The following is a 57,054-nucleotide window of genomic DNA, read 5'->3' on the forward strand; positions in this document are numbered from 1 at the left end:
CATCTTTAATCTTTTGGCCATGGACTTGGCTCTTCTTGGCCCAAAGACTTGACTTGACTTGGATTTGAAAACTTAGAAACATCGCGCCAGCAGCTGAAGATGCCAAATACCAGCACTGACAGAAAAAAATTACACCAAAAAAAAAATCTAAATAAATTTAGTTTTAAGTGTGTCCTGAAAATAAACTACAGAAAGTGTTAGAATATAAGTATTAATTTATTAGTAAATAATATAAATTTGCCTTATTTTTAAATCACATAAGTTTTATTTTGATACTTTTGTGGAACCAATTTAATACTCATCTACTGGCAAATTTTTGTTATGTACAGTAGTATAAAATTCATGTAATAATAGTTAAGTTTGTATCACAGTTTTTTTTTTATTATTTTTAGAACGAATTTAAATATCTAAAAATTTTTTTTTAATTAAAACCATATTAAGCTGTAATATATATTGCATTTAAAACGAATAGGACCCATTTGAAATCTAATATTTTTCATAATTATTCAAATACTTTATTATTAAGTTATGTAATTTAATATTGTATTTAATATTATGATTTTATATTTAATTTAAGCACTTTTATATTTTTTGTAGTCTATATTTTTGTAAGTGAGGGAAAAGAATAAATAAAGAACAAAGGCAGTGGCAGTGGCATAAAAATAGTGGTGGAAAAGGGGTTGCTCCGGGGGGTAAATGGGGGCATTCTGAGATGAAGGCAAATGGCAGGCAACGTCTGCTGCTAATTACAGGCTGCCAGTAAAAACAACAACAGCAACAACGACAACGGAGACAAGAACAACAACGACCACAGAAACAACGACAGCAACAAGCCAAAGAAATGATATATTTAAGTTGCTGCTTTATTTGCATTTGTCCCAAGTGCAAAAATTCAAAGAGAATGGTACACAAATAAGTCTTACACCATTCTTATATTGTTTTATATTCATTCAAAAATAAAAGGGAAAAAACGAACGTATTTGCCCTGGGAAATTGATTAAAGAATTTATTCTTATAAAGAACTAGGAAAATCAATCATCAATGTTTGCTTAATGCAATAAAAACTAATTCAACATTTGTTATAATTAATTATTTCAATCAAAATATTTTCTAATAACGTAACTGTAAAAACCAATATAAGTTCACTATATTTAATTTAAGAATTAAATATAAATTGAATTATAAATAATAAACATATTCAAAACAAAATAGGCTAATAAAGCTTACCAAATTTTGTAGAAAATATGACAATAGCTCAAAGAAAAAATTAAGTCTAGATGCTTAATATTTATTTTGACTTGTTTGACGAAATTTATAAATTTAAAATTAAATTAAATTGAAATGAATGCTCAAGTTTTCCACTAGTTCCACTGAATCAAATGCTAAAAGACGTCAACCCCTTCCGAAAACCTTGCTCATTTCACCAACCCTCATCAAATGGGCAAATTTGTTCATTTCCCACACAATTTCGGACTTGAAAAAAAAAGTGAAAAATATTATATTGATTGAGTTTTGGGCACCTTCATCTAAGGGGGAAAACATTTCATCCTTTCGCGCATTTTAATCACGCTTAATGATTTCTGGACCCTGAGAGCCTTTTTCTCGGCCCTTCGTCATCATCATCATCATCATTATCAGTATCAGTATCATCATCGTCGTCGTCAGCATTGTGGCCTGTTCGTCGATCAATTTCGATATTTTGTTATATACACTGATACAAAAATGGAATACGTATAATAAATATCTGACTGTTGAATTCTAAATTTTATATTTAAAATTTAAATTAAATAATAATATTAAATACAATGATTAAATTGCATGATTAAGTAGGATTTAGTATTAAAATATATTAACTAATGGTTCAAATTTAAATTACATTTTAAGATATTGAAGTCAATTCCGAAAATAATCAAATCAAAATCTAAAAAAAAATTATACAAAAATTGAATATTTTCATCTTTAAAATAAGTAAACATAATCCTTGTTATAAATAAATAATATTTTAGGATTTACTACTCTTTTTTTACCAGTGTGTGTATTTGGATGTTTGGGTATTTCGGTACGTAGGTGGCTAAAACACACACACACACGTTTCGTTACAGTTTCCAATCCTCACTCATGATGATCTCCTTTTGGCTTTGTAGTTTGCCGCATTTTTGAATTGCTTTTTTTCGGCTCTCAAAATAGTGGTTTTTTCTCTTCCTTCCTTTTTTTTCTTTTCATTTATTTTCTTTTTTTGTATTTTTTATTTCGGCCTGGCCTTTTGTGTTCTGACTGACTTTTCGAGCCCAGCTTCAACTTGAAGTTCGACACTTTAACGGCTTGTGCGGCTCTTTGTTTGGTTAATTATGCGCCGGCCCAAAGTGGCGCCAACATCGATGGCCAAACTGGGAATCTGTGGCTCGAGAAATGTTTTTTTTATTAATTTCCTTCGGGCTTCATTAATCGATTTCCACTCACTGAAAAGCGAAGGCCGCTGCCCAAAATCAATTATAATTAAATCTAAACCATATTTTCCCTACGCATTTTCACACGACTTGAAAAATGCGGGGAAAATTAATTTTATTCAGCCAAACAAAACTTTTTTGGTTGTAAGAATAAAGATTTCCCAAAGGGGAAAATTGAACTTAAGCTTATAAAAGTTATAGCTTAATTTGTTTTATTAATTATTTATTTTCTTATTCAATTATGCATTAACTTTAAGGGCTTAAGTTCTTAATTACGTTGTTCCTCGGTTGGTCTTAATATTAATTTAACTTTAAAAGCCTAACCACTTATTCTATAACTTAGTTTAAACGGTTTAAAAGTTTTTTATTAAAATTAGTTATGAACGCTGATGAATACGCTTGAAACAACAAAAAATTGTCACAGAAACTAAAATAATGTTACATAAATTTTAAACTGTTGGGTATGAAAAATTTCTCAATAAGATATGTATGTATTCAAGAAATATCAACATAAAACTTATGTGGCTTAAAAACAATGCCTTAGACTTTGGTTTTAGACTGTTTGGCACAGAAATGAAACTAAACTAAAGGGTTTATAATATTTAGTATTGAATTAATGCTTCTACTTTAATCCTGTCTGTAGTATATTTTCCAGTCACACCTATTAAAGCATTACTTTCAGTTTTTTGTGTGGTTGTGGCTAGCTTTTACCAAAAAATGGTATACTTTCTCACTACTTTGTTGGGTTAAATTTGCGAATATGCAGTAGCCTGCCTAATTGCCATGACCCAAACTTGAGGGCATGACTTATGGATGTCCCAACCGAAACTCCAGCCCTCGAAATGTATAACTTTTCTCACGAACCAACCGAAGACTTGTATTAGAAGAATTGCACCTGTGGGCAAGCCCAAAAAGATCATTTGTTGGATTGCTCCGCTTTAATTTTTTTCGGGGCTCCTTCCTGACATGGCCCGAAAAAATATCCTTGAGTTGGCCGTTCATCCAAGTCCAGTGATATATGTGTATCTGGAAATTCCGAGTATTTTTTGGAGCAAAGTGCAGCCCCTCTTTATTTAATACTTGCCCCTTTGTTTTTAGTTTTTTTTTTTTAGTTTTTTGTTGGTATTGCTTTTCATATATAAGACGCATAATTATGGGTTTAGCAGGGGCAGTACGAGAAACAGAACGAACAGGACCACAAAACGAAGAAATCATTTATATGAAAGATGAGCAGCAAAGTGAAGAACTTGCAAAAGGATGAGGAGTCGTCCAAGTCGAAGTCCAAGACGAAGTTAATGTTGCTGGAGGATGAAACCTGGATGTTGCCCTGATGATGAATGATTTGTAGACAGACAGCCACTCAAGAGTCCTGGTCCTTGCAGGCCAAAAAACGACCGCAGGACAAACAGGTGTCAAAAGGTGGCCCTTCATTCCCCCTTTGAAGCCCTTTTTTTTGTGCCCCTCGTTACAAAACATTTATTAGATTTTCCTGCTGGGTTTTCACTGCCTTCACTGGGCGTTCACCCAAATTGGAGCAAGCAAGCCGTGTCGTAGTTCAATTAATTTCATTACAAAATTGTTTCTAGCTGCAGCAGCAGCAAATTGCAGGCAGCCCTTGGTCAATTTGTCATAGCAATTGCTACCAGCTCTGCCACACTGCAAAGAAAAAAGTTATTCAATTCTAATATGTTTTACTAAATTTACAAAATTTTAGATTTTAATCTATTGCAGGTTTTACTTTTTTAGCATTTCATGCAATTTTTCAGTAAATAAGTTACTTTTTTTTGGTTGGTTGTTTGGAAGTACTTGAACACTGTTAAAAAAACCTTGTATGCTTAAAACTTTCTACTTAATTGAAACATAAGTCGCTTGGATTTTCATATATTCCTGTTTTTAGTTTTAGAATTGATTTTAAGATCTGAAAATTGAATTTAAGTTAAAGCTATATTATGCTTTTAAATCAAATATGAAATATATTTAATCTCATATTAGCCACATTAATTAAAATAATATTATAATTAATCATGCAATTAAACATGCATTGCATTTAAGCTCAAGATTATATATTTTATTTAAATATTTATTATGTCACTTTGAATCCAATATCCAAAATCTTTATTTGTAGTATGCCATTTTTTTGTCAGTGCATGTAAGCTGCTCAGTGGTAAACGCAGCAGGAGCGGAATCGATGTGATAAATGGATTTTTGGTCCCATGAATGAACTGACCTGCCGACTGCCGCGCCACTTGACTGTGTAATTAGTGCAGTGGCAGTGGCAATGGCAATGGCAATGGCAATGGCAATTGCAATTGCAATCGCTGAATGAATTTCGAATCCTCCTCATTTCTTTCGTTTTGCCATTCCTGGAAACTGCAACCGAATTTCCAGTTGTCCAGCCTAATGAGTTGCACATTTCGGGCACCTTCAAAGTCACCAGTCAGTCACCTGCAGCTCTCTTTAATGATCCATTTTCGATTTGGACTTGGATTTCGATTTCGAGCCCAGTTCCGAGTGCGAATCCGGGCAGCTGGGTGTCCATCGGATGCCCCTAATGATGTCAAATGGCATAGGGGCACCCTAATTATGCACTGCAAGTCGAGCAGCCATTAAGAACCAGATCAAAGAGTCCTCGGCTTTGTTCACACCGAAACCATTTGAGATGTCAGTCGTAATTTGTGTAATTTCTCAAATGGTTTACTTTTCGCAATGCAAAATAAGAGTAAAGATATACCTTCAAGCACTCTAAAACAATCAATTAAAAATATAATATAATATAATATAATATTGTAACTGCAAGATATAGGTCTTTTTGATTTTTATTGTTTTACTTTCAATAAAGAAAATTAATTTTTTTCTTAAAATCAGCACATATGCAAATAGCTATTTATTGGATTGCAGCTCATTAATTCGTTACACTATCCGTGAAATATTTAAGCAAATACCTTGATCGACTTTCCGCACGCTTTCAGGCCAAATAGTTTTGTGTGGCTTTTTTGCCAGAAAGAGAAATTACAACTATGGCCCGCTCTTACCGCCTTTCAGCTTTAACTGAACAATTTAATTAGTTTTGCGCTATTATTATGCATTAAAAATGTTTATCGCGTGGTTAAACAAACGCTTTTTCTCAACAAGACTTTGCTGGTTTTTGTTTTGTGTGGGCAGCAGTTTAAGCGGAGGTGATTTTGTTGAGAGCCGCCATGATCTTTTTAACCCTTAATCAGGAATCGGGGTCACAAAAACCCATGATAACAGGAAGTACTTAGAATTTTCATCTTAGTTCAATGAGTGAATTGTTAGCAAGCTGAAAATATAATATTAATATTAAATTTGTTAGCATATTTTAAATGCAAATTGTTAACACAAAAAAATTTACACTAAACGCATATTTTCTTACAAACTTAGGTATAGAGGTAACCCCCTTGAAAAATTGACTTTAATCGGTTAAAACTATGAAAGCTTTACATCTTTAACAAATTGGACAAGAAGAAAAACCGAAAAAATGTGATTATTATAAAAAAAATAACATAAATAACATAAAAATCTAAAAGTAAAAAAATGTTTTAGTTGTTTGTAAAGTATAACTTTGAAATTACATTTTATTATTTTAAATGTCATTACAGCTCATTAGTTTTGCAAATTTGCTTGACCTTATAAGGGTTAAACTTTGGCAAGTGCAAATCTCGATTGTTTTATTTTTTTATGTTTTTTTTTTGTTGAGGAGGAGGTGGTGACTCCATGACAACGTTGGCGTTGAAGGCGCAGACTTGAGCAGAACCAAACCGAAAGCAAAACTAAAACCAAAACCAAAACCCAAAACCTCGAAAACCAGACACAAAATAATTCACAAATTATGCGAATAAAATTTTTAATAATTCTCATGGCAACGTTAAATAAATGAGCGCAGAAAGCGGTCGAATGGGATGGCGATGGTTTGGAGTTGAAGTTTGGAGTTTGAGATGGAGATGGAGAATGCCTCCTTGAGGTCTGGTCTGCCCCATGTCTGCCAAAGACTTGCGACTACACAAAAAAACAAGAAAAAACGCATTGACTTTTCGATACCCCATACATAACTTAAAAATGTCATAATAATTATGATCACAGAAAAAAATTGGGCTTAAGGTAGCGACATCTTTACAAGCTAAGATCTTTTGCGCTCATACAAATGAAATCCTATTATAACTTAAATGCCCATAACTTCTAAGATCTTTGATTTTGCCAATTTTTGATGTGTAAATAGGTATTGACTGAATCGAAGGGGACATAACGAAGTTGTCGACTTCCAAATCTCTAGCTATAATTTATACGAACAAAGTCGTCTTGTTTATTTACTTTGTATTTACTTTGTTGTATGCATAATTTTCAACGAATGTAGTATACCCTTTAACTGCACCAGTAAAAGGTATACAAAAAAGTGGGTTGGCACAAAATCTTCAACGCGTCGGTATCTTGGAGCCCGTGGGCCATGCCATCTCATCCATAGAGCTCTGGAGTACTGGAAACTCTGGCGCTGGTGCTGCTGCTGCTGCTGCTGCCATAACAAAAGTCAAAGTCGTCAAGTCGTCGAGGTTAAAGATGCCGAGATGCCTGGAATCGAGGATTGCGGATTGCGGACTGCGGATTGAGGCAGGTGAGACCTCCACCTCCTTTTACCCCTTTTAGCCAGCTTTTTCCCCACTTTATTCAGTCGGACATTGGATAATGCCGTCGTCTTTTGGGTTTTTTCGAGAGCGTTGCGAAAATGTTTCGGCTCTTACATTCATTTTTTTTGTTCCCCCGTTTGCCGTGGCTTCTTTTCTTAAGCACATTTTCCCCTCGGTTTTTTTTTTTTTAGTCGGCATTTTTCGTTTTGAAGTTTTTCTGCTGCCTTGTGTTTTTTTTTTGGCTTTTATTTGACTTTCGCAGCATCACGAAAATTTAGCATGGCCAATGGGGTGGAGGCCAGGCCGCTTTTGACATGGAAATTTCACTCGGCCAAGTTTTGAATTTCACAAAAAAAAATTTTGGAGAGTTAAAAAAAAGTGGAAAAGAGCAACAAAACAGCGCCGGTATCATTAACCAAAAAAACAGTTGAAAAAATAACATTCATCCATTCGTTAATGGCTATGGTTTTATTGCTCGACTGGATTTTTCTCGCTTTTCGAACGCTTTTTTTGCGCTTAACGGGGCTAATGACACGCCCCCTTTTTCGATATATTATGCTATCTATAATTGTTGGGCTAATGAGTAAGCGGTGAACTTTACCAAATTGGAAGCTGGCTTAAAATGAACAACTCATAGATGGTCAACAAATAGACCAGACGCATTCATAGATATAATGTACAGCATCTAAAACAAGTGGCAAATTGTTAACTAACACACACAGAAAAATAATTTAAATTAATTTAATTAAATTTTTTTGTTATTGATCATAAGATTTCTATTTTTACTACAACTCCTTTTTGTATTGATTATTAAATTTACTAATTTTATTGTTCTTCTTATGTTTTTATTGTGTATAAGCTAGTGGCTAATAAACCTTCTAATAAAAATGTTTATAACAAGATTATTACAATTTCCTAAAGATAATTTATACATTTTCTTAGGTTTTCTGTTATTGATCATCAGAGATAAACTTTTCTTGCCGTGCTCTTTATGTGGCATTAGCCCCATCGACATGCAAATTAATCAGAGAGGCTGGCGCGGCTCGTTCGTTTGGGCCAATTAATTAGTCGGACGCTAATGAAAATCAATTTGCGCAACACTCGAAACAGGTGATTAGCCGGTGGGTTGGTTGAAATGGGTGGATCTGGCATGCGATCGGCACTGTCAATCATCGCGCTTTGAGATATTAGATTTTGGATTTTTGCATACGTTTTTTTTTGAGGCTGCTTGTCAAACCTGTCACAACACAGGGCATCTTTCTCATTCCGTTTAATTAGCTGCTGTGACATTTTTATGAGCTGACAAAACGAGGTAGATCCGTTTCTCTCTTCCTATTTTTTTTGTTTTTTTTTATTTTAAGCTTGCTTTGCTGACAGCGCAATAAAAACTAATTGAGTGGCAGTCAAAGGCAGCGCCAAGCCCCACCAAACACACCAAACACACCAAACACACCGTACAACCACCCACGCACCAACCCAACCCCTTTGTTGTTGCTCTTGCCTTGTTTGTTTATTGCTCATCGGCGGTTGTGTTGCTTTTCCCTGGGTGCATACCACCCACCCACCCTACAAAACACCCAACCACCCAGCCACCCAGTTGTTGTTGTCACAACGGCAAAGGCCACGCCTTTTTTGCGTTAATTTCAATCGAGGCGGCTGGTGGGAAAACTCTTACAGGGGACTAACTGCACCCCACTTTTCCATTTTCCCTATACACTCAAAAAAAATACAGTCTTGAAAATAAACTAGAAAGAAGCAGCTTTAAAATATAAGTATCAATTCAATATAAAATAATGTAAGAGTCTTAAACTGTAGTCCTTATTTTTAAAACACATAAGTTTAATTTTGATATTTTAGTGGCATTAAATCAAATAAAAACTTTAAAACTAAAAATCATGTAAAAATAGTTCCAATATTCTTTCACAATTTTTTTTTTCGCGTGTACCCATTTACCATTTCCCATTTTTATTTTGTCATTGTCATCAGCAAACGCTGCTCGTTGTTTGTTGGTTGATTTCTTTATTTGATTTTTTATTTCCACTTGCTGTTTTCCCCCTTTTTTCCCATTTGTTTTCATCTTCTTGTTTTCTCTCGTTTTTATTGAAACTTCATTAAATGTTTCCCTTTGTTGTTGCCATAAAAAGAAAAATAGGGAAGAAAAAAAAGGGCACGACCACGCCCCATTGCGATTTTACCAGGATAAACAAAGCTCACAGCTCAAAAGCTCAACATGGCGTATGCGTAATCTTTGTAATGAATTTCCGCTGATAAAAAAAAAACAGTTGAATTTAGGCAACTTCTTTAAGTGCCACGAAAATAAAACGCAACCTCAGGCCTTTAGTTTTAAAACGTTAAACGACCAAGCACATAAAGACTTTCGCGGAAAACGTTAACAAGTTTTTTTCTAATGGGTGATTAAAATGAACTTAAACTTTTTTATGTGCGAATTAGAAATGTACAAAAAAAACCAACGAAAAAAGCAAAAAGCAAATGAATTACGTAAAAATTTCTCTTTTATTGCAGTAAAGCTAAAACCCATTTGCTAATTTTTGCTTGCCATTAATTTTTTGTATTTTTTTTTGTTTTGGCATTTTAGCATTTTAATGCCGCTTGCCAGATCGTATGACAAGATAATGCCCAAGATATATGCGCCTTGTCAGACCCACAAACCATATACACAACAACACAACCCAAAAAGGAAACATACAAGGAAAAAAAAAAAGGAAAATGGAAGGAAGCAGAGGCAAAAATGAAAAATAAAATTTATTAATTCACAATAATAAATTGTTTTGTGTCTCTCGCTTTTCGATTTGTATCGAACGATAATTACAGGTTGCGCTGTAAGAAGAAAAATGTTTCTCTTTTCGTATCCCCAACTTTATTATACTACCTCCTGCATCTCCAAGTGTGTGTATACATATATATGTTTTTTATGGTCTGGCTGCGGACTTTTGCCGACTTTTTTGTGTAATTAATTGTGTGGACGAGCCAAAAAAAAGTACAAAAATAAAAAAAACAGGCGATGGGAAACAGAAATAAAAAAACACAGAAACAGAAATTACTGGAGCCAAACTAAAAGAGGGACAAACGAGTTTGACCAGCGCAATTTCCATTAGTTTTCCCTGACACTTGCAGCTACTGTTGTGTGCTATATACAGCTGCGCTTAAAATAATAGCAGTTTTTTTTGGCTTTTGGGAAAGGCAAATGAAAACACTAAAACTCTATAAGCTTAATGAGAAAAATAAAAAAAAGTACGCAGTTCAAATAAGTCTCAAATGTACAACAAAATAAAAAATTATTTACAACTTTTTTTGATTGAAAGATTATTTTGTATATATTTATTTGTTTGCCAATCCATTAGCCATTTAAATGAGGGTATTTAATGATTTCAATTAACTCTTCAAAAATGCTTTAATAGTGTATATTAAGAAGTACATTTTTAGGAATTAGAAATTAGGAATTAATAATAATAATAATTGTTTATTAGAAAGTAGGTAAGCAATAAGATAATTTAACAGAAAAAATTGTCTTATACCTTAAAACTTTTTTTGTTCCACTACCTTTACCTTGACCGCAACTGTTTAAATTTAAATTTCGAGTCTGAAATGGAAAATGGCACTCAAATTAATTTCGCTTAATTTGAGTTGCATTCAACTGAAATCGATTTCGATTTGCCCGACCAGAAGGGGAAATATGTAATTATGTACCTGCAATTACGCAATTAAACACGACAAATGCTAAATCTGTACGTTCGTCCCTTGTCGGGCGCCATCAATAAAAGAGCAAGTGTCAAAAGATGGGGTAAAAAAAGAGGATGGACAGTAGCGGCAGAACAGCAGCAGTCTGCATTTAGTCTAATTATGATAATTTCAGAAAACGCCCCGAGCCTGCAATCGATCAATTATACGACGAACAGCAGCAGCGCCTTCATCCAGTTGATTTAAACAATTTGCAAATTCGACATTTCGTCAACATGCTGCTGAACATCTCATCAAAACAATATAAAAATAATAAATAACAATAATTAAGTGCAATGAAGCAGCAGTCGCAGTCGAAGCAGCAACAATCAGGCGTCGTCAGTTGGCACGCAGTTCGCTCTCTTCTTTTTTCTCTGGGTTTTCTTTGGGTTTCTTGGGGCTTTGGTTGAGTATTACTAAGTTTATACGATGGCCGTTTCATGAAATGGGGGAATACGTGTGTGAATAAACACCATTGAATGTATTCGCTTAAGTTGACTTAAGTCAGACTTAAGAATTCAAAAATGCGAGAAATGGTGAGGTGTAACCAAATTAACTTGTTATAAATAAGGTGGCAACGCCGGACGCAAAAGTTAAAAATTAAAATTAAACTATTCTCGCTCTTTTTAAGGTCATTTATTGCTTTTGTCTTCACTTCTTTTTATTGTTGAATAGTTTCCTTTTTGCTTTGACAATGGTAAAAGTACTTATAGTAAACTAAACTAAGACATATTAGTTGGAAATTTTTAAACCTTCGGCATCTCTGATAGTATTATTTAATGCATTCGTCTAGGCTATTTTGATTTCATGTACTCAAAAATTCATAAAGTTCATAAAGTTCATAGCATAAACAAAGTTTTTGGCTTTTGCTGAGTTTCTGTGGGTCTACTGGTCGCCTCGGAAGTTCCTGATTCCTGAGTTCCTTGGGTCGCCGCCGCTCATGTTGGCACCCTCTTCAGTTTAAACACAGGTTTCGGTTTTGGGCATGCAGCATCCGCATCAGCATCCATCCATCGGTGGCATCAACGTTCGAGCTTAAGCAACACCCTCAACACTCGATGGTCGTGTGTAATCAAGGTAGGTAGTCATTATATGGTAAGTTGGGCCTTACCCTGGAATTTATGTATAGTATTGTACAATATGTTGGCGTTGATTGCGCATTTCTCCCTCTCAAAGCCCCCAATCTCCATCGAGGACCTCCAGCTTTTGAAGATTTCACCTTGATAGCTCTATTAAAGCGCCCGCAAATTAAATCTCATCTAAGACAAAACGTTTATCGAGGTGGGGAGGACTATTAAGTTTGGAGTTATGATGGATGTACAATTTGTTTGGTGATTATACAGAACCGTATGGCTACTTTTTAAAAAAGTTTACAACACAAAGAAGCTAAATATGTTCATGACAATATCATCACATTTAAGTAAATTGATTGAGGCAGGAATGAAAACAATTAAAAAATAAATCATCACTAAGTATGTTCTCACTTTTAAGATTTTAAAAAATTCAAGGAATGGGAATTTATAAATCTAACAAATTCTTCTTTATCTTGTTGCCAATATAAAATCCCTGAATATGGTTATCTTGTTCAGGATTATATGGCACATGTTGCCAAGTACTTTTCGCATATCTCACTTATCGTTACACTTAAATTGGCAGACCTTCAGTGGAGTGTCTGAAAGTGGCCCCAGGGCAGTTGTCTTTGGCTAAGACAACTCATCAAGATCGATTGATCATCATATGGTTTCAAAAAAAAAAAAAAAAAAAAAAAAAAACAAAACAGAAGAGTGCCCTGCACTTTCAGGATGCGTGCGGCTTAATTTGCTGCAATAATTATTGTTATTAACTGAACTGGGGCGAAGACGAAACTTTCAGGGTGATGAGTGATATCAATAAATTTGCTGATTGATTTGCGCCTTGGCAACCCCGATCGATTTTTGGACAAGCAGGCATTATCTTCGCTTCCTTCCGCTTGTTTTTGTTTTATTTTTTTTTATTTTTCGACTTGGACACTTAACGGCTACCGTGTGTCAGGATAAGCAGCTTTGGCAGCGCCTAGCGTGCTTTTTCCTGTCGCCGCGGGGCATCGCAAAAAAAAAACGTATGGGAGGGGACTTAGAGGGTTAGAGGGTACACCAGTTGTAGGATGGTGTAGTGCTCAAGTGAGAGGGGTTCAGGTTCGGAGTGTCTGCTGCCGCTGCTGTTGCTTTTTGTTGTCTGGAACGCAGCTCGGACGTCTACGACCCACTTCAAAGTGATTTACGATTCTGGGCCACGCCCTCGCCTAGCAATTTAGAGGAACGAACTTGGACTCCGACTCCGACTCCATACACACAGAAAAAAATACATATGTAAAATCAACACAGAACAAATTTGTATTTTACTATTTGCATAACATTAGAAAAACTATTCAGTTTTTAATGTATTTTGTTATTATATGAATTGTAGATTACCTATTTTTCAAGACAAATCAACATAGAAAAATGATTATTTTACTGTTAACAAAAGTGTCATAGTAGAATAACAATTAAAATAGCAGAAACAAATTTCTAAAATTCTAATAGACAAATTAATATAGAAATTGGTTATTTTACTATTTTCAAAAACGACAAAGTAAAATTTTTGTACATTTTTATGTAATCTAATAATTTGCATTGCATTTTTATTTATGGAAGAGTGTTAACTGTTAAATGGTTGGTTTTACATATGCATTTTTCCGGGTGTATCCTCTTGCTCTTGGCTGCTTTCGTTGTTTTGACGCATAACTTGTACTTTTACTCAAGCACCAGAGAGACAACAAACGGCAACAACCACAATCTCAACCGCGTTGCCAACAACATTTACATTCGCATTCATGAGCCCAGGGGTTTGGTGGACCCCCTTAACCCTCTTTAACCACCCCCCCGCCTGAACCACTGGATTTGTCTGAATTGTATTTTGATATCCGTAAAATAGCCTCGAGTAGTTGTAGTTCCTGGCATTCGGGGGTTACTTTTATTTTATGCCCGCAATACGTTCGCAATGAAAACCATTTTATTTGGCCGAGAAAGTCAACCACCAAATAAATAGTCGCCAAATGGAGCGACTCACTAATGGTGTAATTTCACTAAAAGTTTTACCATTAAAGTGCTGTGACTTTAACTATATGTTGGCATTGAATCAAATAGTACTTTTTTGTTTTATATACACAAATGAAGTAAAAATCATTAAGAGCTTAACCATTAAGCTGCTGTAATTTCAACTATATATTAGTTTTGGAACTGAAAATATTTGTAATACAGTTCACCAAAAGTTGTACCATTAAAATGCTGTGATTTGAATTATATAGTGGTATTTAATCATTTATTATTTTGCGTACATAGACTTTTCCATTAAAATGCAGTGATTTTAACGATATATTGGTACTTAAATTTTACATATTTTATTCACATTTTACTTCACAGTTTTACCATTTAAGTGCTGTGATTTTAACCATATTTTGGTATTAAACATAAATGAAGTAAAAGCATTAAACAAAGTATTAAAAGTATTTTTTAAACATACATAAATAAATCATTCAAAAATCTATAAAAATAATGCCGAATGTAATATATTATGCCATTTTGAATGTATGTTCAAATTAAAATGAATACAAATGGTTTATGAAATTGCTCGTGTCAGGAATTATAAAATGCAATAATAAATCATTTAAAAAAAATAATTGTTCAGTTTTAGTAATTCAAAGCAAGAGAATTTAAATATCTTTTTGGAATTTCTTTAATAGCAATTAAGTGATGAGTAAGACAAAATAAAACCCAATATAAATTAGAATGAATATGCCTTCATAAATCAGGCAATTTTGGACACTTTTTGCAATTCTGAACCAATTTATAGCGATCTCGCAATATGCTAATCAATTTGAGCGATTTTATATTGAGGGGGAAAGTCATCATCAGCTGAGTGAAACTAAAAAACTAAATCCATCGTCGTGATCGTCATCATTTCGAGCGTAGCCTGTCGTCGCCTGTCACTTGTGGGTGTTGCAAACAATTTAATTAAAAAGCGCAATAAAAAAAAACAAAGTCGTCCACGACTGTGTGCAATTAAAAATTAAATTCTTAATTAAATGCATAAAACTTGACGACTTCGAGGGCCATTCAGGCGGCGCGGGGGCGTGGCAGCAGAACTTTGAGCAGCAGAAAATTGCAAAATGGTTTAATTAAGCGAAGCAGAAGCAGAGGCAGAGGCAGAAGTAGTGGCAGAAAGTTTCTCTCGACTGGCTGACAATAAGAGTGTCATTATAATTGTTGACAGGCACAATGAAGGAAAGTGCAAATCATCGCCAGGACCTCGTCGTCGAGGACCTTCCCGCAAATGGGCAAATGGGCGAATGGGCCACGCCCCCAATGAAGTTGGAGTTGCAAAATTGTCGAGCGAGCACGAAAGTAGAAACAGAACGCAGACAGAAGACTTCGTGCAGTGCGTGCACTGAATTAATAAAGTCGTAAATAAAGTCGTGCTCGAAACCGAAGAACTTACAGGAAAAATCCAGAGAGAACTAAAAAGAAAAATGTTAAATAAAAAAAATTATAAAAATAACTAGATATTTAAAAAAAAAGGATTAGAAAAAATAATTAATTAGAGGCAAAATTCATAAAGAACTAAAAGAGTTGTTTTACTACATTATTGGATTAGTTTTTGTATAAGTAAATAAAAAAAAAATAAAATAAAATAAAAATAGATAAAATAAAATAAATTTAAATTATATTAATAATTGTTAGTGAAATACAATGTTCCAATATATAGTTTATTTTTAAGAATTAAGTTCTAGCCCCTTGATTTCCTGCTATTTTGTGGGCTATAGTTTGTGATAAATGAATTACAAGTTGTATGTAACTTAATAAACTAAAGTGCCATATCTCTTAGTCAATCTTCACTGTCGCCACACACATGTATCGACTTGATGTGAGGCAATCAGGGCCACTCAAAAAAGGCAACAATGCGGAGTGGTAGCCACCCACAAGTGAAAAGTGGGGGGAAAATAGCGCGGCGGGAAAATGTGCGTTTGCGTGAGAGAAAGAGACACAAAGAGGCTGTGCGACAGAGACAGAGAGATCGAGTGCAGAAAGCTGATTCGTTCATACAAATCTCAGCGAAAGAGAAGGAAATTCCACAGTTTTCCAGAGGCGGGGTGGGAAAAAGGTGGCAAAAATGGGATCAAAAAGGGGGGAAGGGTTACCCCATGCAATCAGTCAGCTTTATCAGTTTGCCCAGCTAACTGACGAGATGCACCACAACGCCATGGCCACGAGGAGTCAGGAAGTTGCTTGGCCTTGCCTGTGACTTTGGGCCCACCCCCCCGCAACCTCACCCCTCACCCCCACTTAATGTGTTGCATTTGTCCTGCAGCGGGGTCGTGAGTCCCGAGTCACTGCAACAAAAACACCACAATTGGCCGGCCTACACTCCGAAAAAAAAACAAAAACAAATATTCTAGAATTCAAATAATAATTTAAGAAATAGAAATAAGAAATAGATATATACAGATTTTTTATTGAAACATTACATTATTGTATGAAACAATATTATATTATATATATATATATATTATTTTCCCCCCAATTGATTGGCCTACGAATTTTCCCGCTGTGCAGAGGGTTTCCCGCGGCCAGGAGACTTGTGCTGGGCACACTTTTACTTCCACTTCCACTACCACAGACACATACACATCCACTTCCACACCATCCACCTCCATCGACAGTTCGTAGTATTTCGACTTTTCAGCTTTTCAGGGGCTGGCGTTTTTCGGCTGCCTGGGCGTTCTGTTTGCATAAGGCGCCCAGGAGCGGCACGCGGGGGGGCGGATCGGGGGGTGTGGTTCAATTAGCCGGCCTCTCAGCTGCAGCTCACAAATGCAACAGCTCTTGAGCGGGTTAATATCGACTTGGTCCCCAAAATCACGATTAAACGGACCAATATAAGGCCAATTTTAATTCGAAATATATTCTTTCTCGTTTATTTTCCGAAAGTGTGAAAATACATTTATCTACAATAGAAATTTTGCATATTTTAGGTCACAGAAAATTTGATGATTTTTAAGATTGTTTTAAAATTTGCAACAAGATTCTTTTAAAATTTCTGTAAGTGTAAAAATAGTTTTCTTTTATTATATTATACTGAAAAATATGTATAAAATCTAAAAAAAGATTCTATTTCAATTTAAAACTAAAGGATATTAAGATGTAAACCCAAATTGTTATTAAAGCTGTGAATAATTTGCATTAATTATTTATTTCCTAATAAGCAAATATTTGCCAAAGGATAATATTTCATACAATAAAACTACAAAAATATTTAAATGTCATTGTTTTTTGTACCAAAAAGCATAATTTTTGGAGTATATAAGTAACATAAGTTTTAAAATGTTAAAAGTGTGCACAATAATAATGATGAAGGTTGTATTTGTTAATAAATATACTTCACTATATAGTACTATAATACTATTTCAAAAATATGGCTTAAACTTGATTTAAATCGGATAAGTTTTAGATTTGTAATGTTAAACAGCTTGTAACTACCTTTTATTTTATTTAAGAGTGCCTTTTCCTATTAGAAAAAAGTTGCAACTCTAAACGATTTGTTAATAGTTTTCCCAGAAAATGTATAAACGAAAACAAACCATAAGTTAATTCTTTTGGTTTACCCTTAGATGAAATGCTTGTGGGAAATAAATATTTTCGGACTTTCTTTTCATATCCGAAGTCCAGTCTTAATACTTTCCAAATAGCTGACCAAATTTGCTTTCCTTTTATTCGGTTGTTTTCAGGGTAAGAAAACTCGACCACACCCCCTTTGACTCCACTCCCTTTCGCTTCGACTACGATAGCTGCGGCCGATATGCACGAAAAGTCGAAATGGAAAACAATTTGTCATTTTGCGTGAATTTCTATTTGGTTTTTCTTGAATATATTGTGTATGTAGGGGTAGCCCTTTTTATACCCTTGCCGAGGGTATTGTTAATTCAGTTGAAAAGTTTGCAACGCAGTGAGGGAGACATGTCCAACCCTTTAAATTAGATATAGTCTTGATCAGCTTAACTTTTCTTGATCTTATCCTGTCCGTTTGTCTGTCCGCTTGTCCGTTTCTATGAAATCTTGTTTCTTAGTTATAAAGCTTTCTCGATAAAACTTTATCAATAGTCTTCCCTCTATTGTAGGAAGCATATAATTTGGAACGGTCTATATCATATAGGTCCCATGGAAAAAAATTTAAAAAAATAACCTTTACTGCCTTTCAATTTATTTTAATATACTTCCATAAACAGTACTATTTTAATGTTTTAAAATTACGGGTTAAATTTAATTTAAATCGGATATCATATTGCTGCTTTATGAAAGATCAAAACACTCAGCGAAAAATCATACTTTTATTTAAACAAATACTTTGTTTAATAAAATCTCTAATTTTTTTAATAGCTGCAAGGATATGTAAACTACGGCTTGTCAAAACTTGTTTCCTTTCTTGTTTTTATTTTGCAAACCCAATTTCTTATACTCCCTTTTTCCATGTTTTTTTGTTATCCTTTATTTTGGTTAGTCAGTTCTGGGAAAACAAAAGTCGCGAACATTTAATTGAACACGGTTGCCTTGCATTTGGTTTTTTGGTTTTTCACGCAGGCACGCGATGATGAAAGAGAGGGCCGCAGGAGCGTCGAAAGAGATGGCAGCAGGCACGTGTCTGCTGCAGCAGCCGTCCCGCTCGCACAGCGGCCATCGCTCTAATTATAGGTTAGGCCCGGCCGATCAGCGATTGGCTAAGCCGGCCATATAGAGGGGGCCGAGCTATGGAAACTGGTTTCTCGACGTTCGGGGTTTTTATGAATGAAACTGGAGGGCACAAAAACAGTGGTGGTGGTGGTGGTGTTGGGAATTTTTTGGGAACCACCATCTCTATGCATATATGCATATGCGTTGTTGGTGGTGGTTTTGCACTCCTGGTATTGTCTGTACGGCTGTCTCTGTTACACGCCTGGTTAAGTGTGGCAGCTGAACCCCCAAAATGGGGTATCCCCATCCCGCTTGCACCACTGCTGCCGGCAGCGACGTCGACGGAGGCAGCGGTGACGGCGGCAGCAACGGCGGCAGCGGCGACATTTAGCCAAGCTTTTTGTTCGCGTGAAACAGTTGCAAGCCTTTGAACGATCAGCGACGACGGCGTTACTTTTGGCGCGGATCAAGCAGCGACACTTTTTTTTCGTTGGGCAGGCGCCTCCTGTCACCAAACAAACAACAAAAACAAACAAAACAACCAATCAAACAACTAAACAGCTAAACAAACAAATAAACAAACAAACAAGCAGCAAACAGACAAGCTAAAACAAACAAGTGTGCATTTTTGGTTCGAGTTTCCTTTGATTTTCATCGCTTACATTTCTTTTTTTGCCTGTGTTCCTTAAACAAAAAATATAAATATATAATATATATATATACAGAGAAAATATTGTAATAATAAAATATATATATATATAATATAAGCACAAAAGCCAGCAAACATTGAAATCGCAACATCAGCGAACAGTAAACAACAGCAAACAACAGCAAACAAATCAGCCGACGGCCGAGTGGTTAAAGTGCAACGCCGACGGACTCGAAAAAGATATCAGATACAGATACAGTTAGAGATAGAGATACAGATTGAGATACAGTTACAGATACGGATATCTGGGCGCTGGGCTTAATAATCCTTTGGCGATTTGGCTCACCTTCGCTTTTTTTCTGAGTGCGTGTGTGCTTGTGCTGTATATTGTATTGTGCTGTGTGCTTGCCAAAAACCCATAGCCATATATTGTCCATATGTCCTTAATGTCTTTCTCCCTTTACCCAAAAAAAAAAAAAATAAATAAACCAGTGAGCCTGTTCTGCAACAATAGCCATAAAGAATATACAAGATAAACAAAACAAAACAAAACGAAACGAAAAACAAAACTAAACCAAAAATCCCCGAAACAATTGTGAACCCAAGTGGGCAGAGAAAAACAAAACAAAAGGCAGTCGCCACGAAAAAAAGACACCATCATTGTGCGCCTCAAATTGACAGCAGCAGCAACTGCGGCAGCAACGACAACTGCAACTGCAACTGCAGCAGCAGCAACTGCAGCAGCAACATCCGCAGCAGCAGCAGCAGCAGCAACAGCCACATCAACGACTAAAATGCTAACGGACATGACCCCGACCGCCGGTCAGCTCTACGGATCCCAGATTCCGGCCATGGGCATGAACATCACCAACATCGCCACACACTTGCAGAAGCCACAAGTTAATCCGGTAAGCCGATCATGTCCAAATCTCCTTTTGAGATACGTATCTCGCAGATAGGTCACTCCAGTCCAGATGCTCAATCGAAGATGCATCTCACTTGGCAATTATGCGCACTTACCATTACTTTTGACAAAAACCCTGTCTAGATTGTAAAAGTTAGATTTTGTGTCAAACGAGATACAAAAGTATCTAAATGAATAAGATAGAAGATACAATTTGGAACAATTACCCATTAGTTTTATGAATCCATATCTAGATTGCCAAAGTTAGATACTCTGAAGGTTGATTTTATGATGTATAGATACAAAAGCCAATAAATGAGATAGAAGATACAATTGGAACATTTTGTAGCATAGAGATACAAAAGTATCTGAATGAATACAAGAAGATACAATTTGCAATGTTAGATTATAGAAGTTATATACTCTTGTTTGATTTTAAAATAAAGCGATACTTATACCGATAATTATAAATAGATACATATTTTTGTATCTTATTGAACACGTTTTTGTGATATACAAAAGTATCTTAAAAACAAGAATAATATAAAAATAATGAGATCAGTGTAGATAATAAGAGTTAGATACTATCTAGTAAGATTTTCTAATAAAGAGATACAAAAGTATCTATCTATCTATAATTGTCACTTCAGTAAGAATTTCCAATAATCCAATGATTAAATATCTTAGTCAACTCTTGAAAATAGAAGAATAGATACCCCCTAGACAAAAGATGCAATTACTACTATCTACTAACACATTAGAAATAATTTCCATTCATCTAATGAATTAATATCCACCGCAAGAAAATTAAGAATATAAAAGTCAGATTTTGCGCTGATAGGAATACGGCAAAAGATACAATTATTCACACTTACTATCACTTTAGAAAAAATTGCTAGTCATCTAATCAGTGAGAAAATATTCTTTAGAACCATTTTAAGTAGTTCCCTTACTTTAGATGCAGTTATTTTTCTTTTTGAACAAAAAACCATATTTTTAAGTCTACAGATACAAAAGTTTTAGCACTTTTTAGTCACACTAACTAATGAACTCCAGAAAAAGATTTTTAACCTTTGTGTTTCATTAGAAGCAGATACAATAAAACAAAATATTTATGTTATCTCTTAAAAATAAAGAAAAATAATACAAGCCACATCTCTTAATAATTTATAGTGACTTCTAATAAATTATGTTTTCGAAACCAAAACGGTGGCAACTATACCATAGAAACAGGTAAAAAAAAACATACTAAGTGCCTCGAATTACACCCACATACATACAACCGCCACGAGTATCTCACAGATACACATGTGAGCTCATTGCGGACAAGTGGCTGGCAGGCATTTTTCGAGTTAGTCATGATTTGATGAATGCATCCCACAGATACGAGTACTTGTGCATTTAAGCATAAATCATTGGCGGACTTGAATGAGTGTGGAGAAGTCGTTTTATGGAAAGTATCTTCTAGATATTGCGAAGAGTATTTTTATAATACTGTGCAGCTAAAAATTCTCATTTAACTTCTTTGTTTTAAAGAAAGTATCTGCAAGATAATGTGCTGAAAAACACTATTATTTAATTGTTTTTATAGTAAATACATTTTGTTAAGATACTCTGCTGCTTAAAGTTCCACTTAATTTCCTTATCTTTTACGTCAATATCTAAAGGCTATAGAAATAGTAGAAAATATAGGTTGTATGCCGAAGTTCAGTTTTAATACTTACGGTTTTATAGAAAGTACCCTTAAAATATACCCCTCGTTTATTTCTCTAAAAAAGTATCTTACAAATATAACCTACGTTTATTTTTCTGTCTAAGGGATCTTTAAAATAATGTGCTGCTAAAATCTTCCATTTAATTTTTATATTTTATGGTAAATATCTTTTGGATACTCAGCTGCCAAAAATCTGTTTTAATATTCTTTAAGCATCCTAATGATAGTCTTCTCTATTCATTTCTCTAACTTTTTCCTCCAAAACGCTCTTGTTTTTTTAATTTATTATGAGTTAGATACTAAGTTTGCCATACTTTCTCTGTAAGATACTGCTGTTAAAATTTCTATATAATTTGCACAGCATATGGCCTTTGCAATTGTCGTACTTGTACTTATATTTCGGGCAAATCAACCACTTACACGGCATTAGCACTGACAATAAACAGCCATAAACAAACAATGACAACAGACGCCGCGGATGCGGATGTGGATTGGGTTTGGGTTTGGGATGTGGATGTGGAATTGCTATTTGGATTTGGAATCGTATCCAAGGAGCTCACAGTAGCGCACACCTTTTGTCAGCCGCTCAGCTGGAATCCCTTTTTTGTTAGAGGCGATGATTGCGACTCGACGGGATGAGTTTGGCTAGCAAATCGATTGGATGCGGCTTGTTCAGCCCTGTGTGCCAACGGATTTCACGCTATGGGCCACAGATACATAGCTGCAGATACAGATACTGCTGATACAGATACATTTACAGATACGAATACGAAAGGGAAAAACAGACCAGGTAGGCGCCGTTTTTCGGTTTCAAATCAATTATTCAGGCTCACTTGAGGTGTGAAGCTAACGATGGAGTGACTCTGTGCCTATTTTTTGGCACTCCGGAGATCGTATTTCCACGCTGACTTCTCGACTGCTCGACTGCTCGACTTCTCCTATTATTTCGCTTATCGCAGAGCGGAAGCAAACACTTAAAGGCTAAAAACCATCAGCATTTCATAATGATCTTCTGGCCCCGATCCAAAATTCGCTCATCAATCTCGTCCGGCCTTTGATCTCAACCGAAAACTAAGACAGATTTCCGCTAATGATCGTTTTGATGGCTCCTCCGGGCTTTTGCCTTTGCCTTTTGCTCTCGATTTCGATTTCAATTCGGTTTTTCAATTAGCAGATTATGTAAACTTGTGCTCTTGCCATATGACACAATATTGGGTCGAAAGTCAGTAATGCCATAATATTTTGTTCGTTATTTATACACAATCGCTAGGAGAACCTACAAATGGTAATAACAAAACCAAACCAACTTTAATGCTTGTAATATCACATAGGTTTTGTTATAAGCCTAGTTAATAGTTAATATATAAATATATTTAATTTCATAACTAGAGGTTAGGACTGGTGGAATTTGTGAGATTTTCGCCCGTCGGATTTGCATGGCTGGCTGGGAAATTGCATGACACTTTTAATAGAGTCAGCAACGCCAAATGGACGCAATGTGATTGAGGCAATGGCAATCTGGTGCCCCTGGCCACCCGTTTTTTTTTCCCTTTTTTTTCTACCCAAAGTGCAGACGCCACGCAAGTGCGTGTGTGTATTTTCCAACCGCAGAACGAAACGAGCTGGCTCCTACAAAACTGGCCTCCAAGCTCCAAGTTCCAAGTTCCCCTCTCAAATCTCGCATCTCCAGTTCTCCTTTCGGATCTGCATATATATTGATGGGGGAGAGGAACGAGAAACGTTTATTAAAATTAATACCACATCAATCATTTAACAAACGCGCCTGTCGGCCAAGTTCAAAGCGCTGCCTGCGACTAGACCAAAAACTCTTTGGGGCCTGCTTAAGAAAGTTACACATGCGCATTGGTTTTAATTAAAAGCGTTTAGAAGAGCATCACAAACACAACAAAATATAAGAAAAAAAATAACAACAGGCGCAGAAGAAAGATGATAAATTACCAAGACAAACTGAAATTAACATTTGTGCCTGGAAACAAAGAGACAGCCGTGTGGCTAGCAGATCACAGAAAACCAAAAGAAAAAAAGCTCCACGAAGGGATTATATACAATATACATATAGTATATTGAAAGCCGCTGTTAAATTATTGAAAATCATGCAACGATCCGCGCCGTTTTCCCATGAACAGCAGCCTCATTTGTTCAGTGTGCGCTCTGCGTCGGCATAATCAGCATAACAAAAGGAATTAAGCAATAAAATATTAATGAAAATACACTGGGTAAGATCGCCGCGTCATTGACTAATTTGTTTGTGGTTCTCCGGCTTCTTTCTCCGGTCGGTAAGAAGGCGCCAGAGATCTGGAAGGCAGGGAGTGGCCAGCGGTAGCCGTGACAGGCGCCCCATAGATCGTACACCCGGAGAAAATTGCCTATCGAATGGGATGTTGCACTTCAAAAGATATTGGACAACTTTTGAGGGATTCCTGTCTTGAAGAAACTTTGCTTGCGTGTATAAAACAACCTCGGATTAATAACCATTGAAATTTATCTGGTACTTACATTTTAAATAAGTTAACAAAGTTAAACAAACTTTCATTGACCTTTTGTTAAGTACTTCCTTATACAAATGCTAATTATGCACAACATTTTTACAAGCATCTTATGATTACTTAACCCTCAATATTTATAGTTAAACACGTTTTTATTGACCTTTGTGGAGGACGTCTTCAACATATAATATAAGATATAATTTTAAAGGAGAAAACATAGTTAAACACCTTTTTCTCCCAGTGTTCTTACCTCCTTCGGCTGCTCGACATATTTACTTAATATGATTTGGCTTAATGAATGCGCTTGGCTTTTGTGTCTGCCCCTTTTTGCTACCCTGTAGCCATTCTTTTTCCCCTCTTATTCCAGTCTGGGCATTTTTCACCTTTGACAAAGGCTGAGCCCGACGCAATTAACTTGCGTCATTTGGAAAATTAGTTGGCATGATGCTGCAAAAAAACACACAGGGAGTCCAGAAAGGAACAAGGTCGCTGCTGCTTCAAAAGCGCCGCTTGAAAAGCATTTTTCAATTTGGTTTTTCCTTTTTTTTTTGTTGTTTGGTTTTCAATTACAAAGACCACGCACCAAAAATTCATGTGCGTGTTAGATATGACTTTCTGACTTGCAGTTTAGACTTATGGCCATAAAGAAACATAAGCAACTATGGTGAGAACACGCTGCGTATACGCAACGCTTCGAGCCACACAAATTTGCATGCCAAAATGGGAAAAACTGGAACTGGAACAGACCCTGACCAGAATTCGTACAGAAATTGCTTTACAAATAGTATAATAATATCCAATATGATCAATATGCAGCAAGTGTTTGATAATAATTTTGATGGAGCAACAGTACACACTTGCATTTTTAAATGCCTTTTAATATATTTATAAACCTTCTGGGGTAAACTTTACACGCCCCAAAGGGCTTAAGCCTGGATAATTGAGATTGCAACACGTGTTAACTGCCAGTCAAGTGCCGCTCCCCACCGCACATTGTAATAAACAATTTAAATGCCAAATAGAATTTATGCTAATTTATCGCTCTCTCTGGAAATGGGAATGTTTTAAAAATGCTAATACTAATTGAATTTATATATAGGTATATATAAATATACTATATATATAAAATGGTTAAATGCTACGTTTTTACCCCTTGTGATATTCGTTCGTTCGTTCGTTTCTAATGGTGTTATGGCACTACATTGTTGGCCTCATTCATTGACGGATTTAAGCCTCCGTTTTGTCGTCAACTCCAATGAATGAGCAAAATTGTACTTTTTAAATACAAATTTTGCATCTTTTACATCATTGATGTATCGGCCCCGGTGGTATTTTATCGAATGGTATTTTTTTTACCCAATTAGTATTTTTACTATCGGGTTCTGTCAATTTTCTTCAATCAATTTACCTAAAATCGTAAAGTTTAAAAAAAATTAGCAATGAATGAGGCCAGCAATGTAGTGTCATAAGCCCATAATGAATATGAATATGAATTTGAGTAGTCAGTGGGGCCAGCAGCGAACGAGTGATTGACTGGACTGGACTGGACTGAAATGGACTGCAATGGGCTGAAATGGACTGACTGACTGGCTGACAGAATGACTGACTACCGGACCAAGTGCATATTAGATGGCCCGGCAATTACCTGCCGCAGCGCCAGCCAACAACGGCAATCACTCAATGCTGAATGGTCTGAATGCGCTTCTAATGAGTTAAGAGTGTGGACTGTGGAGTGTGGAGGGGGTTGGCTCTTACACCTTACACTTTGAACATTCCCAGGTGAGACTCTTTGACAGCACCCTCTTTTTCAGTTCTATTATTCACTACTAATTTGAACTGACATCGAATACGCTGCAGGTGACAACCGCTGACAATCGGTAGGAACTCTTCGGTAGGGCATTGAAAACCAAGAGGGGGCGGAGCGACACGCCCACTACAACCCTCGGTTATTTCCACATTTATCATGTAATAGTTTAACTCCCCACTATGGTTGGGTTTTTCTAATTAAATGGAGTACGGCCAATTATTTGTTCGAAAATGCTGTATCGAGTTCTATTAAAAAGTTAATGCAGATATACGATAGGTATTTTCATTTTATAAGGCAAAGCTCATAGTTGGCGCCCGACCAGGGATCTTTGCTTCATAGGAAGCTTTTTAGGATTGTAGATCACCTTAGTTCAATGTTAATTAAAGTTTGAACTCATTCCATAAGATAAAGCTTTTTTAGCTTGAAGATTACCTGTTGGTTAAACTTCAGGTCATGGTTGCTTTTAATAATTTTATAGCTCAACGTTTTATTAGCTTTATTCAGTGCCAACTAATTGAATAGTAAGCCCAATTATAATTGAATTTGTTATTTCGATGAACTTAAAAATTTTAAATTACAAAAATATTGAGAGGAAATAACTAGAAATAACCAAAAGTCTATAACTGAATAGAGTTAAATATCTAGTAACTAAGTATAGTAATAATGCACACAAGGTATTGTTTATCCGTTTGGCTGATATCAACCGCAACTTATGGCCACTTTCTTTCTGCGGATGCCATTATAAAGGTTTTGGCTGGCACTACTCATTTTTCGAGGGGCAATTTTCATCTGCTTTTCGCTGGCTAAGTGCAAAAGCGTCGATTGCACAAGCCGCAACGTCGCTCAGCTCAATAACTTGTTATAAATTTTGTTGACACGAAGTCAAAGCGTTTAAGCAGCGTTGATTTGAATGCAAGTTCATGAGTTAATCTATTTTAATGCCCGGTAACAACAACCAACCAACCAACGAACGAACATGTTTTGGGAACCGGGCACGTTGTCTACACATCGATCGCCGCCAGATACTATACTATACTGTACTATAAACTGGTCAAAAAAATATGTGGTCAATCTAAGAAGTAAATTTTATATAGAAAAAAAACATTTTTTTTAATGATTTAACTATTTAAAAATTTTATATAAGTTTAAACCATATAAAACTTAAATGCATTTAAAATCTTTTATTTATACCATTTTATACTTTTGAATATGGATACATTAAATATAGAAATAAAAAAAAATTTTTTTTTTTATATATATATATAAAATTTAGAACTCGAACTTTTTATCAGTGTACCATACCGCATAGCCCCCCTTTCTCGGCGCACCTGGAGCTACCCTCCTTAAGCAATCAATCGATCCAGCCTCGCCTCGAATTGTTTGATCGTGTTGTAAATTTCTGCTCGTACCCAAGTATTTTCCAACTTGGTGACGGCAATGCCGGCGATGGCCGACTCCAAAAGCCCGGCTGAAAAAAAAAAAAAAAAAAAAAAAACCGAGACTGGGGACTCAGAAACTGGCCTCATACGGACCCAGAGCGTCAAGTCGGGGCAAGACATTATTTATTTATATGTATTTTTTATAAAGCCTTGTATAACTTGATAAAAACAAAAACACAAAAAAAATACAAAAACGACGGCTGAGCCAAGTCGCAAGATTGGGTTACGTTTAAAAGTTTTGTGCGCTTGCAGAATGAAATGATTTATGGTCTGAATTACAGATAATTGTGATAATCATACCGAAAAGGTTCGGGCGCAGTTCGCATTCGCAGATATTTCTCGCTCGTCTTTCGCTGCTATTTTGTTGTTGTTGTTGTTTGTGTCCTGGAATCGATACAGAAATCGGGGCAACAAAGGGTTAAGAGAGGTAGGAAAGGCAGCCATATAAGTCGAAGGGATGCGTGTCTAAAATGCATAAAAGATTTCATTTCGCTAAAACCAAGGGGATTGAGGTACTTATGAAAAGTTGATTAAACTTGGGACCCTCGAAATATTTGGGATCTAAAAATATTCCATGGTTACAAAGCAATAGAAATAGGAATTTAAGATTTTGAATTTTACACCGACGTAAAAATGTTATGAGTAGAATGTACAAAGTCTCCCAAAAATGTATACTTAAATTTGTTATGAGTAAAAAGTACAAAGTCTGCCACAATTGTAAGTCTATGTACTTTTTATTAGGGTTAATAAAAATTGTAAGCAAAGTGAGGTAATCGGTCTTGAAATTTTACAAGTTGTACAGCAGCAAAAATATTTATTAAATTTTTTTTTATAATATAGAGGTTTTAAATATGAGGGGACAAAATATAAGAATGTAAAGAATTTATTTAAAAACTATAGAACTTATTTCTCGATAAACTTTAAAAAGTATAGTTCAAAAATATAGAATATATATTGAAAATGTATAATTATAAAATATATTTGAGTGCTAGTGGAATTTGTTTTTAAAGCAAACCAATAATTTGTATATCTTTATTGGCATCTACCCATATCAAACTCCATCTTGTTACTCTATATGTGTGTCCCAGGATATTCTTGACTTGTTCACCTCGCCCATGAGTCCTTTTCAGCTGAGTATCACTTAGTCTAATTCCCCATACGACTATGCATTCTGCATAACAAAGATTTTTGCTAATTTCTCGACAAAAAAAAGAAAATAAAAGAAAAGAAAAGAGCACAATGAAAGGAGACCAAAGCGGAGATAATTCCTACACACACGGAATTATGAAGAATGAAGGGCCACAGAGCGCCCAGATATGTCAGGAGATTTTCGGCTCAGGGCAACTTAACACGGCACACAAAATAGCAACAATGTGTGGCGAAAAAAGATGATGATGACGACGGCGAAATATATAGCATACACCACACACCAAACACATATATATATAACATATATCCCTAAGATGCAGTTTGTTTTCGTTACGGCTATTTAGTGCTTTGGCCTGCTCAAGCGCCTCGGTTTTCAGGTTTTTGGTTTATTTGCTTAGGCGGCTTAGGTCCGGGATGCCAAAAAGGAGGATTTATCCTATACCCATTCCCATTCGCCAAGAAAATAAAATTCCCCTGTGTTTGCTGTGCATTTCACAACTTTTTATGTGGTCATATTTCTTGCAAGTGCTGAAGTGTGCCTGACTGACATCCCAGGTTGCTATGTTTTTGTGATCTTGGGGCTGTGCATTATAGTGTGTTTGTTGGGCAAAATACATAAGTTGGGGGGGAATGACAGGAAACGAGCGCCGAGCCGTAAAACGCTTCAACTCCTCGGCATGTTTAATTGCCGTTAGTTTTAACACTCGCCAGGCGAATATCTCATCGAATGTCAAAGGCAGCCCACAAAACTGTTGCCCGCGAACGTTGCTGGGTCAGCTGATATTCCGCTTTTGCCTGATTTATGTGATGGGGCGATGATTTACGAGGAGGGCCCAGCATCCTCCATTCCAATTGAATTAAATCCGGCCAAGAAACAGCTATCTAAACAAGTGCTAACCTTTCTTGTCCGTTACTGTCCGTTATACGGAATTTGTACCTATTGGTAACTCAATTTAGGATATATCTTCTTAAGACCCTTGCTAAATAATTATTATGGTCTTTGGCTATCACCCAATGTCTTCAAATCCTTCATTAATTTAATTTGCCCTTGCTTGTCCTTTACTGTCCGTTAGACAGAGTTTTTGCTCTTTGTTTACTCGGATTTACAAAATAACTACTTAAAACCCTTTGTAAACAATTCTTATGGCCATAGGCTAACAGAAAAGTATCCTTAAATCCTCAAATTGACTAAAACCAAATTAAATTAAATTATTACTTGTCCGTAGCTGTCCGTTATGTAATTCCTCAGATTTTTTGTATATAAACTTGACAAATCCACACTTTCATTTGGCATTATATATTGCTGTAAATCCTTTTATAATGCACATACACCTTGGCCTCACGCACTTAAATATCTCTATTAAATCCCTGAGGAATGCTGTTAAATTGGGTATATCATCTGAAAGTCAAGAGTGTTTCCTTTGGTGTTTACACTCTGACGACGACTTCTGTCAACACATCCAAAAGGGAAATCTCAGCCGGACGGCCAGCTGTAAATATTGTGTTAAACATTAAATGAAGTCGTTAAAATCGTTTAATGATGCACTCGTTAGTCACTCGCGTTGACAACTGAGGTGGTGGTGGTGGTGGTGGCCTCCAACTGGGGGAGAGTCACCCTTTATCCTCCTTTTTTATTTTCCGTATTTTTTTTGGCTGCTTGGCAATCTGGCGCGTCGGAATCAACGGGCATGACTTCAGTCGGCTGTTGTCAAAAGGAATTGAAAGGATGTTTGATGGCATGCTAAATTGACAAATGCATGCAAAACACTTTTCGGCTGCCGCATTTGCGCATACCGCCTCATTATTCATAGCTAGTAAAACTCGCATGTTGCCGTCGTGCGGGGAATGTTGCTGCTGTTGCTGTTGCTGCTGTTGCTGCTGTTGCGTGTAAGTTGCCATGCAATTGGCAGTGCCTCATCCCGATTTAATCCCACTGTTTCTGGGGGGGCAATTAGCCATGGGTATGGGATGCCATTTCCTATGGCCCTTTTTCCAATATTTACCTTGACTTCAATGGGGCTTTATGTGGGCTGCAACAAGTGCTGATATTGCCATTGGTATTGCCTTTAATAGTACTGCTGCAGCTGCTCAAAGTCAAACGGTTTTGGGGGTCTAGTCATAAGGTCAAACTGCGCGCATTATCAACGCTGCCACAATGGCAAAATCGGCAATGACACTGAAAAAAATTGGGATCACACAATTTGTAATGAATATATTTCCAATAAAATGCTTGTTAAATATCTTCGTTATGATAGAATGTTGTATGAACAAATATGAAATTTGTTAAAAATAAGACATTGTTTTTCTTAAGAAATTAAAATAAGATCTTCAAGAAAAAAATGCTTACAACATATAATATTTGCTTAAATCTTAAATCGATTTTTGTAAAAAAAGTGTATAAATATAAAGAATATACAATCAATAAAAAGTTATCTTTGTAAATTGTGTAGTTAAAAAAAATGAATTAACGGAAAGTAAGGAAATATTCAAAGAATACTTTATAAAGAGACTTAATTTTTCGAGTGTAACAAAGCAGGTATTTGTATATTAACTAAAATATATAAAAAAAATATATATATCAAAAGGAAATGGATGGTAAAAGGATATTCCAACCTTGTGGTAAAAATTGTTTAGTTTATACAAGTCAATCGATATAAATTGTTCAAACTCAATTTAGTTGAGCTCCTCATTTCTTCGAGTGTAACACAGCAACATTATGCTTAAGCGCTGCAAGCGGTTCGTGCTTAAAAGCGCGCGACACACACACAGATATTCCAGGGAAACATTGTTGCTGTTGTTAGGCCCGCCAGCAACATGCAACATGAGTTGCTGTTGTTGCTGTTGCTGTTGTGCTGCCTGCTTAAGATGTATCTGCTGTGATTACCACCAGGCGAGCGTGTACTTAAGCATTTTATATGCTTTTTTATGCCATCTTGTCCTTGTGCAACATTGAGAGAGTTGCGGGTTGCCAGTTGCGGATTGCAAGTTGCTAGTTGCCAGGGGAGAGTCCGAAATTGGGTTTATAACTTTGCGCCGAGACGCGCGCGTTGAAATGGCGTTGATGATGTTCATGTTTCATGTTTGTGGCTTGATGAAGCGCAACGATTATCCCCAGCAACAACAGCAACAACAACTGCAACAACAGCAACAGCAACAATATCATCCAGCAACACGGGCTGTAAAAATATGCCACAAATTGATTGATTTGCCACGGCACGAAGCTGAGCCAAAGACGTTTGGCCACATTGCAAACTCGTTTCAGTTTCAATTTCATTTTTAAAGGCATTTTCCCCCTTTACTCTTTTTTCTTTTTTTTCTTTTTTTTCTTTTTTTTCTTTTTTTTTTATTATTTTTCATTTTTTTATTTTTTTTATTTTTGCCAACCAAAAGTGGGCGTTCTTGTTGCTGGCGTGCCAAAACACTATCTGAACATGGCGACAAAATATGCAAAGCAAAGCAAAGCAAAACCAAATGCAATTGAAACGCAACGAAAATTGTGCAACGCCTACTTGCAACTCGGATGCAGGCTCAAGTATTTATTTTTACATTTTTACATTTTTTTTTGCTTTTTGCTATTCGTTTCGATTTTATTTTTATTGCGGAACTGCCACACAACAATTTCCCAATTGAAATGTGTTGCCGCTTGACAAATAAGTTGCATGCAAATAGCAGCAGAAACAGCAGCAACAGCAACAGCAATTGCCACTGCAAGATCAACGGCAGCAACAGCAGCAACAGCAGCAGCAGCAATTTGTATGCAATGAATTAAATTCCAGTGCACACAATTTTCTCAATGGCAAACTGGCAGCGGGGTTTTCCATTGATGAAAATCACCAGGCTCACCTTTGACCATCTGGGTTGTTTGTCAAGTTGACTTGACAGCAGCAACATCTACGGCAGCAAAAGTAGCAGCGACAGCAACTCGAAGAGCAGCACCAACATTGGTTGCAAGTGGCTGGAAAAATCAAAGAACTAAGCTAATTAAATGGGCACACAAAGACATTTTCAATTTAATTTAACTAAGAAAAACATTATTAAATTGCTAAAAAAAGGTTTTTTGGTGAACCTGTTCTTGAAAACTTTACCTATTGAAAAACTGATTTTTAAGAGCTTAACCTTCATATTTAATAGAACAATTCAAGAATTAAGCGAATTAAATGGGTACAGAAAGAAATTTTCAATTTGATTCGTTATCACTTTAGTTTTAATTTAACAAAGTTATTATATTAAAGATATAATATTATAATTTTACCAATTGAAAACAGATCTAAAATTGGACCATATGGTCTGGGTTGTATTGTGGTTTTTAACCACTGTTGCCTTGTTGACGTGACAAATACGTTTGGAGCCAGCCGCTTGTCCAACAAATGCAATTAGTTAAATGAATTTTGAGCCAAGTCTCGGTTACGCTCGGCCATCAAAAACGTTTACCAACATCAAATTGAAAACTCAAAATCCAGCTGACTGAGCAACTGAGAGTTTTCCCACATTCGTCAGTTGACGAGGCAACTGGGAAAAGTGGTAAAATGTCTGAGGGGAAAGCCGGTCCCAAAAAACTGAGAAAATGGCCCCGAGGGCCAGCAAGTCAAACGCCAGACTCCGACTCTGTCTGTTCGAAAATTGTGGGTAATTTTCGGGGTTACCTTCGCCCGGTTTAACATTAGCGTGTGTGCAGGTTGTAATTTTCTACTTTGCGCCTAGAAAACGAGAAGAAAGCTGGGGGAAAATCGAGGGAAAATGGGGGGAAAACCTTTCAAGAGTCAATCGTTATGGCCATGGATTCCTTGTGACTTGTTAACTGCTCATAAAAGGCCAGCCAAAATCGAGATCGAAAAGCTCTACACTGTTAAAAAAAAAACGTGTAAAATCCAAATATTGATATTAACAATTTAAATATTTTTCGCTTGGTTTTCATCAATTTTTAGTTATTTTAAATATAAATCCCAACAAATATATTATTTAACTAATTTTTGAATGGTTTTTAATTTGTGAAAACTTAATTTATTTAAATTAAATCTAAATCTCATATAACCCTTATTAATTAAAATATTTTAATTAAATCATGAAATTTAATATGCATTGTATTATTTTATTATTATTTTAATTAACAGTATATAGTATATAGTGTATAGTGTTTTTTATATTACATGTACTGCTGTCACTTCCTAATGGTATAATGAGCTCTACGATACGATCTCTAGTGTTTGTTGCGTTTTGTTAATTAGCCATTTAATGCCCAATAAACAATGGCAATGCCATTAGCCAGAATCCGATTCAAAATCAGAGACACAAACACGATTTTTGATTTATTGAGTCATTAAATAATAATCATAATTTTCTTGTTTAGCAGAGGCTATATATATATGTATATATATAGATAAAAAGAATTCTTGTTTATTCGGCATTAAATGGCAAATGTTTGTATATATTATTTAAATAACTCTGGGCGATTTGATTGATTATGTGTGCGATTCTTATATTTTTCTTTCCTATGTCTAGTTTACACCTATGGGTAAATTTAGAGAGGGCTTACAAGTATTTTCTACTACTTTACACCTATGCTTGAATACGAATGCCTCTGGCCAAGTCAATTTATCAAAAAGAATATGCTCGGTTACATCTTCAGCCCTCGCAGATTATGAAATTAAAATTTATAAAGACACTAATCGATAGAGGTGGCTTACTACTACTTTGACTAGCCATCATTAATCAAAGTCAGCCCACGGGGCTCTGATAATCTTCGTCTGCGTCTGAGCTTTTCGGTGGACAGTGCCAGCGAAATAAATACAACAAAAACAAAAAAAAAAATCAAGCAAAGAAATTGACGCCGAATAAAGAAATCAATAAGTCAAATTGCCAGCCAACGGACATGGGCATTTTCATTATTTATTATTAAGCGAATTGGTGCAACCTTAACTGCCAAAGCAATTGGCTACCGGTCTTCTTCCCTTCTTTTTTCAGTCTTTTAGTCTTTCACTCCTTCGATCTCCTTCGAAATGCCGATGCCATTCGAAATGAATATGCAAAAGAGCCCCGGCACAGCGAGAATAAATAAATATAAAATAAAATCGTATGCTGGGGAATTGTGGATTTTAAGGGGGGAGGGGGAGGGGGACTGGACTGGGACCGACAAAAAACCGGCAGCATTTTGGAGCTGATGCCCAGACAGCTGGACAAGCCCTCTTCACAGCGGGATAGCGGATGCGGCCATATAGTATGCATATGTTTATGGGCATGGAGGAGGGTCAGGAGGAGGCTACAAACCCAACCCAACATAACCAAAGCGAACCAAACCAAAGCGAAGCGAACCCAGCCAAACCAGGCCCCATTCGCTCTTATTTAGCTAATTTAAATGAGCTGCAAACAAGCGGCCATAAAGATATTGGTTGCAAAAACGACTTTGAGTTGCTCTAAAACTTATTTTAAAGTCTGAAAATTAGCCAACAAACATCGTATAATCCTAAATATACAAATTTGCATTTAAGCGAAATTAAATTTGGATTTTATAAAAAATTAATTTCCTTAAATCAAAAAAAAAAGTAAAAATCAGCTTAAAGATTTAAAAAATAGATGATGCGAATAATAAATTTGTAAAATATAAAAATTTAAAAATTAGCCAACTATAAATTATAAATGAGGGAAAATGGAAGTTGCACAAAGTTTTTTAGTTCGAAACAAATTTTAATACGCAGAAATTTAAAAATGAATTAATTACTATATTAAAGAACTTGTATAAATCAGATTCGAAAATATGTTAGTAAAATAAATCAGAATTCAAATCAGATTCGAAAATAATATAAAGAATATAAAGGGTATTTATACCATCCCCAATCGAAAAAGGAGAACAAAGCAAAGCGAAGGGCTGAAAACGATTTTATGGGATGCGTCTTGCAATTTATCAAACATTTTGGGTAGGCGGCAGCAGCAACAACAAATTGATTTGCATAACCAATTATAAACACATTCCTTTGCCCCTTTTGCCACCATCACCACATCCTTTCGACTCCTTGTTCTTGTGGATTTTGCCTCTGTTTCTGTCCGAGTCTTTTGTTTAACACAAATTGTCGCACTTTAGCAGAACAACAAAGTCCAAACAATGGATGCATGTATGTGTACATAAAATATGTACCATATATATAGTTAATTTATTTGCCATTGACACGAACCACTTTTTGTCTATTTATTCAGCCATTGTAGCTGCTGTTTTTCGTCAGCTTATTTGCTTGGCTAAACTGACCAGAACAGATATAGATAGAGATATGGAAATAGATATAGTTGTGTGGCCCAGTTTGATATCAACCGATCACCGCCTATTTAGCACAGCAAAACATACACTTTATATGGTGGGATATATGGAGCTGTAAAACAAATCTGATTGCACATTTTACAACCATTAATCGAGTCACGTCAACTGCGAACTGCAGCCAAATGGCTTTTCACATGACAATTGTACATTAGCCAAAAGGTTTTCAGCAGTCTGCTTAACAAACTAGAGATTTAAAATAAGAAATTTAAACAAATTTGTATAAATAAAAAGCTTTACAAGGCTCATGCTTAAGCACTTTTTATTAAATATGTTTATGTAATTTTTGACATTTATGTAGGTAGTTTATTAAGGAGCATATGGAATTAAGTTAAAACATTTTTTTTGTAAAAGTGTTTTTCTGGGTTTTTGAAGAATTGTCCAATAAATAAACACCCTCTTTATTGTAACATCTTTGTTTCTTCGTTGGAATTTAAGATTTAAATAGATGTTTTATTATTTTTATTATTATTCAAATGCGGTTTGTTCCAATCCTTAGGATTTTCTAGCTCAATCTATTCTATCTGTCTATTTGCATAGGCTAAGAAAACAGCAAGAGAGGTGAGGTGTTTTGTGTAGCCCATCACTTATTAAACACTCGTCACTTTTAATTAAAAGTCGCCGCCTGTTCCAGAGACTTGTTGGCCAAGTCCCGACTATTTGTGTGTGTGTAACCCCTCCCCCTATGTTCAACTTTTCCAGGGGCTGCGGGAAAAGGGGGACGGTGAAAGGGGAAAAGGGGGACTGCAGCTGCATGCCACTGCAATTTGCAATTACCACAAACACGCGGCGCAGGAACCAACGGCAGCAACATCGCATGGCAAAAGTTTTGCAATTAGAACACTTTTCGCGTGGTTTTAATGATAACACAGAGCTTGGTTGAGAAGTGTAAAAAGGGGGGAGGGGGCCCACTGCATTGGGCACAGGCGGGTGGGGGCGTGGCAGGAAACTAGCTTTTAAGTGTGTCTGCACACGGCCAAATGCGCGAATATTTCGAGGGAAAAACGTTTGCAGGTTTGGATTTTATTTTATTTTCTATTTCTATTTTTTTTTTTTTTTTGTTATTTTAGGCCTACGTTCTTGGCATAGTTTCGAAATCAAGTGGAAATATTGTTGGTCCTGCATTGTTTTGTGTGGTGGTGGTCAAGTGGCGAAAAAAGGACAATGGACAATGCTTCGTTTTTACAAGAACTCTCTCATTAGAGCGCAGATTTAGAGCAAATGTTCATTGTCCTGTATTGGGAATAGGTATGTTTGGTGTGCAGTGTGCAGTGTGTTGTGTTGTGTTTTCTTTTGCTTTAAATCAGGCGCTGGGCACTAGCATTAAAGGATTTACAGGATCAACGCATGGATTTCGGCGCTCTCTTTCTCACATTTTCTGTCTTTTTCTCTCTGACATCCTGCGGCGATAATCACAGGATCACAGGATCACCCTCTCTCTCGTTCATAGACCGCTAATTTGTTACAAAAATTGCACATTTCGATGTTCGCACCATGGGGTCGAGAATCCGTGTCCCTAGTTTCCCATCCAAGCATCCCCTCTTAGTTTATTTTATTTAATTTTTTTTTGTGGCCCATCCATCAACGCCATTTGGCAGTTGCCTCCTCTTTTTCCCTCCCTCTCTCCCTCTCTCTCTATCTCTCGTACTCGCTCTGTCTCTCTTCATTCATTCTCTGGCGGCCTTGCCCTTTGACCTTCGTCTCCTACCGCGCCATATCGAGCATTTAGCGGTACTTAGTTCATCCATCCACCCAGCCTCCTTTATCCCACCCCTCTGGCAAATCTGTCAGTCTCGCTCTCAGTGTGCGAGTGAGAGGAAGCTAGTAGTGATATAAAGTACAGTCAATGCAATCAGAAATTGTGTAAAGTGTTCCCAACTCTAAGTATTTAGGATGTATATTACCAAAAATAATATCAATTTCAAAATAATTTTATTTTAAGCTAGGGAAATTGAAGTTATGTTCCTATATTTTATATTATGATTTATTATTATATTATTTTAATAAGAAGTTAAAGTACCAATAATTTCAGCTATTTTTATGTTTTTAATTATAGTTCAAAATTGTTGTGTTTTAGTTAAGTTTAGAATCTTAAATTTCTTTTATCTAAAAAATTGCGTTTTATAAATATACAAAATGTTGCAAAATATTTGCAAGCGATTGTCTCGTCATAAATATCAAAATCAAGTTGGCTTTCAATCAAACTCATTATGCTAATGAAGACACACAGCTGCGCACGCCTACACTCACACATAAAAGTGGGTTTAAAACACACAGATACAAAACACGCTCTCACAGATAAAGAGAAGCGATCGGTAGATGACTAAGTGAATGAGAGAGTGAGTGAATCGAGCTTGAGTTGAATCGACCAACTTGCTCTGGGGTTGCTTAACCATTTATTCATCCCTCCTTCCAACCATCACTCTGTCCATCTAGCCATCCGTCCATCCATCCATCCATCCATCCACCCATCCATCGATCCATCCATTCCATGCCTGACCATCGACATGAACATCGACAGCTTGTGGCGACGTTTAAATTTGTTCATACTATAAACAAAATGAGCTGAAGATTCTATCTGTTCGTGTAAATATTTGTTAAAATTAAGCTTTCAACTGAAAAGTTTCAAAAATTTTAATTTTCGTATCGATGCGATCTTGAAAACCAAAAGCCCCTCAGTCCATCCACTATCTTGTCAGCCATGATCTATATGGATATTAATATGCCATATATATATATAATATAGTTTCTGATTGATGCCATAGATCGGCGGATCGTTATAAAGCTGACAACGATTAGTCTAATAGTTGGTAATTTGATTTGATATAAGCGATTACCCTACGACTGATCATTAGATATCAGCTGCCATAACTTGGGAAAAAGCAAATTCGACATTGTTGGGCCCGCTAATTTGTCAGTTAGATTGCAGCGATCAAAGTGATCAAATTAAATATATTTTATTATGGTCAAGTGGTGACAAGAGATCGGTAATTGCCCTATATATATATATTATCACCAGGAAATGATGGATCGATTTTAAAAAGATTTTTAAGAAGTGCTTGTACTTCTGTGATTTCATTTCACTTAAGTCTGTTCGCGATTTTATTAAATAAATATCAAGATAAATATTAAATATTAAAAAAGGGTATTTTGGCTTCGTCTGGCTTATAAATCGACATCAACATCAAATTTTGTTTGCATTTTTAATGTGTTTTTTTGTTGCTTAAATATGCTGCTGCTTTTGTGGCCTGTGGCGAATGTTTTGTCTCTATATGATGGTGTGGTTTTTGTAGTTTTTTAGTATTTCTGTTGTTTGGTTTCTGTGTTTTTTGCTCAAATTAGCCCGCAGACATGGGCAGACATGCAAGCCGTATGGCTTATAGCGTAACTATATACTACAAGCCGCAGGAACAACACCTTCGCGAGCTGCACACACATAATTCAATTAATTTGATTTAATTGCCGCAATGAAAGCTGCGCATAAATTGCATAAATTAGCCAGAGAAGTGAGCAATGCACCGGCAATTAAACGACCACATAAAAAATACTCATAGCTAGCTGAATATTCTCAATATTTTTCTTGGTTTTTTTCTTTTTTTTTATAGAGCTTAGAATGCTGGATTAAATGCGAATTTATGCCCTTAAAAATGCGAAACAATTGGCAGCTCCACCCCAATTTTATACCCCTTCTTAAATTATAGACCCCCGGTTTTTTTCGGAGGGTTAAAATGTGAGCTCACCGCTTTTGGCAAATATCTTTTTTTATTGTTGTTGCCCCGGCTAATGACGTTGCAAATTTGTGGCCAATGTTGTTGCTGTTGCCTGTCAGCGTTTATTTTGTTTGAAGTCGAACCTTCTGCTTACCCCCTCGCAAAAATAAACCCCCCAAATGTGCTGAAAGTTGCGAGTTTTATGAAGTTTTAAGCAGGCTCTAAGTGTAATGCGAGTTGAACACGTCAACAGGGGAAGTGCTGCGTTTTGGTATGGGGAAATGTGTGAAGGAGTCAAGGATGTGGTGGGTTAATGCCGACAAAAACCAAAAAAAAATATGGGGAAAGAGGGTTAATCCAATTTACCAAGTGGTAAAATGATTCCAGGACAGGATTCAATGAGCTAGTAATTTTGTTTGGATTACTAATTAAATTAGGTTTCTATATAACTAAATTGCTAATTTAAAATTCTATTTTTTCCTTTTTAAATTTGTAAAATAATTAAATTGTGATATTAATATTTAAAGCAAGCGGAAGAACCATTCCAGGTGGGGTTTCAATGAGCTAGCAATTTAGTTTAGGATTTTAAAATGAAAACATATTATCATGATAGTTTGTAATATGCTCATCATATCAAAAAACAATTAAAACCAACACTTGGTAATGATTAATGAGCAAACAATTTCGTTTAGTTTAGTTTGGAGAATTTGTATAAAGTAGGAAATACAATATTCAGAACCTTATATTTAAATATAGAATTTCAATTCATAGTTTTGAAAATAATTAAGCCCAATTAAGTTGATCATTATGAAATTTTATCTAAATTCTATTCACATATCTTAAGCACTCTTGCTGGAATAATTGAATTATTTAACAAACTGGATTTAATGGCTCTTATTGCACTCCCTGCTTATTTTCTTTTTACTGCGCCAGCTAACCCCTTTATTTTTCTGGACAGAGCTCCCCAAGCCCAACCACTTCGAAATTGAAAACATAATCAACCCCAATTACTGGGCTTTGGGCCTGAACTTAAACACCCAAACAGGCCAAAGCACTCACCAAGTTCGGGTTCAAATTAATTGCAATTCGAGGCACATTAAATGTGACCCCTTAGGATTCTTTTGGCCACATATATAGTAGTCGAGAATGTCATGTGGCTCTAATGAGCGGTCAGTTAATCATGATATTTAAGTCGAGGGAGCGGAGGGGGCGGGCCAAAAGGGGGGCGTGACAGTTGCCCTTGGAAGCGTCAGGGGGTGGAAAAATGGGGGGTTGGGTGGTTACACCAAAAGCCAAGAACATCAAATTAAAGTATTTCCTAAATTAAAATCTTATAAGCGAAGTTCTCTCTCTCTCTTTTTTTGCTTTCCCTCTCTATATTTCCGGCCCTTTCAAGCTGCCTCTCTGCGCCTCTTTCTGGCTGTCTCTCGCCATCTCTTTCTGCCCTCTTATTGCCGCACATTAAAGACACTTTAATGCACTTCATCAATTTGGGTTATGACTCCACTTCGCCTTCAGACGAATCTCTCAGTTCGCAATTATCGGGCCAATCCAAAAATAAGTGCTTACATAGACTAGGATATACCCTATATAGCATAGGTGCTTACTCAAAATAAATCAAAAGTAAGTGATAATGAGCTAAGTATTTTTTGAAAAATGTCTTTTTGATAATAAAAGATAATATTTATTATATTAATATTTCTTAATATGTATTCGCTATACTACAAATTACTTTATAAGTAAAATAATGGTATAAATACATTATTATGGTTAATAAATAAATTATATGAAATAAAACTTCAAATTTATTTTACAACAAAAAAAAATTTATATTCCAAATAGGGAATTTATGGTTAGCCTAACCTCTTGGACAACTTCCTCCCTCTACCTTTTTTTTATTTTTCAGAAATTTCTCAAAAAATAATAAATAATAAAAAAGCAGCAACGAGTCAGCAGATAGGGATAAAACAGAATAAAAAAAATCTATATAACGCACAAGAGAAGAAGGATGAAAAAATAATAATAAAAATTATGATGAAAAAGTCTGGAGCTTTGGAAACTCCATTAATTTTTGCCCGGCTACTTCTGCTCTGCGCCGTTTTTGGAGCGTCATTGTTAATGAGTTTTCGTGTATGGCTTACTTATGGGCATGGGCATGGATCCTCAGAGGACCAGGCCAGGCCAGGCCAGACCAGAACAGACCAGTTCCAAGGAACTCCCGGCCCAAGACAAAGTTGACCAGGCGTTTTTTTTTGTTTTTAATAAACTTCTGGGACAGAAGCGACTCGGTTCCCACGCTGTTTTTAATTTGCAAAGGCTCCTCTTCTCGCCAAGAGAATCGGAGAATCAAAGCCATTAGTTTACACTTTACATGCTAATGGCAGGATGAGGGGTATGGATGGTATACCATACTATATGTGGTATATGAGGTCCGGTCCCTCATCCTATTTGGGTAGTCCATAAGTTCATAAGTCGAGTGCCTCGAGCCCTGCGCTTTGTGGCTTCTGAATGGCAAGAAGGCGAAGGAAGGAGCTGCAGCCGAAAATAAAATCAAAACCAATGAACTTTTTTTAATTGCCTATGAAAATTGTATCTGCTTCCACAAAACGATTCTCCCCCAATTGTTCGAAAATTCTCCGCCGATTCTCCGCTGATTCTCCGCTGATTCTCCGCCAATTCTCTGCTGATTCTCCAGCGTATTCGGTAGCTCCCTCTTCTCTTCGACAGACCGCAATTTAAAGTTTCTTTAATACGTTCGCTTTGTGCCGTTTTTATGATCTTTTTCGTTCGTTTGTTGTTTTATTTGCATTTTGGCGCCGGAGTTTTCGACTGCAGTTAAATGTGTATTTTTTTATTTCATTTTTGGAGTGGGTACTGATGAGGAGCGGCTTTTTATTCCCTTTCATACACAAAGTTTGGGGATTAGCCGAGATTGATTCCCGTTGATGGATGGCGATAATTGTCGGCCACGATAGTTGATTTTAAAGGGGCCTCTTTTATGGGCGAGAAAAAACTCATCAGGAGTGTAAATGGCAGCGATAATTGGAAAAGGCTAAAACTGGACTGGCCGACACGCACTTTGATGTCTTAGAAAAGTGTGGAATAATTCTCAAAAACTTAATTGGCATTCTCAAATAACGACTTTTAGTACGGGCACATTATATATAATTATCATGCTGTTAAATAATAATAGAATACATTTTTAAAGAGAATTAATGGCTTGGAAAAAAGGCAATAATATTGTAGCTTTTTATATACCATTACACCTGAAAACTATTCAATGTTGTTTTTGTATTTAAAAATATCAACATTTAATACTTCCTTAATTCGAACTTTACTAACCCAAAACTTCCTTAACTGTAACTTAGCTAACTCGAACTTTCCTAACTTGAGCTTTCCTAACTTGAACTTACCTAACTAACTGGAACTTTCCTCATTTAAGCTTCCTTACTCAAGCTTCCCTAAATCAACATTTCCTAAAAGTATTATCGCTAACTTGAACTTATTTAAATAACTTGAACTTACCTAACTCGAACTTACCTAACTCGACTATGCGTTGAGTTTGTTTTATTGACAATAATAAGTATTGTAATAAGTATTTATTTAATACCTTGATGCGACAAGAACAAGTCTTTCTATTGATTCTGTAACCTGATGTCTCCATAACTGCAACTAATTTTGTAAGTTCTACTTTAGGTAACAGAAGTAGGACCAATCTATAAACCCAACTACTTCCCACGCGAACTAGATCAACAAACACGAGTGCAGATATAGCCACGCCTTGATCCGCCGGCTCCAAATCGAATCGGATCACAATACTATAGTTAACAATTTGTTTGGCACTCTCGCACCCTAGGGGGCGCCACTTGGCGCCAGTCGCCGCACCATCCTCTTCTTCTTTGGGTCGAAAAACCATCCATCCCAGCGGCAAATTAGCCACTGCAACGCCCCACCCATGAGGAATTGGACCCTATAGCCGACATACTATATATATATATATATATATAAATGGCCTACACAATGCAAACTGATGAATAATGAATTGGTCTTCGGCTGAGACTTCAAACGGAGAAGCGACGTCGACCACAACGAATTTAGATTTTTCACATTTTTATTGTTGTTTGCCGACACGGCGATGCAACAGAATGCATCTGTCTCTCTCTCTCTATTTCTCTGCCCCTTTCTTTCGGATTCTCCAATTCTCAACCGTTTTTCTATGGCTCATTGTAAATCATTAGTGACGACACCTGCTGTGAAAATTATGACACCGCCTCCGATTGATGTGAGCCCAACTTGTTGCCGCTCTGAAAAACGAACGAACGAACTCCGAATGAGATGGCTAGTTGGCTGCGTGAAAGAGAGGGGCATAGGGTGGGTGAGAGAAAGAGAGGGAAGAAGGGAGCTGAGGTAGATAGAAGGTGTGGAACCTGCAGCGCCATTTGCTGATAGCACCCGCTGTGATTTCGACCAAGGGAATCCGAATCCGAAATGGGAACTTGGGAATTGGTCACTATACAACCTTTGCAACGTCAACTGGCGACATTACCTGCTGTGTTGACCAAATTTGTTTAGCTCGCGCCTTTTGAAGATAGGCCGTTTTTTTTCTTTGATTCTGTTTTCACCTTCGGGAAATGACATCCGACTGTTTTAATTAGGCCAACTGCATGACCTCCTAAGGCGGCCAACAAGATAAACATAAAAAGGGTATAGGCGAAGTTGTAAATCAGTTATGAAATCAGGTTAAGATAAGCTGAGGATGGAATCAAATGAAGATTTCAATTAATAATGTTTTCATGTCTCCATTTTCTGCAAAGCCTGAAGGACCATATTTAAGTGTTTTATGACGAAGGTGTAAAGTTAAGATCAAATATGGATAAAAGTTGTAAATCAGTTGCAAAATCAAGTTAGGATAGGGTATGGAAGGAATCAAATGAGGGTTTTCTTTAATAATACGTTTATGTCTTTATGGTCTGCAAAGCTTGGAGGACCATATTTTATTATCCATTAATAATGAGAGGAAATGAAGTATTTGATTATGAAATAATAACCAAGATCATAGGGTGGCTAACAAGAAATACAAAAAAAGGAAAAAGGAAGAGGATAAGTTGCTTTTCAGTTTTTAAGTCATATAAAGATAAGCTGCAAAAGAAATCAAAGAAAGATTTCAATAAATAATATTTGTATACTTAAATTTTCTGCAAAAATCTAAGGACCATATTTCACTATCATATATAATGAAAGCATAAGGTATTTGCTTATGGAATAACAGCTAAAGTGTAAAGTAAAGATCATAAACTGACCTTTACTATTTTGAAGGCACTTTAAACCGCAGCAATCAAAAGCCTGATCGATTAATCAAATCGAGTTGCAGTTTAATTTGAGCCAGACTTCCCTGACTGACTGCCTGACTGGCTGACCAACTGACTAACTGACTAACTAACTGACTAACTAACTGACTGACTTGCCTGCCCCGATATCATTTTGTATAATTTATCCAACACACACAGCCATTACTCATACGCGCAGTTGCACGACGTTGAAATTGCTCCAATTAAGTGTGTGCTTTTTCGTTTCGTTTGGAATTGGGCCTGTGTTTTTTTTAGTAGCTTTGGACTGAGAGAGGGGCCAAAGTAGTTCGGTGGCCATCCAGATATATTGTATATCCCAGATCCAGGGGACCTCACGATTTGAATGGGTGATGTCATTAGGCTGCCAAAGCACCTGTCCGTTGCAGGAGATGAGCAGACTTGCAATTGAAAAAGCGGCAGCGACATAAACGTGCCACAAACCGAAATCCACTGGAAGTACGGAAACGGCAATGGTACATACACAGCTGCGGTCAAAACAATAGTACTCTTAAGCTGCTGAAAATGGCAATCAAAAATTGTTCGAAAGCTACTTTTAAACATTATTTGTATCATTTCGTAAAGATATTACCTTAAACTTAATGGAGAAAATATAAAAATCCACATTTAAAACAGGCACAATATTTTAAAATAGTTAAAAAAAGATTAACAAAAAGAAATTTAATAAATTAAAAAATGGATCAGACATTAAATGCATTTTTATTAGAATACGAAGTGCAGATAAACGGGGAATTATGTTTTCATTCTTAATTTTTTCTAAAATCATAGCTTGATATTTTAATATATTTGAAAAAGAATATTAAAAATAAAAGAAAATGTCTCCCATGCCTTAAAGCTTTTTTGAGCACCTTACCTAGTCTCGGTACTATTACATTGACCGCAGCGGTATCTAGAAAGGTGGGCGGCTTGAAAGGGGGATTCCCCAGCCGCCTCCCTCTCAATTTCTGGAGTGGCCAATTACTGGCCGAAATAGCAGCTTCCGCGGTGGCTCTCTGATCCCGATCTCTGCTTGATTGCGGGTTGCCAAAGCAATCTACATTGGATGGTGCTGCACCACTGCACCACCAATGCACCACCACCCCCTTTCAAATCGCCATAGAAACGGTAAAAGCTCGAAACTGGGCAACTGTAAATCGACCGACTCGAGTGTAGTCAGTAAACTATTAACTTAATTTTTTTGGACAACTAGACGAGGCCACGTCTACTGGGCAATGGCAACACTGCACTCAAACAAATAATTACCTCAAAGCAAAAACATAACAAAAAGAAAATGTTTTCTTTAAATTTAAAATATTTTGGAATTAGATAAAACCAAAATAGAACATTTTATTAAATGCAAGAAGTTTTTTAAAATTTTTTTTACAGGGAGTATATACATATTTTATATATAAATCAAATAAGTTTTAATATAATTAAAATTTTAATAAAAAACCTTTAGCGTTATAAATATTTACGTTTCTAAAAAATAGAATACATAGCCATTATTTAAAAATGGTAGTGCTTAAACATAATAATGACATAAAGTGTTACAATTAATATATTTTATTTTATTTGTCAACTAGGCCAGCAATTTTTATACACATTTTTTTAGTGCTTAGAGTCTTGATACAAAACTAAATAAATAGCAAACTCCAATTAGCGAACGGGAAAAATTCAAATTGACTCATTTCCCCGGTAATCGATTGATGGCAGATTAATTTTGGATCAGTGTACTATATATCGAGGCTTGGTCGAACAACTTTTACCGTATTGCCAAAGTTGTTCAACTTGTTGTTGACAATTCTGGCGTTGTTGTTGCCGTTGTTGCCGTGTTTGGTTTGTTTTTGGTTTTGGTTGTTTTACCCAGTTTTGGTTGTTCGCTGCGGTAACTCAAGCAGCTGGCAGGCATGAAATGTGTTTGACGAGGATCGAGGATTGAGGATCGAGAAGAGACCACAGATTGTAGAATATCCTTCCATCCTTTTATAGAAATCCTCGACCTTCGTCAATCCCACAGCAATTTGCGGAGTGAGAAAAGGCATCGAAATGAAAACAAGTGCCGGGAGTCGCCGCTAGACAAAAAGCGGAATTGAAAATTAGTTTTGGCCAAGGAATCCCCAAAACGAGCCGACTTTTAATGACTTCCTCTCAAAACGGACTTCTAGATTATAAATGTCTGTGGGAAAAGTGCTTACAAAAAGTCGAATGTGTTATACTCTGGTATGAAAGAAAAAATAATTAAATAATTACCACTTGAATACTTTCACACAGTTTGCAGAGATAAATTCTGGAAATATAGAAAATAGTTTTATAGTTTAGCCAACTAACTGGAAAAGAAAGCTAGAAGTTGTATTTGATATAGATATATTGATCAAAAAATAAATTAAAGTTTTATAACTAAAATAAAATTTTTACAAAAAAAAAGAACATATTGAACACATTTGAATTCAAAACTTTATATTTATTATTTAAATTAAATATTAAATCATATTCGTAAATACAATGCACATTAAATTGCATGATGATTAAATGTTCAGATATTAAAATCCATTCCGAAAATATTCATATGAAAACCTTTTAAAAAATTGTAATATTTTCATATTTAATTGTTGCTTTAAAACCGTAATGGATAAAAATCAATGCGAAATATATTTAAATGAAGTAAAAAACATTTGAACTTATTACATTTTTTTTACCAGTCTATGTTTCTTCTTCAGTCTTCCCCAAGTTCATTTAACCCTTCTGGAGTCCAAAGTGTATATCCAAAATGCCAGAGACCATAAAAACGCGGCTCATTCGCAGCGCTAAAAGGGAATTTCAGTTTTGATTTACGTGGCGAATTAATTTTGTGGGTTGCTGTTCGCTTTCTGGCCCTCTGTCTGCCCTTTTGCCCTCCTTCAGCAGACATTAGAAACCGTTGAAAACAAAGCAAAACCGGGCAGGAAGCGAAATTGAGCTCGACTAATTCGCATTTAAGTAATTTGCAAATTCGCGCGAACGGTTGTTAATTAAGAAATGCAAGCATTCCCATGGGAAATATTTACTAGAAGTTAAAAAGGATAAGTCAAATCAAGTGCATTAATTGATTGGCATGTTTAAAAAGAATTTTCATTTAAATGGCAAGATAACACCACGCAATTCATAATATTTATAAAAAAAGAATACGAATTTTGTTAAAATAAAGAAAAAAAAAGAATATATTTTTCTTGGTGTCTTAAAATTTGTTATTTAAATTTAAGATACCTTTATAGACTTTAAAATTATTATAAATTATATTATTTAATGAATAGGTTTAGGGAAATATCCTTATAGACCCCTAAAAAATTATAATTAAATCCCTTTTTCTTATGTATTTGATACACACAAAAGATTTTACAAAATATAATGAAACAATTTCATATATGTTATTTGTTGCTTTAAAATTGTTTAAAAGTGTTTAGAATAAGTCTGTGGAAACACCCTTTTTGACCCCTTCAAAATTATAATAAAATCCGTTTTTCTTATGTATTTGTGGCACCTTTTTGATGGAACTCCCTTTCTGTTATTCTTGCAGGATCATCCCAGCCTGAGGGGAACCCCGCTGGCCATGTTGGCCGCCCAGTGCAACAAACTCTCCAACAAATCCCCGCCCCCTTTGGCCGATGCCGCCGTGGGCAAGGGCTTCCATCCGTGGAAGAAGAGTCCCAATTCCCCGGCAGCGGGATCTAGTGGAGGTGGCGGAGGTGGAGGAGGTGGTGGTGGCCAGCACTCACCGTGCGCCATCTCGGCGGCCAGCTCGTCCAGTTCCAGCGGCTCCAGCGGTGGCCACTCCTCCAGCAGGAGCCTCTCCGCCAGCGCCAGCACCATGGTGAACATCACGGCTAGGTAAGCACACTGGCGGCGCACAGCGGTCCTCCAGCGGATTCTCAAGGATTGATAGGGGGTTAAGCCAAAAGGACACTTGTCTAGTTAGGATCTCAGTGAGTAGGGTAAACAAAATAAATAAAAAACCAAATAAATGAAAAATATCAGTAAAATAAAAGCTACATTATGGCTAACACACAATATTTAGTTAATTTATATTGGCATGGCAAATTCAAAGAGCCTCCAGGGTAATAAAATATAAGGCAATTAAAAAAATGCATGATGAATGCAGGGTTTTGAAAAATAAAAAAGTCAGTTATATTTCTATGTAAGGATAAGATTATAAAGGTTTATTTTCAGTCTAAGGAAGGCAAGGAAAAGTGTTTATCAGATATACATATATATTTTAATGGTAAGATTAGATAGCTGCTGTGCTTTCAATGATCCAGAGAGCACTGCTAAGAGTACACTGCTAAAAAATGGAATAGTAAAAATAAATATCTGACTATTGAATATAAAATTGAATATTAAATATTAAAATTATATTTGAAATCATAGTTTTAAATACAATGCACATTAAATTACCTTATTTTTTAAACTTAAAATTTCTAAAAAGTTCCTATTTTAGTTAAATGAATTTTATTTATGTAAAATATGGTTTGATTTTAAACTGACCAAAAATCAAAGGGAAAACATTTAAATTGAATAGGAAATATTTGGACTTACCACCTTTTTTTTACCAGTGAAGTGAGATATTAGATAAATTTTCCTAGAAAGTCTAGGTTAGTTAGATGTCCCTTGGCGCCGCTCTAGATCCCTGGAATCCCTGCTGGACCTGGCTGTGCGCTGTCGCCGACAGCAGCTGTACCCTATACGACCCCTGAGTAATTTCAGCATCTATCCTTACAGTCGCCCCCTGGCCTCCTCCTGCGCGGCGGTGGGCGGCGGTGGCTCCGCCTCCGGATCCTCTGGCGGCTCCAGCGGCTCGTCGGCGTCCTCCTCCTCCTCGTCGGCGGCGACGGCGGCGGCGACGGCGGCTGCGGCGGCGGCCGCCTACGGCAGCGATCTGTACTTCCCCAACGCGGCGACGGCCTCGAACATGGACAACCATCACATGCACCAGGGCCTCCTGGGCAAAGTGGAGGCGGCCGGAGCGGCCGCCTTCGGGGGCGTCTATTCGCGCCATCCCTACGACTGGCCCTTCAATGCGGTCGGCCACAAGGAGGCCAGCGTGAACTCGGGCTGGTGGGACATGCACAGTGCGGCCGGCTCCTGGCTGGACATGGGCGGTGCCGCCGGCATGCACTCCACCATGGCTAACTACGCCAGCGAGAACTACAGCTCCGCCCTGAGTCACTCGCTCTTGAATTCGGGCCAACACCTGCTGCAGGACACCTACAAGAGTATGTTGCCGGGTCAGGGTGTGGGTGTGGGTGTGGGCGTGGGCATGGGTGGCTTCTCCCTGCCGCACAGCTCTCCGTCGGCGGCGGCGGCTGCAGCGGCGGCCACGGCAGCGGCGGCTGCCGTCAGTGTGGGCTCACCCCAGGGTGGTGGCTCCAATTCCACGCCCTCGCCGCGCTCCCAGCGGCGCTATGCCGGGCGGGCCACCTGCGACTGCCCCAACTGCCAGGAGGCAGAGCGCCTGGGTCCAGCCGGCGTCCATCTGCGGAAGAAGAACATCCACTCGTGTCACATACCCGGCTGCGGCAAGGTGTACGGGAAGACGTCGCACCTGAAGGCTCACCTGCGCTGGCACACCGGCGAACGTCCCTTCGTGTGCAATTGGCTGTTCTGCGGCAAGCGTTTCACACGCTCCGACGAGCTGCAGCGCCACTTGAGGACGCACACCGGCGAGAAGCGCTTCGCTTGCCCCGTGTGCAACAAGCGCTTCATGCGCAGCGACCATCTGGCCAAGCACGTCAAGACGCACAATGGTACGGCCCAGGGGGGTCGGGCGGTACCGGCAGCGGTGGCGGTTCCGCTTCCGGTTCCGCTATCGGTATCGGTATCGGTGCCAATGGTCTGAAAAAGGGCTCCTCGGAGTCGTGTAGCGACTCGGAGGAGGCCGCCAACCAGTCGGGCGAGTCCAACGGGCTGGGCGGCGTGGGCAGTGGCCCACAGACGGGCGTCGTGGGCGGCGGCGGGGGTGGCGCTGGCAGTGGTTCTGTGTCCGGATCCGGTTCCGGTTCCGGTTCGGTATCGAGCATTGCCACTAGAAGCGGTGGCTCACCCATCAATTGTAGTGGCAATTCGAGCACCAGCACCAGCAACAGTACCAATTCCGGCGGTAATTCACAAGCCGGCAGCCATCCCGGCACCCCCACTTCGTTGCATGCGCACAGCGCCAATGGCACGTCCAGCAGCCTGCTGGGCGGCGGTCTGCACCTGGCCACGCCGCACCAGATGGTCGCCGCGGGCGGTTCGCCGGTGATGTTGCAGCATCAGCAGCATTTGCAGCAGCAGCAACAGCAGCAGCAGCAACATCATCATCAGCAGCAGCAGCAACACCAACAGCACCAGCAACACCAACACCAGCAGCAGCAGCAACACCAGCAGCAGCAGCAGCAACAACACCAGCAACATTTGCAGCAGCAACACCAACAGCAGCAGCAACATCTCCAGCAGTTTGCACAGCAGCAACAGCAGCAGCAGCAGCAACATCACCACCTGCACCACCATCATGCCCACCACCTGACCAGCAGTGGCTCACCAGGTCTGGATGCCAGCCACCTAGTAGACATCAAGCCACCCATGGTTTGAGGTTCGCTGGGACCCTTCCTGTTTACCAACTAAAAAAAATTGGGGGCAAACAAGGAACAGGGTTCCATTAAACCTATGGCAACAAGCAACAATTTCTTTGACAAAAAAAACGCTGGCCTTTGTATATATAGCCAGCAGTGAACAACTTAACTGTACATATACACTAAAAAAAATCAGATGAAAAGAACAAAATATGTGTCTATTGCGCTAAACTAAACAAACATACATATAAACCTATTGCTTATAGCCTATTATAGCCTAAGCCATTTCTAGAATATCTAGTTGTTCTTTTTCGAAACAGAAACACAAACAGAAAAAAGAAAAAAACTTTTTTTTTAATATTTTTTTTTTTTTTGAACTAGACCTATGTATATGTAATTTTTTTTTAATACATACTAAGCCTATGAAATATTAACCAAGAGACAAGCTTCGAGCACCCAACAAAACAAAAAAAATTATGCAATTCTAAACGAAGATATAAAATATATATAAATATTGAAAGCGGAGGAAAACATCAACATAAATATATTTCTAGTCCAATTATGAAGTGTGAGCGAACCAAAATTGTAAAAAAAAAAAACAAAAATACAAGAAGAAGAAAATTAGCATATGTCCCCTCAATTATTTTTGCTAAACCCAAAACGGAAGGAAAAAAAGATCGACGATCGACGATCAAACAAACACACACATACCCACACACACACACAATCGAGGATATCTTAGACGCTAGTGCTTTAATCGAACCCAACTAAAAACCCAAGCTAAACCTTAACTAAATGTGTTTTTGTTGTTTTATTTGAACTAGGCTTAGAGCAGATATTTAGATACTTAGCACACACACACACAAAAAACAAAACACAAAACACACACACACAGCACAGATGCAAAAAGGACTTTGGCCAGTCCTCCGAAAAAAACTTAGGTCGCATCAGCAATTTATCATCTTCGATTACTTTTTTTTGTCTATGTAAATTAATTATTTAAAATACGAATAAACTATTTAAATTTCATTCAAAATAAATGTACAACAAAACGCTCGATTTTTAATTATTTAAAGGGGAGGGGGTTAAAATGTGGATAAAAGGACAAAAGGGAGTCTAATCAACTTTATCAATTTATTATCTTCAATTACACAATTAATCATTTGACATAAACTATTTAATTTTCTAATTAAATATATGAACAACAAAATTCTCAATTACGAATTATTTAACGGGGGTTAAGATTTGTGGAGAAAACCGGGTTCTAATTCAATTGGGTTACTCAATTTTTATAAGGACTTTGGGCAGTCGATTACGGTTTTTGTCAATGTAAATTTATTATATAAAATTAAATATTTAAATTTTATTCAAAATTAATGTACGAATTTAAATTGTTAAACGGGGGTTAAAATGTGGATATGTGAAGAAAAGAGCAGGTCTAAATAAATTTGTTGAAACCATTTTTACTTTTGTGTCTATATAAATGAATTATTTAACATAAGAATAATAAATATAAACTAAAAAATTTCATTCATAATAAATAAAACGCTTGGCTTGTATTTATTTAACAGGTGGTTATGAATATATGGAGAAAATGTGGGGTCTTATCAATTTTTATATGGACTTCATAAAGTTATCATCTTCACTTACTAAACTAATTATTTAACATTAACATTTTAAATTTCATTAAAAATAAAGTTAAGACATAGATACATGCATATAACGGGGTTCTTAATCAATTTGGATTAGATTAGATTTAGATAACTTAATTCTTGTCTATGTGAAATAAATATTTAAAGCATGAATAAGCTTTTTTCAAATTTCATTAAAAATAAATGTAAAACAAAACGTTCGATTACGAATCACTTAACGGGGGGTTAGGATATGGATAAAGGGGGCTCTAAATCAATTTGGTAAATCAATCTTTGTATCTGCAAATAAGCATAAAATATGTTTATCTGATTGAGGGTGGCTAACCCTCGAGTTTTATTTGGGGATGCTAAAGGACTTCCTGTCCTCCAGCACTCATGCCAATTCATCTGGTCGTTAACGACTTTTAACGCTCTCAATCTCGACGAGCGAAAAGCAAAAAAAAAAGGATGTGAGTGGATGGGTGGCCAAAAAGGTCGACCCCTGGATGTCCTGATGTGTGTGGGTGATTTAAATTTTATTACCGTGGACCGAGCACCCTTGCAAGTCCTCGCAAATCCTCGGAACAGATTGCCCGTCAAGTGGGTGCAGATTGTTTCCATCGTTTCCATCCCCTTTTAGAAATTGTTTGGAGTGGATTAAGCTGCGCAGTTATTTTACCCGCTGGTATTTTTGGTGTTTTGGTGTTTTGACATCCTCGGTGGGGGTGTGGTCGCCCAAGGGGGCAAAAACAATTTGCCAGGGCAATGAATTCAAGATTCAAATGAATAAGGATCTCTGGCCGAGATGGCAAAGTAAATGCCGATGAGGGCTCTAAATTAGGGAGAATTAATGGCAGGTCCTGGTTGCTCACTTAAAGCGTTTCGCAGAGCCATAAAGACCAAATATCGGAAATGTAACGGACTGCATTTAAGTGGTGGGTATTTAAAAACAAGATTATTTTTAATAAATAAAATAAAGAAATAAAAAAACAGATTACACGTTTATCAATAATTTATAACTACAAAATAATGTTTTTTTTAAATAGTTTTTTAATACATATTACGCTTGAAATTATGAGGATTGTAAAAAGTTATAAAGATTTAATATCAAATAATACTTTCTGGTTCTTTAAGGAAAGTTAAAGGTATTAAAATAAAATTATATCATAATGTCATCAAAAAACGAATTTAGAAACAGTTAAATTTTCGAAGGAAAGAAATTAAGTTATTTATAACTAAATAAGAAGTAATAAATTGTTAAATATGCAATACTAGATTTATTGAACATAATATTATATTTTTATTACAAATTTGTATATACTGGAATATTTAATAAATATATATATAATGTTTTAAGGCAGCCCAAAGGGATTGCGAACTATTGAAGGCATAAATCAAGCGCAACTTAAAGTGTGTGTTCCCCGAAGGATTCTTAAGTGCGGTAAATTGAAATGAGCCAACTCTACTCTTCGCTCTTCGAAAGTCCTTGACTCCTGTATTCCGGGTATTGTGTGTCACATGGTAGCTGCATCCCGCTGGGCTCCTCACCAAAGACCTCCACCCACTCCATCCACTGCTCAAGGATTTGGATTTCAAAAGAGCGCCAGAGCAAGTTGTAAATTAAAATAATGAAAAATACAAACACACACTGCCTGTTGGGGAGGGGGGATGTGAAAAAAGAGATAGCTATGAACATAAAACAAAGGACAGGACATGCGTTTGGCATCGGCTTGCAAAGGACATGGGCTGGCTGTAAGTATGCATATATATATTGTGTAGTATACAGCTTTGGCCAAAACAATAGTAGTTTTTCAGCTGAAGAAATATCAACTGCAAATAGTCTGAAACCAAGTTTTGATAATCATTTTTATTCCAATAACATGTGCAGATGAACGAGGATTTATGGTTATTTTCTTTAATTGTTATAAAATCTGTATATATTGCAGTATATACAGAAAAGTGCATTTTGGGAAATTATTAAAAGTTTTAATTTAGCTTGAAACACTAAAAAAATTTAAAAGAATTAGTCTCATTTTGTTTATTGGCAAGTAAGCAAAACAAGTTAAAAAAAAAAGGTTTCTCTTTGCCTTAAAGCTATGATTTCCAACACTTTACCTTGTCCCATCACTATTATTGTGACCGCAACTGTATTTAGTGGGTAAGGAGCTGAGAATAAAACAGAAAAACTGAATAAATCAGGAAACGGCAAGGTATATCTGCAGTTGAGTGGGGCAGAAGGAACCAAAACGAAAAAGAAAATGAAAACGAGAACGAGATGATGATTAACGAGCGGCACAGCGACGCTGACAAAATCATTAGCAGCAAAATTTAATTAAAATATGATTTTCACACATTTGAGCGGAGTTAGGCGCCAGAAACGAGATCCTCATCAGTTCCCATGCTCCAATCTTCAATCTTCAAGCCCCAATCTCCAAGCCCAAAAAAACCCCCATCCCTAACAGAAATTGTCAACGAGGAGATGCCAAAAGGCATCCCAAGAATCTTTTAATGGTTGCTACGCCCCCCGCCCGCCCCCGTTCACAAATCATGTTCACACATTGTTTTCATTAAGGAAAAAAATGAAGCGCGCACAGAAAATATTTGCATACCCTGTAAATAAATCAGTGAAATGGGGTAAGCCCAACTAAATAACTTGATTACAGAAACTGCACATTTTTTTTTGGGCTATCGTGTGAATTTATACAAAATTTTGACCTATGAAATAAGGATTAACCCAATAAATACTACACAATTAATATTTAATAAGCGACGATTATAGCAATATATAAAACATTATAATGATTTAATAAAAAACCAGTAAACAAACCTAAATTTGCTAGGACATGAGAATATTATTTTTTTTTATTATTCTATGTATTTTTTTAAATGAATTCTAAACTATTCTCAATTGAAATAAATTATAATAACAAATTTTAAAATTAAATAACAGACCAAAACAAAAAATTCTTTTGTTAAGAAATGAACATATCATTTTTAGAGCAACTAAAGAAACAGACCCAAACTAAAAAGTTTCAATTACGAAATTAAAATTTAGTTTAAAGGACAACCTGTATTCGATTTTATTTCAGCATTACAATGTTCAATAATAAATTATTCCAATAAGTAATAATTAAATAGTAAAATTTAAATGCTGACTGTATTAATTATTATGATTAAGGACACATTTAGCTGCCTTAGATAAAATCTGAAAAATGTATTAAATATTAAAGCTTATTAAATTAAATATGCTACCTGAGCTTAATTATCTGAAAAAATATATTAAATATTACAGGGCACATAACGAGTTCATAGCGCCAAGGAATTATCATTTAAATCTTTAGTCGTCGCCTGAATGGAGACAACGTGATTTGGAGTTGTTGAAGTTATTCAAGTTGTTGAAGTTGTTGGCAGCATCTCCGTTGTCATGTTGTTTCGACATCTGTTTGCATTTGACACGATTATTTATGTTTATCGCGCGTTAAATGCGCGCTATTATCAGCATAATAATCGTAATTAAAAGCCAACTAATTTATGGCAGTGATTTATGCCGCGGTTTTTTGAATTCTCAAATTCCAGGCATTCCCTAGTTTCCTTCGGGTTCCTTTGGCTTTTTTTTTATTCCCTCGACAACCTCGACTTCCTTCTGTTTTACTAACACACACTCTCGCACTTTTGACTTCTCAATTCGGTCGGTCGGGCACTGCGCAATTCGGCATTGTGGAATATCCCGCTGGGCCAGGATAAC

General features: G+C 36.6%; 1 protein-coding gene across 4 annotated transcripts; it reads left to right on the plus strand.

Annotated features, from left to right (window-relative positions):
- Window positions 1-18,988: 18,988 nt before the first annotated feature.
- On the plus strand, window positions 18,989-52,264 carry LOC108137306 (transcription factor Sp9). Of its 4 annotated transcripts, none has more exons than XM_041709960.1 (4): window positions 18,989-20,124; window positions 48,648-48,958; window positions 49,832-50,881; window positions 50,935-52,264. In XM_041709960.1, exons 1-4 carry the CDS (start codon window positions 20,011-20,013, stop codon window positions 51,695-51,697), a joined length of 2,238 nt encoding a protein of 745 aa, XP_041565894.1. In that variant the 5' UTR covers window positions 18,989-20,010; the 3' UTR covers window positions 51,698-52,264. The 4 variants fall into 4 exon arrangements, with proteins under 4 accessions (XP_041565894.1, XP_041565895.1, XP_017114420.2 ...); XM_041709961.1 differs by having other exon boundaries at window positions 49,847-50,881; XM_017258931.2 differs by having other exon boundaries at window positions 19,144-19,198; window positions 19,709-20,124; window positions 49,832-51,063.
- Window positions 52,265-57,054: the final 4,790 nt, after the last annotated feature.

This window comes from Drosophila elegans, unplaced genomic scaffold (genome assembly GCF_018152505.1).
Source record: "Drosophila elegans isolate 14027-0461.03 unplaced genomic scaffold, ASM1815250v1 contig_149, whole genome shotgun sequence".
NCBI lineage: Eukaryota > Metazoa > Arthropoda > Insecta > Diptera > Drosophilidae > Drosophila > Drosophila elegans.

Coding starts and splice junctions, on each gene's coding strand:
- LOC108137306 (XM_041709960.1), top strand. CDS start 20,011: ATGCTAACGGACATGACCCCGACCGCCGGTCAGCTCTACGGATCCCAG. Junction 20,125..48,647: donor AGAAGCCACAAGTTAATCCG/GTAAGCCGATCA, acceptor TTATTCTTGCAG/GATCATCCCAGCCTGAGGGG. Junction 50,882..50,934: donor ACGCACAATGGTACGGCCCA/GGGGGGTCGGGC, acceptor CGGTTCCGCTAT/CGGTATCGGTATCGGTGCCA.